The 70265-nt window shown below is 45.7% G+C and overlaps 3 protein-coding genes across 12 annotated transcripts in view; all 3 read left to right on the top strand.

Annotated features, from left to right (window-relative positions):
• GNAO1 (G protein subunit alpha o1) overlaps nt 1-1418 on the top strand; it is a 117991-nt gene extending 116573 nt beyond the window's left edge. For both annotated transcript variants that reach the window (XM_085234792.1, XM_085234793.1), the window contains exon 8: nt 1-1418. This exon is cut by the window's left edge and continues 367 nt beyond it. The gene's annotated coding sequence lies outside the window, so the exon portion shown is untranslated.
• A 20487-nt stretch (nt 1419-21905) lies between these two features.
• CBFB (core-binding factor subunit beta) lies at nt 21906-64557 on the top strand. 8 transcript variants are annotated; one of them, XM_085235292.1, is made up of 7 exons: nt 22128-22306; nt 22419-22505; nt 26327-26443; nt 44245-44361; nt 49023-49118; nt 53147-53207; nt 62354-64557. In XM_085235292.1, the coding sequence occupies exons 1-6, from the start codon at nt 22229-22231 to the stop codon at nt 53177-53179; spliced, it is 528 nt and encodes a 175-aa protein (XP_085091418.1). In that variant the 5' UTR covers nt 22128-22228; the 3' UTR covers nt 53180-53207; nt 62354-64557. The 8 variants fall into 8 exon arrangements, with proteins under 8 accessions (XP_085091423.1, XP_085091419.1, XP_085091421.1 ...); XM_085235291.1 differs by having other exon boundaries at nt 49023-49149; XM_085235297.1 differs by lacking the exons at nt 22128-22306; nt 53147-53207 and adding an exon at nt 21906-21929.
• Nucleotides 64558-69764: 5207 nt separating this feature from the next.
• PHAF1 (phagophore assembly factor 1) overlaps nt 69765-70265 on the top strand; it is a 33135-nt gene continuing 32634 nt past the window's right edge. Inside the window, exons 1-2 of one of the 2 annotated variants that reach the window (XM_085235285.1) lie at nt 69765-69866; nt 70080-70187. In XM_085235285.1, coding sequence (XP_085091411.1) covers nt 70124-70187 — 64 coding nt within the window. In that variant the 5' untranslated portion in view covers nt 69765-69866; nt 70080-70123. Of the gene's footprint in view, nt 69867-69986; nt 70188-70265 lie in introns of those variants that run through there. The other variant, XM_085235287.1, reaches the window with a different exon arrangement.

Here is a 70265-nt window from a genome sequence, read left to right as displayed (position 1 = left end):
ACAACAAATCCACCACCACCTTTCTGTTGGTCTCAGAGCCGCGGGCAGGAGGGGGGACCTTCCCACCTGCTCTGGGGTTTGGGTTTTTTTATTGCTTTTCTCTCTTTTTTTTTTTAATTTAAAATTTCTGTGGGGTGAATGGGTTCATTCCCTACTCAAGGATGGCTATTATTTTTTTATTCTATTCTATTCTATTCTATTCTATTCTATTCTATTCTATTCTATTCTATTCTATTCTATTCTATTCTATTCTACTCTACTCTACTCTACTCTACTCTACTCTATTCTATTTTTAAAGAGTGAAATGATAGAAATGGCAGAGCTCGCTCCTGACCACACGTCCTGGCCAGCAGGGAGCTGAGCTGCAGCCCTTCTCCCATCCCTTCCCCGGCGGTCGGGCAGGACGCACAGCGGCACTCAGTGCGGGCAGAGATGAGCTGCCATCCGCTCTCTTCTTTTTGTTTTGTTTTTTTCCTTTCATTCTTTTTTAATCCTCCCCCCGTCCTCCCCCTACGTAGGTGACCCCCCCCTCCCAGCCGGCAGCCGGGGGTGCGGGCGGTGCCGTTCTCCATTCCGGGGTTTTTTCCCCCATTTTTCCCCATGCAGAAGCACAGCCCTCTGAGCTCCCACCCCACCTCACCACGGCCACCGCCTCTCTTGTCATCCGGGGTTGATCTGGGGGCTCCAGGGAAGGGGTATACATATATACATTTGTTTTTTCTTTCTCTCTCTCCCTCTTTTTTTTTTTTTTTTTGTTTGTTTGTTTGTTTGTTTAGGGTAATTTTGTTTTTTTTCTTTTTTTTTTTCATTTTTAACTCTTTCCAGTGAATGCTTTTCCGTGCTGCTTTTTTCTTCACACCCCCCGCCCCCCACACTCCTCCCTTTTAGTGAATGGTGTTTTTTCTCTCATGTGGGGATGTTTGTGCTGCAAAGAAAAAGAAGAAAAAAGAAAAAAAAGAAAAAAAAGAAAAAAATCTCAAAAAAAAATCTTAAAAAAAAGATGAAAAAAATAAAAAAGGGAGAAGGAAAATAATTTAAAAATTTTAAAAACACACACAAAACCACAAAAGATTTAAAAAAAAGATTAAAAAAATCGAATGTAGTGTTTACATTAAAGCCACAGTTTTCATGACCAATCCTTCGCCATTTCTACTTGATTAGTAATGAGATGTCGTCACAGTTTCACTTTTAAGAGTTACCTTTGCTGAAGAAGAGCAGTCACACCTGTTTAAAAGGAAATGAATAAATAAAGAGGAAACTAAAAATATTATATATATATATATATAAAGCGCCAGGTCTTTCTAAGCCTTTCTATTACCAATCAGTGAGGTTTCTGTGATATATTACACACTGCCAATCTCTTTCTCTGACTAATGGAAAATTCATGTGTAGCTCAATAAAGAGAATGTTTGTCTGTACTCCGGGCTCTCCCCTCCCCGTCTCCGGCTGCTTCTTTCCCCACTCCCTCTTCACTTCTCCTCCCAAGGGAAGGGGAATTATGACAAAAATCACTTTTTTTTTTTTTTTTTTTTTTTTTTTTTTTTTTGAGCACATAAAGTTGCCATCAGTGCAGCCCCAGAGCCCCACACTGGGACCCACGGCTCTGGTGCTGCTCCATCAGGATGCACCCCGCTGAGCGGAGCTGAATCCATGGGAGAAGGGATCGAGTCATACAGTCATAGAATCGCTGAGGTTGGAAAAGATCTCTCTGATCAAGTCCCGAGCCCACCCCACCGTGCCCACTGCCCACGTCCCTCAGTGCCACATCCCCACGGTTCTGGGACGCCTCGAGGGGTGGGAAATCGCCCCTCCTGGGCTGCTGTGCCACTGCATCACCGCTCTTCTGGAGAAGAAATTGTCCTAATTCCCACCCTGAACCTCTCCTGGTGCAACTCGAGGCCTCTCTCTTTTGTCTTCAGTGCTCTAGGAGCAGCCCTGGCACGCCCTCCATTCACAGCCTTGTCCCCAGGTCCCGTTTTTGGGGAGATCCCCCTGTCCATGGCACCGAGCTCCTCCCCAGATCCCTGCCACATCGCTGGGCAAGGGATGGAGCAGCAGGATAAGGGCTGATGCCATGATTCCACGTATGGCTTTTATCAGCCTACCTAAGCTTTTGATTTCTTTCTTTTATACGGAAATACAGCGCTGGAAATAGGTGGAGACGGATGTTTCTGCTGCTCAGAGCCGGTTTGCCAGCACATGCTGCCATCTGCAGCTCCACACGGGAGGAGACATTACTGGGGAACCGTACATCAAGCAGAGCATCCCGCCCACTAACCAAGCACCCGAACAGCTGGGAATGAGCCCTGCTGATGGCCGTACTTTGCGGCAAAGGGCCAATGCATCTCCACTGTTGACCTATGGGGCCCTGCAACTGCTTTTCTTTCTTGGGGGAGAAGTAATGGGATCACCCTGAGCTGTGTGCTTCTCTTCCTCTCTGCACACATTTTGTCACACAGCACCTGGGCCCTTGAACACCTGCTGCTCTGCAAGAAATGGCTCCTAACAGCATTGGGGACATTACTGAAACAGTATTAATTACAACCCAGGCAACACACTTCCCATCTTCATCCCATATCCATCCCCACCTCTGTCCCTCATCCACGTCTATCTCATTCCATCCCCATCCCATCTCACTCCCACCTCTATCCCATGGTGATTGCTACCCCATCCCCACCTCTATTCCCAGACCATCCCCATCCCTATTCCCTTCCTATCCTTATCTTTATTCCACTCAAATGCCATCTATATCTCCATCCAGTTCCTGTCCCATCCTCATTCCCATTCCATTCTACCCCCATCCCCATTCCATCTCATTCTCATCCTCATCCCATCCTCATCCTCATTCCATTCCATCATCCCCTTCCCATTCCCATCCCATTCCATCCTCAGCCCATTCTCACCCTCATTCTACCCTATCCCCACCCCTATTCCTAACTGATCTCATTCTCACCCCAATCTCCATCCTCATTCCCATCCCATTCCATCCCATCCCCATCCCCAGTCGAACGCCATCCCCATCCTCATCCTCATCTCTTCCCCATCCCATCCCCACCCTTTGAGCTACGACCATCTCTGACATGTCCGCTATTCAATAGCTCTGCTATTTTGGGGGGCCATTTCAATTTCCAATGGCATTACGTCACACCACACTGGTGACGTCACACTGCTGCAGCTTCACCTTTCGGCCGCCAGAGGACGCCATAATGTCGGGGAAGGCGCGCCGCGGTCATTCTGGGCTCATTTTTTGTTTTATTGTTTTTAATTTTTACGTTTTTAATATTTCATTCTCAGCCTCTCGGTTTTTACTTTTTTTTTTTCTTTTTACTATTTCATTTTAGTCTCTCCTTTTCAGTATTTCTATTTTCTACTATGTAGTTCTCAGTATTTTATTATTACATTGTCAGCGCCTTCATAATTTTATTTTTTACCGTTCTTATTTTATTATTTTATTTTGCAGCGTTTTTATTTGCTAATTTTGTTGTTCTATAACTTTTTGTATTATGGCCGACTGTGCCATCGCCCAAAATAAAATCCCCCTTAAATTACAATTTTTGTTTGTTTGTTTGTTTGCAAAGGCAGCCCGGCCGAAGGAATAATTCACGTTGGCAGGAGCGCAAAATCCTCAAGAATTCACCTTCCATTCCGTGCTCACAAACCGTGCGGAGCGTAACGAGAACCAGCCCGGCAACGGGGCTCCCCCCGCCCGGGTCGGCCCGGCTCTGCCCGGGGGTGGCCCGGACCACACAAAGCGCCGCCCCCCGCCTCGGGGCGAGAAAAATGCTCGAAATCCTCAAACTCAACCGAGGTCCTGCCCGCCGCAAATTGCAGGGAGAGCTCCAAGAAATCCACTGTCGGGCTGCGGAGGGACAAAACGGGGGGGGTGGAACCTCCGCAGGGCGGCGGGGGGAGTTCTGGTTTTCCCCTAGCGCTGGCCGAGGGGATGCGCTGTGCTGGAGGGGGCAAAGCAGGGCGGGGGGGTCTCCTCATTTAACCTGGGCGGAGGTGGTCACTGAGCTGCATTGAGGAGCCAAACGGACCGACAGGGCTGGGTCTCATGGAATCACAGAATCACTGAGGTTGGAAAAGGACAGAGAGCTGGGTCCAACCCCAGTCCACCCCCACCGTGCCCACTTCCCACATCTCAGTGCCACAACCCCACGGATCTGGGACCCCTCCAGGGACAGAGACTCCTCCCCATCCTTTGGCAGCTGTGCCACTGCATCTCTGCTCTTTGGGAGAAGAAATTGTTCTTAATATCTGACCTGAACGTTCCCTGGTGCAACTGAAAGCTCTCCCAAATGCTTCCCAGCCCCATTATTCTTCAAGAATAAAGAGAAAAGCCCACCCAGCCTCCTACCGACTCATGTCCTGGCAGCTGGGCAGTGCCGCATGGCAGCAGGCAGAGCTGTGCAGCCTCTGCTGCCAGCCCCACTCCCCTGGCCCCTCATTATATTCCATTTCGAGATTATTGTGAGATAATTGCATTACAGAGGACAGCTACAGACGCGCATTAAGGGCCCATCTCTGCCGAGGCAGGAGGTGGAGCTCACTGTAGGCACTGGGGAGGGAGCTCCAGTCCTGCTGATGTCAAGCTCAGGATGGATCCCCCCCTGCTCCTGCCCTGCTCCCCAAGGCTACAGCAAAACAGCTGGCTGGGGCAGGGCAGCTGTGGGATTTGCTCTTTCAGCTTTAAGATGCAGCAGCATGCTGCTGGCTGCACCCCAGGGCAGGTTCCCCATTGCTCCTGCCAGGCTCACTGCGTGCACATTGCAGCCTGCAGACCAAACCAGAACTCTACACGTGGTGCAGCAAGGGGCACAGCTGCAGCAGCATGCGTGCAGACATATCTGAGGATGTGCAGCAATGGCACGAAATGGAGTTGGGAGTGACACTCTGGGAGCTGCAGAAGGGGCCAGGGAGAGCCCAGAGCATGCATGGTCCCACCAACAGTAGCATCTTGCTCATACTTTAGCTAATTTGTGTGCAGCAGCATCTCGAGCTTCCCATAGGAACAATGCATGCACCAGGGATGTGGGGGTCCAGCATCCCCACTTGGAACTGGTCTGCAAGAGATCTGGGCTGGTGCTAGCCTCGGGGATGCAGTAGGTGTGGGAGCCACACAGCACATATCACTGTGAATACCAGTGGAGGAACCTGATGAGGACCCTGGCATCATCGCTGGCTTTGCAGATGAGGGATGGAGGCAGGAACTGAGGCCAGCTCACTGCTCCTGCTACCGCTCACGTCTTCGGCTCCAATGGAGCCACCCTGTACCATCAGGCCCTGCCCCAATCTGCAGTGCCGAGTGATAGTGAACTATCTTTATTGCTATTATCATCACCATCACCATCGTCACCCCACTGTTATTCCCAACGCACAGCCAAGCCCTGCCAGAACATCAGTACCCCACGTAGCACACAGCTTGGTGCTGATGGCGTGGCTCCACTGGTAGGGGATGGCTGTGCTCCCACCCCACGCTCCCCCATCTCTCCCTGCTCTGCTCTGAGGATGAAGGCAGCCCCCCCCACTTTCTCCCTGAGGAGAGGTGGCCATTAGGACTTACTCTTTTTGAGAAGCATGGGGGTGAAAAAACACCACCACAACACGGCCCAGGATAATTGAATGAAAATTTAATGAATGCTTGCTAGAATGTGTTAGGAGAAATGGCAATCGATAGAAAGCTGATTTCCCGTGTTTGGCACAAACTGAACCCAGCATGTGCCGGTCAAAATGGGATGCGAAGGATGTAAAGGAACAGGAGGGACTGGAGGTGGAGTGGGTGGATCTGAGTTGGGACAGGATGGATATGAGGCTGGTTGGGATGGATTTGAGGTGTTCCCCAAAGCGCCCAGCCAGGCGCACTCCTGCCCCACCGTTCCTTCTCCCTTGCATACAAAGAGCCCTTTTGTTACACTTCACATCCTGGAAGCACTTAATGGCATTTTTATTTTTAATCCATCCCATGTGTTGTGTTTGGATGGATCTGGCAGGGCTGCACTCATGGCTTAACCTGCTGACAGCACAGGAGAGATGCACTCAGGATGCATTTGGGATGTGTTTGGAATGTGTCTGGGATGCATTCAGGATGTGTTTGGGATGTGCTCAGGATGTGCTTGGAATATGCATGGAGTTTTTCCCTCATTGATGAGCACTGAGGTGATCCTGCAGCTCCTCATTACCCCCACCCAAGTACCCACGTGTCAGAACCATCAGCCTCGTAGACCCCCGGGGACTTGGGTCGGGACCATCACTGCTGTGCAGAGCAGCAGCATGCTGCCTGCCTGTCCCAGGAGCCCAGGGTGGTGACATTGCAGTGAAGCAGTGTGGAGGAGCCAGTGAGCACATCTGGAGCCTCTGATAACTCAGGCCCCGGGGAACACTTCGCTGACACCCACACGAAGCCTTTGTGCAAGCGCTCAGAAGTGCCTGGTTCCCAGTCTGTGGGTTTCTGCTCTAACAAGCACCAGATTTTGTTTGGAACATCAGACAGGGCTTGTTTTGCTGCTGTGCAAAGCAGGAAGCAGGAGCTGGCGCTGCAGTGTGCGTCCCAAGGAGAGCACAGTCCAGGGTGGGTTCCAATGTGCTTTATAAAATGCACTTCCTTGAGCCTCTCAGTGGCAGAACCCCAACTTTCCTTCCCCTGGGAAATGACCAAACCCCTATTTTGTCAGAGATTTGCCATAAAGCCCCAAAGCAGAGGAAAATTCTGCCCTGGGCAGTTTCCAGTGGTGCGCGGTGTGCAGACGGTGCCTAAGCACTGCATTTGTTTTGTCACCGGGAACAGCATCCCTCAGAGCTGCCTCGGGCAGCGCCAGCCCTGGCCACTCCCTGAGAAAAAACCTCGCTGGATAAACTGTGAAGAGCAGGGAGACAAACATCCCATTCACCCGGCTCCTGGAAAACACTGCGGGATCAAAGCTGTGCCAAACCTGCTGCAGTGCGGCCGTCTCACTCATGTCGTGTCTGGGTGCTAAGGCTGCACCAAGGAGGGCATGGGGATGTGCCACAGGGCCAGGGAAAAATGGACACAGAGCTGGGAGGGTGAGCTGAGCTATGGTGCAAGCTGATGGTGTGAGGAGAAATGGGAATGAAGAAATGCTAGTAGGAAACAGAGGGGGAAATGAGGCTGTTTTGGGTCTGGATGAGTTTCATTGGGGATGTGATGCTGTGCTTTAGAACCAGGGTTTGGGAACACGTGTGATGTGCAGAGATGAACAATGCCGAGGGACTATAGGACTGGGCCTTGCTCAGCCCTGCTCCTGCCTGGCAGGGAGAGCTGCCCATGTGTGAATGCTGCATGCATGGGCACCCCTCTGCTCATGCGGTCTCTTGTACCCATGCATATCCCTTTGCTTGTGCACATCCCTGCACACATACATGTTTCAGCTCCTACATACTCCCCTCCACCCATATGTACCCTGCAGCCATGCACAGAACTACAGCCATGCATTCTCCAGCTCCCACATACACCCCTGCACCCACACAGCCCTGCCCCCATGTGCATCCCTGCACCCTGCAGCCCCAGCACGCCAACACCCTTCCCAACATGACAGCCCCACACCCACCTTTATAGGGCAAGTTTCGGGTCTCTCCAAAGAGCTGCAGAGGGACACGTCTTTCCTTGTGTGCTGACCCTCTGGGGGCAGTGCTACAGCAGTGCAGCCTGGAAGAATGTGAGGGCGCAGGAAGGGTCACGACAATTTTTACAGGGCAGCGTGCTGGCAGGGATGCAGTTGCTTATCATGTGTATAATGCCTATCTTGTACACAATGCCGTAATGCAAATAATGCCTATAATGCAAATAAAAGCCCTCTGCAGAGCACACCCCTTCTTCCCTCTGCTTGTTTTAAAGCTTTGCTATGATGTGTGCAAGCAGAACACTGATGTGCAGGGAATGCTCCGGGGTGGGCTGGTGGTACGGGTGACATATGGGTCCCCACGCACCCACTGATGCCCCAGGGCACTGCTGAGCCCCGGGGTGTGTTTGCTCCTGGGGTCCTTAACAAAGCCCAGAGCCACCTCCCCCAGCCCGGCTGGACACTGGTCTGCCCGTAGGGGCACGTTCCCACGGGTGGGGAGTGGGAGGTATATCAGAGCAGGCCCACATGAGTATCCCGCAGGCACTCAGACAGCAAAAAGGCGAACGCTCGGTTAGAAAAAGGGTTAGGTTGTTTGGTTGCTGGTTCTTTTTGTTGTTGTTGTTGTTTTTCCCTGGGTCTGAAAGACGCGGCTGAGTCATCTCCCACCTTTCCCCAGTGAGACATCTGAAGCGCTTTTAAAAAAAGCCAACGCACGAACAAACACAACGAGCTCCGAACACGCCCGGCAGTGCCGTTTCCCAGCGCAGAGCTGCCCGGGCCGCCCTGCCCCCCCGCCCCCCTCCCGGCTCTGCCCCCGCCGGGGTCCCGCAGCCGCGCTCCGTAGTGAGCCGCACCCGGCGGTGGAGCCGCGGCCCCCGCGCTGACCCCTCGCGGCTGTTTGCAGCACGCAGGGCTGCGGAGGCAATTAGCGGTGTTTAAGCAAAGAAATAAAGCAGCAACGCTGTGTCTAGAGATTCTTTTGAGGGCCGGAGACTCGACAGAAAGATCCATTGCCTCGGCGCTGCTGTCAGAATAAATGACCCTCCCGAGAGAAGTGTTTTGGAGGCTCTTTCTGCCCTGCTGGACATAATTTAAGAAATGCATTATTACCAGAAATCGCTAATTTTAGCCAGCAGATAAGTTGAAAAGGGTCATATTTTTCTTCGTATGCTCCAAGACAGAGGATATGTTATTAGAGAGCCGTAATGCAAACAGTAGTTCTGATGAGAGGAGACCGTCAGCAGCCCCAATTAGGCGCAGGCAGCATGCTCCCCTATGCACAGAGGGGTTGTGAACCTCTGCCGTTGTGCTCGAAGCATCCATTCCCGCTCCCAGCAGCTCAGTCCCCAGGGTAAGGTCCTGCCTAGATCTGGGGTTGGAGGTCGGGGCTGACAGGGACTGTAGGAGGACTCTTAACGCACTTTCAGAACTTGGAATGCCATCCTAGCTTTGCATTCGGATGCCAGCGATGGTTGTTGTGCTCTTGCAAACAGTTCTTTGTAATGCAGTGGCACAGCTGCCCAGGGAGGGAGGGAGTCCCCATCCCTGGAGGTGTTCCAGAACCACAAGGATGTGGCACTGAGGAACGTGGGCAGTGAGCATGGTGGGGGGGCTGGAGTTGGACCTGGGGATCTGAGAGATCTTTTCCAACCTGAATGGTTCTGCGATTCTATTCTATGATTCCATAACCAGTTGGTAGCTGAAATTACGGCTGTATTTATTGAGGGTAGTAAATATGCAATCCTGAGGTTGTATTTATTGGGTTGTGTGTGTTGAAAGGTCATTATTTAGATGAGGTTATTTAACCTGGAAGAAGACAGAACCTTTTTTAATTAATGGAGAGTGAACCTGGCTGAAGCCTTTGCTGCCTGCAGTGCCACCCGTGATTCACATCCTCACTTAAATCCCGAAGATCCACAGCCCTGTTCCCCACGTAAATCTGTGTTCATGTGCATCTGTTATCTGCTCTACCAGTGGGCCTGAGAGCCATCCCAAACTCCAGAGCTCTGCAACATGCAGATGCAGAGGCACGGGTGCTGGGCGCTGGCTGGAGCCTAGCCAGAGGTGGGGGCTGTAGTGCCCAGCTCAGCAGGAAGCCCCCAGCACCCAGCCCCAAAAAGCACTGCCAAACACCCTCCCTTCTGCATGCAGGACCCGTGGGGGTAGGAGCACGCTGTGTTCGTGTTCTTCCAGCATTACACACGTGGCTCTGGTGCACCTTCATGGCAGAGCAGTGCAGGCAGAGAGCTGCATGACCCCCATAGCCATAGCTGCAGAGCACGACTGTCGCACTTGGCCATAAGCCTCTGCTTTTGCTTCTGTTCTGTTTTAGCCTAAATATGGAGCAATTGTCTTTCCCCTCAGTACTGGAGAGTTACATTGTGAGCTGCACTGTGCAAAACCTTCTCAAGAGGGTAACAGTGACCGCGGAAATGTGCTCGTGTTCCAGGGGGCACTCAATTTTTGCACAGGGGGTCTGATGTTGGTTTCCTAAAACTATTTTAATTAGAAATGCCCATGGAACAGACCAGGGCAGAACAATGTAAACTGTGCTGGGACAGAGGGACATTTGGAAATTGCTGCAGCTTGGAGAATAGCTCATCCACTGGGTTGTGGGTTTTTTCTTTGTTTTGTTTTGTTTTTTTTTTAATCCTGAAATTGATCAGAATTATAGTCTTTGATTAAAACTCTTTGAATGCTCTCTTTACTATACTTTTAAATTCCAAATAAATCAATGACTCTATGGAATTATTCAATTGACACAAATTTGTTCCACCTGAAATAAATAGCAAGCCTGAGAACGCAATAGGAAATTGTTAATCCATCACTGCCTGACTTCTACCGGGGTATATTTCTCCTAACTAAAATGCAACCTGATCCTCCATTCAAGGAAAACAACTTAGAGTCCGCCATATGCCACAAGCTTCCAAAGCATTGCTATATCTGAGAGCAAGGAAACATCATCCATCCTAGTCACTAATACGTGCTGCCGGAAGATAAAGGGAGGGCTTGGTGCAAGCACAGGCAATGGCTTTCCCTTGGGGCTCCTGAGCTGGTGGGACAGCAGTGGGAGACAATCCCATGTGCTCTGCTACAGTTGTCATGTTCAGTATTTGAATGAGCAGAAGAAATGCCCAGTTCACAGGCTCAAGTTGTGCCAGGGGAGGTTCAGGTTGGATATCAAGATCAATTCTTCTACGAAGAATTGGCACAGCTGCCCAAGGAGGGAGGGAGAGTCACCGTCTCTCGGGGTGTCCAAAGACTGTGGGGATGTGGCACTGAGGGACGTGGGCAGTGAGCATGGTGGGGTGGGCTGGGGTTGGACTTCGGGATCTGTGAGGTCTTTTCCTACCTTAAAATCTGAGGTTCAGAAAATAACGAGTACTTTGTGGAGGACTAAGTGCTGAATTTCAGCCTCCCTTTAATCTCCCAGAGCAGTCACGTGCTCTCTGGCTGAATGTGTTTTCATACTGAGAAAGGTGTGCTCCACTTTGCATCCTGCATTGCCACAAGCACTTCCTCCTCAGTTCAAAGGCTGCTTGCAGGAACCCAGACCGAGAGACCCGTCCTCATGTCCATATTCATGCACACCTCTGCTCTGCGCTTTGAACGCAGCCTTTTGTGCTTAATGACTCGGGGTGGGAGATCCTGTTTTCTCACTTTTATGAGCGTTGCTTTCCTTAGAGAAGGGCTCTTGTTTGTCATTAAATACTACTGTTTGAACAACAGAGCGGAGGAGGCTGCTGCTTTCACCCCAGGAATGGAGATGCCTACAGCCCGCATCTGCTCTGGATGGCAGCTGCTCACAGTGCTTGATTGTGCCTACATAAGCATAAAAAGGTGGATCACAGGTGGCTTCAGGGAGAGAACAACACAGACCTGCCGTGCAAAGAAAGCACTTTGCATGCTCTTTGCATGAAACGGTGCACAGGCAGGAGAAGTGGCGAGCAAAAGCACCGTGTGCTACTCCTGGGCTGTTTGCTGTTGCTAAATGTACTGTTAGTGACAAACGATGGGAAGCAGCCCCACAGGAGGGCACTGCCAGGACCCTGCGCTGCCCTGTGCCTAGACAGGGATGGCAGAGGCTTTGACACAGAGATCTGTCCACCAAAAGAAAGCTGCCTCTGCCAGCTTTGATTTCATCAGGCTCACAAGTTTCAGGGGCTGGGATTAATTTTAAGCGATGAGGGATTTTTGCAGAGGATGGAAAGTGGAGGCTTTTTCCAGCTTTGTGCTTTGGGGATGGAATTTGCTTCTGGGAGACACTTTCAGATATCTACAGATTCTTCCATGGGGAAAAAGTCTTCCAACCACGCATAGGGGAATAAACCTGATGAAATTCAGCCTTTCATTGAGAAGATGCTCGAGGCAGTGGATAATGGCACACCTTGAAACAGAGAGTTGGGCCACAGAGCTCTGCTCTGAACTGCTCCATTGGCAGCTCTGACAAAAGTCAGAAGTGCCTGACTCGATCTCTGCTAGGAACAAGTTTGCTGGCCATGACCTCCCAATGAGCAGTGCCTAGGTTTTTGGTGCAGTGAAACAAGAGCTGAAAAGTAAGGGGTAGGTAAGCTTCTTTGCCCCCTTACATGGTTCTGCAAACTTTATTTTGGAGATGACAAAGGACTGCACCGCCCAGCTGGCAGGAGGGCAATCCCGGAGCATGGCTGTGCATGGTCCTTCGTACAAGCACATCAAGGCTGGTTATTGTGGAAGCCACACGTGAGAATCCCCTAAATCTCTGCTTGGCTTTTCTCGTAGGCAGAAGGCCAAATCAAGTGGCCAAGTGTAGACTTTTTGGCCCTAAAATCGTAGCACATAAGGCACACCCAGTTTTCATCCTGGGAAATGAGGGTTACTTCAGTTTCTTGCTAGATAAAGACATTAATAAGAGACAAAACTCAGAAATGGCAGCAGAAAAAGGCCATGAAGATGCTGCAGTGGAGAATGAGTGTGCTGCCAAACTGAGTGAGACAAGGAGTGATAGAGGCTGGAACTCAACATGGTGGGAAAGCAGGAAAGTGCAAAAGGAGAAGAGATCCTGGATGAATAGTGGCTGTTTCCCATCTAGAGGCAAACAAAATAAAAGCGTACAAACAATGTGATGCTGCTGAGGAAGTTAACCTAAAAAGCCTAAAAGACAATGAGATGAGAGAAACTTCTGGATCCTGGAAGGTTTATGGAGCTTAGAACTGATGCTCATAGATTTGTTGGTACATGATGTCATAGAGGAAGCTGTTGTTAAAGCAGGTGAGTAGCAAAGCAGTTCCCCAGACCACAAGATGCTCAGTGGGCACCCTTGGCTAGGCAACAGCAGGATGTTCTCTGCTGAACCTTCTGGCAATCTTGGGTGGCTTCTTTTTTTCTTCAATGAATTATTTTTGAATTTCTGCAATTAAAATGTGTCTGAGACAGGAGAATAAAGAGGAATTCCTGTTTTAGAATGTTAGGCATCCAATGAGAACCTGACAGATTGGAAGCAGAGGGAAAGAGCTGAAAGGTAGATGTTGAAAATAGGGAAGAAAACCTCTGATCCAGGATTTCTCCTCCGTAAGACACAGAGCAGAATGTTAGATAAAAGGGATGTCTGCAAACAGAATGGAAATCCCCTGGCCGGAGAAAAGAAGAAAGAGAGGATGAGGTGGCTGCAAGGAAGGGCACTGGGCTCACATACACTTGAAGGCAGAAGCAGCAGCCAAAAAAAAAAAAGGAACTCCATCATCAATCAGTGGCTGCAAAATTATGTGTGAACTTTTCTGAAACTCCCAGAGAGAAGAACGATTTGGGTCGAGAAGTGATGAGTGCAGAGCTCTAGATGCTGGTGCTGTCAGCCTACATGAACTGGCTTGTTGATGAGCATGGACAAGTTGCTCAGGATTCATGTGCCTCCGTTTCATCAAGTCTTTTAGATGGGGTAGGGACATTACCTCAGTTAAAACAGAGGTATGGGCAATAGATCACTTCAGCAGTCATAAAGCCCTTCTGTGAAGGGAAAGGCATTATTGGTCATGGCTAGCATGCACGTAGAGAAGCCACAGAGCATCTGGAGGTGTCACTTGCTCACTTCTCAGCTCTCCTTGCCACAACAGGGATGGTTCTGCTCTATCTTCTCCCAACAACCTCCTGTGTTGGAAGCTGGTGTCTCCCAGGGAATCTCTCCCAGGCCCCAAACATCTCTAGGGTTAGGTGTTCTCTTATCTAATCTTGATCTCATTGCTGTGACGAGTTATGGCTCACCCTTATCTGCTGTGGGTTTCTGCAGGGACAAGTGGTGTCTGCGTTCCTATGAGTGGGGACGCACTGATCAACAGCACTGGGTGGTTTTCACTGTACAAAGTAGTCTGACTGCTTAGGGCCTTGCCGAATCTATTTAGGCTAAAGCTTTTCCATGCCAGGCACTTCCCTCAAGCTGTTTTCCACCTCTTTCTTTCTTTGCCTTTTTGTTTTAAAATGCAGCCAAAAATCTCAGCTGTTTCTGAGCACGAGGTTAGGGAGCACTGCTGCTGTGTTATGGGTGAGCAGGAGAACCTTGGTGCGGGGGATATTTTCAGAAGGCTACAGAGCTGAGGAAGAGGGACGTGAGCTGTGGGAGCAGGCTGTGGCTCAGGCATCAGCCTGCTGGGTGCCAGCTCCATGGTGGCAACTCCCACTGCGGACACGGGTTGGTGACTACCAGTCTGACACAGAGGTGTTTCCCATGGGAGGTTCCAGGAATCGTTCTCTGTGTCCTGAAAGGCCTTTCTGTGCTAAAAGTCTCACCCTGCTGCGGCTCGGTTTGATGCTGGCTTCAGAGCAAAGCAAGGTGTGGGAGATCACTATGTCTGTGTGCTTTTTTTTCCCCCTTTCCATCCACCTACACCACAAATTGCTGAATCTGCAGGTCAAACTCCAGCAGAACTGAGGGTGAGAGGGAAGGAGGGTTTTAGAGAAATTCCTGTGAAAGGTTTAAACTGAGGTGGTGTGCGTGAGAGGGGAAGATGAAGGTGCAAATCCGAAGGAAGCCAGCCCACCTTTGTTTCCATGCTCCCCATAGCAGCTTGTCTTTGTGTAGAATAATACTGTCATTTGTTAATGTTCCTGGCACAGGAGCTGACTCTGTATGTGAGCTGTATTTTTCCTCCTTCTGCTTTCAAGTTTTTTTCTCTTCCACCAGTTAAGATTGCTCCTGACCCAGGATCTTCAACGAAACCAGATCTGCCTTCGATACACATTAATCATGTCTGGATTACAGGGTTTGAGCAGCCACTGGAATTTCTTTCTAGTGAAGCTGTGGAAGTGACCTTTGCTTCTCCCCGTGCTGTGGGTCAGTCTTGAGCTCCCCTGGACATCTACAAACGCTGCAGCTGCTAAAGGAGACCACAGAGGTGATGGAGAGGTGAAGAACAGCCTCTTGCTGCTCTGTACCTGTTTTTTTTTTCTCTTTTCCTGCTGCTGTAGTGTTGGCTTGTAGACATCTTGCTGCTCTCTTTCCTGGGCAGAAGGAGCAGGGCACAAAAACGCAGCAGAGAAATTAGAGTGCTAAAGATTTGGAGGAGAAAATCTACATCTAATAGAAAAATCCCACAGTGGAGCATGCTGAGGAATCTGTCTTGAGCTGTAGAGAAGTCATAGGGGGAGCAGTAAATACACCCTCCACTCTGTAACATGCAATCAAATCTGCATGGTGAAATTCTTGTGCTCACACAGAGCTGAGGGAAGTTCGAGGCTTCATTCTGGCACATTCGGATCAAGCGGGGGGGACTGGGGCCATCCCCATTCCCAGTCAGTAAAAACAAATAGCTGCAGCAAACCAGAGAAGAAGCATGAAAACAAAGTTACTATCAACAGCCTGCCTCTTTGAAATCCCTTCCAAATTCTCAAAGGATAAGATCAATGGGAACAAAAACAGTAGCAGCACTGTACTAAAAGAAGGTGAAAAGGCAGCTCCCTCGGCAGCCCACGCCCCAGGAATGGGCTCTGCTTTGCTTTCCCCGCGCTGGCATGAGGCAAATGGGGTTAGGTAGAGCCCCAGAGCAGAGCCAGGTATTTTATTTTTGTTAGCTTTCTTTGCAGACTCCGTAATGAAAGCAGCGGTCTGCATCCCCCTGCGCCAGCGCGCTCCAAACCTGCCCGCGATGGAATGTGCTGATAAAGAGGAAAATTTCCTTGTGGACTTGGTTGGAGACACAAATTTAAATATTGCTAATTTTCTGTATTAGCCTCAATGAGAGAATCCGTGTCTCTCCAGGATCCATCTGTACATGGCAGCAGCTCACCCTGCTCTGGTTAGACATCATGCTGTGTGCGACTTTGTCTCCCCTCTCTGAGCAGTGCTGATTTCTCCAAAAGCACAAGTTAGATATATGAGAATGCATGTTTTTGTGAAGAGTTCAGTGTGTGACAAGGCAATAGAACTCTGCTCAGTTCTGAAATGAAGCTTTCCCCTTGAAAATGAAATGCATTCTTTAAGAGGAAGATTTTTGTAAGTTCCTGGCAGTTTGGAGGTTGATGTTTTGCTGCCTGTTACGAGGCAAATTTAAAGTTGGGCACATGTCATAAAGGCAGATAAAGTGTGAGTAAGAGGACTGAATGGGGTAGAAAACTTTAACTTCTGCTGCCTTCAGGGTAACTTCCTAAAAAGAGAATAGGGGATTTAAACAGTCTTCTCATTAAGATTAAAGTAAAATGTTCCAATAAGTCCTCTGTAGTGGTGTTTGACTACTCTAAACAAATGTGGAGCTTTGGAAGGGGAGATTTTTTGAGCATAACTTCGTTGTTTCTCACCAACAAAACATTTTCAACTAAGATACATCCATGACAAACCTCCCCTACCATGAAGTTTATCAGTATTCATGTTTCAGTAAGGCAAAGTCTTAAATTCTTGGATACTTCTAGAAGTTCATTTCTGCTTTGACTATAGAGAAGGCAAAAAAGAAAATAAATAGATAAAAAAACGTTTAGTGAATGCAGTGGCTTCCCACCACTGGATCTACAAGAGCAGACAAGGTTAGCTCAAAGCTTACAGGAATACTCTTGTTTCAGTCTAAAGTGTCACTTGGATGTTATCTGTACCAAGCCTGAATCTCCTCCAAGACTTGTATTGAGTATAAATCATACATATTGCAGATTATAATGCTGAGCTCATTCAGTGATAAACACGCACATGTGAAGCAAGAATGAGGTTTGAGTCAGCCCGTTCAGCGTTCTCCCCCATTATTGCCAGTGCAGCCCACAGATAACTATCCCTGAGTGCTTAGTTGCCATGCTTTCAACTAAACGTGTTCCGTGCTGCAGGACCAGGTGTTTCTGCTGTCCTGCACATGAGCTGCTCATGTGGAAGAAAGCCTCTGCTGTCCTGTGTGCAACTTCACATCCCCCCCATGATGCTAAGCTGCTGCAGCTGTGTTGCACCGGGCATTGGAACCAAGACTGTCTGCACTGTCCATCCTCATGCTGCTTTCTGAGACCTAGATATCTGCAGGGACTTCAGGAACAATTACAAGATCACAAAGCTTGTCCAACACTTTTATATCTTGTACTTAGCACTCTCGGAAATGTCTGAAGGGCCCTCTGCTAGAGCATGGCACTCCCAAAGCCAGGCGTATGCTTCAGATAGAGTTTCGACTGGATTAAGAAATCCAGTGTAATGAGACACTACTGCTGCTAGCAGCTCAGTAGATAATACACAGGAAAAACTCTGCCTGAACGGCATACGATCAAGTGCTGTAATTATGGCTTGTATAGCCTTAGCAGCATCCTTGGAACTAAATTCACAAAGACAGTTTTTAAACACATCCTTTTATGTACGTGGGTTTGAGTGAGTCACATCTTGTGCTCGGTTAAACTTTCTCCTCATTGCTCAACATCACAGATAATGACAGAGCCTGGCTATTTAAATAGAGATTTTGAGATCTTCATCTGAGGATGACAAATCGTTTGATAGGTGGTGGAACTGTGAAACAAGAGGCAAAGAGAGATGCCCAATGTCCCTTAACAGACTAGGCTAAGCAGGAGAAGGCTCCTGGCTTTGCTCCCTGTTTCACCAGGCCACAGAAACTCTGACTTCACACAATACTTCTTTTAACTTTGTGCTACATCTGTTAAAGAGGAAAATGGTTTCTAATATGAAAGCTGCATAGTTCCACTGTCAAAACATACACAGATTGCAACAGAATTCTAGAGAAGTACACCTCCTTCACTCATCACTGCTGTTCCCACCAACAAGTACAAAAGTCAAGCAGCCTTCTGGGATAATCTGTTTTAGTTCTCCAACTAATTGTGCAGTTCAGACCTCATTGCTTCATCAGAGGATTAATTGGTTCTGATGTTCTCAAGTTTCATTTCATGTTGGTTTCTAGAAAAATGTCTGCATTTCCCTGGTTAATTGAAAGAATTTAAAAAGACTTCCAGTTCATTCTGGCATCATGTTTTTCTAGGACAGTGCCAAGCTCAATAATCTGAGCCTGCTTTTGCTACATCATACTTGTGTACCTAGTGTTACGCTTTACTTCTTCAGTTGCAAATGTCCCCAGTCTTTTTGTGACTTTTTGTATACCAATATTAGAAGAGTGTATTTGAGTGAATAGCGCAGGCCCTTGAAAGTGTCCAGATCGCCAGGGTGGAAAGGATGCTTGCTTTTCTGGCTTCCTGTGTAGGCTTGCCTGTGAAGATTTGGGGCTCTTTCTGCATGGTGACACTGATCCAGGTTGAAGCAGAAGTATGAACACAGCTACTGCTGCACTGGGGTCATGGTTATGAAGGCACTTCAGTGTGGGAAGGTCTCCCACATACTGAGTACTCCAAATGCCTGTGAACAGCAAGGGCAAGCAGGAGTTGTGTTCCCACAAGGGAGAGTCCATTCATATGGTTCAAGTAGCATCAGTTGGCAGTTTCCTTTAGGAAAAGGTCTACAGGTTTGGTTTCTGGAGTGAACAGATACATCTGCCTTGTAGACTGGTTTAGAGAAAAGAGGTGCTGCTTCCTTGCTCATACCTGCCATGCTTAGCATTTTTTAACTGGTAGGCAGCTTCCCACTCAGTATGCAAAATTTTGTTTAGCTGTTGCGGTACGGCTCTTATCTCCGTGTGCTATGTAAGATCTTTAGGTATTAACTTTGGGCTTAGCCAAGTCCTGAAAAGCTGTGTATTGTTGCATTTAGGGTACATATATGCATCTCTGTCTAATGTGCATCCACAGATATGAACTGATTTCAATGGCTTGTGGCCCTCTGTGCTGCCCATATGGCTCATTAGGGTTAGTTTGGGAGTCAGGAGATAAGATAGACCCATGTCCTGATTTATGCAGGCTAGGCATGAAAGGCTGCTCCGTGGGTGAACTGTAACGTTTTGGGATGGATTCTACTTGTGACTGTGTGCCCATGAACTGATCAGGTCACTGGTGAGAAGACTTCAGTAAAAATATTCCAGTTGAAAGCATCAGTTGTATCTGTAAGGAAATAAAAATCAGTCTGGGACCAATATCAGTTCGTCAGCTCTTTTTCTCCCTCTATCTATGAATTTTGTATAACTCATTAGCATAGACCTTGCGTAAGGAGATTGCATTTCACACTTAATGTGCATAATTATATCTTGCAAACAGTTTATTAATGGATATATAATCATAGAGTAGCTTGTATATACATAACAGTGGTGTTTGATTATGCTGCAGCTGCCATAGATCAGTGGATACATAGGAGTCTCACTTATTAGTGTTTCACATGCATGAAGTCTAGAAAATGATATAACATCTGTACTGCAAATCAGAAATTTCAAAGACGTGGTACAGAAGGTAAGAACAGTGTACACAAGACTTGTCACTGGAAGAAAATTCCCCTTCTCAAAAACATCCACTCTGAAAATCTTCAGTAGCATTCTTCCTCAGTTCTCTATGCACTGTAAACACAGTAGATCTTATTTTGAAAAGAAATGGCTCTGAAGGCAGCGTGTCTCCAAGTTTGACCATTTCTGTTTTCCGAAGGTGACTCACCCAGAGACATGATGAACAGATGAAGGTCTCATCTCGTGAATCAACAGCACAAGGATTTGCAGACCAAGCTAATTCTGCTAACATTGGAGCAGCCTGAGCTGCACTGAAAGGGCTTGCAGAAACATCACTGAGGTTCCTTCAGGAAGAGCTTTTGCTTGGTACAGCACAAGCAAGAAGATTCTAGCTTGTTTTCATGCGTTATTGATATGGTACTAAAAGAAGCAAAAAGCAGTGTGGTAAGCTGCAGAATACCCACAAGTTTGTATCCCATCTCCAACATGATAACCTCAGCTTTCCCTCCCATGTTGCCCAGCTACCACCTGCAAAACTGCTTTTGCCTGCCTGGTCAGGAGCCAGTCACTGTGGCCAAACAGGGTAAATACCTCCTGGAATTATGTGCAGCCTTTCATGCAGCAAAGGTGTTAATTCATGTGCCTCTCCTCTGTCAGGCTAGGAATAAAAAAGTAGGAACTTCTCTATCTTCGAGACCTACATTGCCTTGTTAAGGCACTGGGGCTGCACAGGGGTAGTGAGGAGAACAGCTGGTCCAATGTTATATGCTTCCTATGATGAGAAATCCAGTCAATATTACTTTTCTTCCCCAGTTGTATCTGTTAGCATTAACAGGAATCAGATCCCTTCACCAAGGAGATATTCCTCAGAGCAGTTCATTTTTTCAAAGTCAGCTCAGCCTAGAGAAACTGGATAAACCCAGATGAATAACATGGTACCGTCAGGCCATTTTCCATCTCATCACTGCCTCCTGTTCTGTTTTTGCATCAGACCCAGGGAGGCAACAGGCAGAGGCAGGGACCGATCTGTTGCAGACTTCCCAATAATGTTGACTCACTTTATTTAAAATGAAAACTTTGCAGTGAAGAGAGCCCCAGGATGGCAAACACTAAACAAAGGGTTGTGGGGAGGAAAGCAGTCAGAGTCGCTGTTGTTTCCAAGCAAAGTTTTAAAAAATATGGGATAAGGACAAAAAACATGCAAACAACGACAAAAAAGAAAACAAATAAAAACACCCCACAACTCACTAGGTGATTACTGCTCCTGGTTCTTATTTCAGGGCTGCACAACCACTCACTTTTGAGCTCATTACTTTTTTCTCTTTTTTGCAAATGTTGTTTGGAAAAAGGCCTGTTCTGTTGGTGCTGGGGGAGGCAGGAGCTGGGTGATGTGCTCCAAGTGGTGACAGATTACTGGAGGTTAAGAAGGTGGATTTCTACCCGATGGACTTGGCAGCTCTCCCGCAGGTCTGTGCACTCGGTATTGATCTTGCTGCAAGATGAATAGAAGATGAATAGTGATATGGATTTTTTATTTTAATTCTTTTTTTGGGCACCTCTAAATATGGCTGGCATTCACAAGAGGCTTGCCTAAGGGCTGGTATTAATCTAAACAAATCAAGATAATATATAACATTTCTACGTTTTTGATCTCCATGCAGCTTTGTTTCAGATTTAGTTATTACTAAAAAAATGTTTTTAAACTTCTTTCAACTTCTGACCGTATCTGTGTATCTGCAGCACAGTAACACACTGACAGTGCGAAGGCACAGCTTTAATGCACCTGGAGTTATTGCCTAAATGTACTAAACTCCCCACATAATTTTTTTCTACACGAGAACACAACATCAGCAGTTTCTTGATGAAGTCTATACACTATTAAAGAATACAGACGCTTCCCTCGTTTTTATTAATTTGCTCGCACTTGATTCAGATCGCGCCTCCTGGCTAACCTTAGCATCGCCCTCTTCCAATTTGCATGAGTACGTGTAAAGTTAAGATTGTAACGCTGAGAGATTAGAAAACCTCATTTCTTTATCAAAAGATCTAATGCCCTCTAATATTTTTATGCTGGCAATAGGTACCAAGCTACCCGAGCGCTTTTGGCGAGGGCACCTATAGTCTCGTGGCACTGCTGGGCTGCTGAGGAGCAGCGGAGGGCTGCAGAAAAAGTTAATAATCGAGGTGAGGATGGAATAAAAGGGTTTGGGACAGGCAGTGTGTGTCCTGCAGGGGCGAGGCCCTGGTGAAGGGCTGAAGCGAGCAGCACTCGGTGCTGTGCTTTGGGCCTGGAAGCGAGCTGAACGTTGCTGAGAGAACTGAGAGGGCTGAAGAGACTGAGGGAGGCTGAGGAGAGTGTGCCGTATGGCTGAGGGGGCTGAAGAGACCGACGAGAATCGAAAGGAGTGCGCCCGTCTCTAGGGCTGAGGGCGCCGCTCCCCCCGCAATAGGAAGCCGGAAAGCACCGCGGGAGCCGCCCCGGCGGAGGGCAGCGAGGGGCTCCCGCCTGCCCCAGCCCCGAGGGGCTGCTAGCCGCGGGCGGAGGACGTCGCCCGCTTCCCGCCTGCCCCCCTTCCCGCCTTCGAGGGAGGTGCGTGAGCCCCCGGGGCGCGGCGCGGCGCATGCGCGGCGGCGGCGCGGAGTTGTGAATGGCGCGGCTGTTCGGCGGAGTTCGCGAGGCGGGGAGGAAGTCGGAGGGGAGGGAGGGAAAGCGGAGGGGGCGGCGGCAGCAGCGGCTGTGCGCGCGCGGCGGGAGGAGCGGAGAAGAGGGGAGAAGGGAGGGAGGAGGGAGCGGGAGGGGGGGGCTCCGGCGGGGGCTAACAAAGGGCGAGGCGAGTGGCGGGGCCGGGACAGCGCGGGGCGGGCGGAGGGCAGCGGCGGCCCGGCACCATGCCGCGGGTCGTCCCCGACCAGCGCAGCAAGTTCGAGAACGAGGAGTTCTTCAGGAAGCTGAGCAGAGAGTGCGAGGTGCGGCGGCGGGCGGAAAGTTTGCGCGGAGGGCCCGGGGAGGGCGGGGAGCGCGGTCCGTGCGCTGCGCCGCGCTTATCGGCGCGGTTCTGATTGCGCCCTGTTCCCGCAGATCAAGTACACCGGCTTCAGGGACCGGCCCCACGAGGAGAGGCAGGCCCGCTTCCAGAACGCCTGCCGCGACGGCCGCTCCGAGATCGTAAGTGCCGGCCGTGCCGCCCCGGGCCGCGTCGTGCTGTCCGCGGGGCGCTTTGCCGGCTCCCGTCGCGCCTCGGGCCGCGCTGCCCGTAGCTCCCGGGGGCACGGCGCCTTTCCGGAGCGAGTAACGCCGTCCAGAAGGCGCCGGAGAAAAGTCCCGCCCAAGCCGGGTGATGCTCGCCCGAGCTCGATCGGGCGCTTTTCAAACTCGGCGTTGGCAGCTCCCCTCGCTCGCTCGCCGGACGGCGGCTTTGCGCTCCTCGGAGCTGCGGCCGGGCGCGGCGTGGCTGTGAGCGCGGAGAGGTGGCGGCTGTTTCCTGCTCGATCGCCGCCGTGCCGCTCGGAGCTGGGCGCACGCACGGGTCAGCCCTTCTCCATTTATGACGGGGCGAGGTAGGAGTTCCCTTCCCGCAGGCAGACCCCGCGCTCGGTCTGGGACGGCTCTTTGGCTCAGCTCGCGATGACACCCTGCCTGCACAGCCACGCTGCGGTGTAGCTGAGCGCTAATCGCCGCGACAGATCGCGCTCGCTGCTGGCTGTGAGCAGGATACCCTTTGACTGAGGAACTTCATTTTAACTAGACTAAACTATGCTCGTGCCCTGTGGTCTGGGATCCTGTGCTGCTGTGTTTTTACACTCAATTTTCATTGTGTGTTTGCTGGCGTTAAAAAGTCGCCAGGGAGACAATGGGGAGGTGAGGGAAGTGGGCTGCCGGCCTGTGGGGCTCCTGAGCAGGTGAAAGTGTGAAGTGCCTTAGTCCATCCCTTCAGAAGGGAAAATGAAAGGGGACAAAAGGCGTTCGGCTGCTAACTGGCTTTCTAATACAATGTATGCCGTTATTTCTGTAAATGAGAAATCACTGTAGTTTCACCTCTGCACTTCTAAGCGTGCTGTCTGTCTTTGCCAGAGCCCCATCCCTTGGAAGGGAAGCCATCAGCGATGTCTGTTCTACATATTTTTTCATCGACTTAATTATAAAACAGCCTCTACATTTCTTGATCTGAAACATCTGGTTTTGTTCTGTGAACAAGGCACAAGTAGTCGGGTTTATTTGGAGACGCAGTGTGTGTAATGACTGATGTTAAGAAGAGCTGGCCGTCTCTTATTTTTTTCATCTTGAATGTTTTTCCAGACATCAAGGATTTAGTCTTTTATCTCCAAAGGGAGCCTCAGCAAATGACCTTACATATTTTTCAGCAGACAAAAAATGAAAACAGAGAGCAGCTGAAGGCTCTAACATAGAACTGGCAGTAGGTTGTTGCTTCTTTTTATCAAATAACTCTTGTTTGAGTAAGGAAAATAATTACCAATACTAATAGGAAAAGAACACATGGAATACCAAATCAGATTACTGCTTCACTGGTATTAAACTGGTTTTGTAACTTTAGAATAACATTACACGGATATTTTGTTTTTAGAGGCTTCTGATCTGTGCTTGATTGGAAGGTGTTTGCGTGTGTTTACACTGCCTGGATGTAGGTTGTGCCACCCTCGTGCTACCTGCTGGTTCCTTGCACTGAGCTTTAAAAGGCTCTGCGTAGCAAATAACAATGTACTCAATTTCAGTTTTATTACCAAAGTGGTGGTCTGATTATTGTTTTTCTCATGTATTTATTTGTTTAGTAACAACAACAACAAAAATGATGGGTCCAGAGTAGTTCTGTGTGGTTACTAGTGAGGCTATTCTTGCATTTTTCAGTACCGACCAATGATTTTGAGGCAGGGTGTTTTAATTGGTTGGTTTCATCTGCACAAAGAGAGGAAACGGGCTTCAAAAATTGAGAGAGTAAGTTTGCCACACAGCTTCTGAGGCGCTTATGGTCTACGTTGCCTGCACGGCTCCGTGAGGATGTGAAAATTTGCGTACTTTCATTTTCTTTTTTTCTCTAATATTTTCCCATGCTTTTTCACGGTCCTCCAGCACAAGTTTAGGCATGGGGTGCTTCTGCATCTCGCTCAGTTTCCCAGGGAGCAAGTGCAGCTCTCCTGCCCAGTGCCCTTAGGGCCTGTGGGATCTGGAGTGGTCTGGAGCGCTGCAGACGTCTGCTCTGCACTCCAGGATCTCACTCCTTGACACTTGGTTTTAAGTGCCTAAATTCAGGAGCAGGAAAGATGTATTTGCTAAAGATGCTCGGAGGTGGGGAAAGTAGTTCTTGAGCAGGCGAAGTGGTGAGGGTGAGTCAAAAGTGTTCGGTATTTTTGTTTGGTTGTGTGTAAGCAGAATTACTTGGAAAGGTGAAGGGGATAATCAAATGTTGATGGTCTGCAGCTGTCACAGCTTTGATTCTTCATATCTGTGCAAGTGCAGACTCCGTGAAGGTTCTGTTCTATGGGTTGAAATGTGCCTTTGGGTATCGTACAGCAAACAAATACTAATGTGCAGTGCAACATCCCTTCAGTGCCAGCTGAACTGATTCTTCAGTTTTAACGGCACTGAGAATGGGCTTAACAGGAGGTAAAAGAAATAAAAAATTAATTAAAAAAAATCTTTTAAAAGTAATTTGGAATGGGATGTGATTGCAGAGTGTTAGTCTTCCTTGTTGAGAGGGATAAGTCGAGACAACGCACTTCTACTTTCAAAATGGGAGGTATTAATCCTGTGACAGTGTTACAGCACACGACCGGAACTGTCTTAAATAACATGTAGAGCTATTGTGTCATAGATAGCAGTGCAGTCGTAGTTATGCCACCAAGTTGCTGAATTCTGGGCTGCTTGAAAGGAATCTGCTTGTCTGGAAAAGGCAGCTATTAGAGCGGTGTTCTTATGGCTTTCTAGAAAAATTGTATTCCGAGATAATGACTGTTTAAATCTAAGTGATCCTGGTGATCAATACAGTATTGTTTGACTACAACAAAATATATTTGACCCTGAGATTTTGAGCAGAGTTGTGTTCTGGCAGTACCCTGCAGGATTTGCATGCTTACAGGACACATTCAGCATACTGCAGAAGGGAAATACCCTGAATCAGGTTTCCATTGGCGGGAAGAAAAAAAAATGCCACCCCATCTAGAAGTTGGCATGCTGTGCACTACATGGAGCTGATAAGATGTGCAAATAAATACAGAGAGTTTATAAAGAAAACAGAATCTTATTTTCATTTGAAGCTGTAGGAAACATTCACTTGGTAGCAGTGTATGCTTTTCCCAGTAATTCAGTCCCTTTAATGATTTTACAAAAGGCTGCTGCTGAGAATTCCTGCTCCAATGTATTCTGACACAGCATCTTGGATTTCACTGGTGTCTTAATGTGACAGCATGACTTAGTCCTGCAATGCTTAATAGAGCTGTGTTGACTCTTACTTGTCTGCGGACAGTACACGAGAAATATCTCTGTTTCAGTTCAGAGAACTGTACATCCAGGTGCACGTATATATTCTGAGAAGCGTATTCTGTTCTTTCAGCAAAGCTGTTCCTAGTAACAGGTCTCTGCAGTTCATTTTCCTTCAGAAGTACTTCTTTTTAGAGATATGCAAGCTCTTTAAAAAGCATGGGCAATTTTTAATGTTTCAGATCCTAAGTTGGTGTAGGGTATCTGTACAGAACCAAAATGACAGATTCTAATGTCAGCAAAACTGATTTGAAGGGAGTATTGATTCCATGTTGTATTTTATATCCAAAGCAGCCAATGGCAAATATTGTCAAAATGGAATCAGATGTTTGTAACTTAATACTTAAGAAAAATGATGAGTGCATGTTTTTGACTTTAAGTATTCTCTGTGCTGCCTAGCTTAAGACATAAACTGATGTAAAAATAAATGACTGCCTGCATAATTTATGTAATGTCTTGCTCCCTGATCCTGTTTGTATTGATTTTTCTAAAAGGCTTTTGTGGCCACGGGAACCAATCTGTCTCTCCAGTTTTTTCCGGCCAGCTGGCAGGGGGAGCAGCGGCAGACACCGACCCGGGAGTATGTCGACTTTGAGAGAGAAGGAGGCAAGGTAAGAAGGAAATTGCTGCCACTGAAAGACATTTTTATACTGTGCTGATGGTCTCGTTGGTATGGATTGCAGGTATGATGCAGAATTGCCGATATCTCACTTCTGCTTGCATGTAGTCATATGAGTACAAGTGTGAGCCGACAGGATAAACTCTGATATCATTTTGTTTTAAAGTATGCAAATATTTTAAAGTATTTTTGGAGGGAAACACGTGGCTTTTTATTATTTTGAGAGCAGAGCTTTATTTCTGTGGTTATGATATGATAAAATTTTGGGGATCAGTTTAACTTGCTAATATGGAGTAGGTGCTTCTAGAATGGTACAGGAATTAGACCTCAGCGGGCAAGTTGGCATCAACAAATGTGAATTTGCATTCTGAGCAGGTTACTTCATTGGATCTCAGGCTGCTAGTTGATACAGCAAGAATTCAGTGTGCTGTTCAATGGAATCTTTTTTTTTTTTTTCCTCAGTTTCACCATGAGTGATAATACAGAATAAGAATTACTTTCAAAGTTCATTTATGATTTTATTTTTCTTCTCTATGGTGGTTGTCTGATTAACTGATATTGAAAGCGCGAATTCCTTAATGACAGCGATGTTACTGTGAAACAGTGTTAGTTTTAAAGTCTGGTTAGAGTAAAGTTACTGAAATCACTTATAACTGGTTCTGTTTCTACGGGAGAACATACCTTTAAAAATGTAGGTGCTCTCTTACCTCTGTTACTGTAAATCCAAAGGTGGCTGAAGTCCGTGGGAGACTTTCTGCTGACCTGATTGGGTTTGGACCAGCACTTGAGACTCCAACCTTTATTCTGTATAGTTCTTTGACTTAAAAGATTTCAAGAGACGTAAAGTTCTTCCTTTTGTCTAAAAATTTCTGCCCCATCTTATAACAAATAGCAGCAAATGCAACCAAATCTAACAGGCTGCAGGAAATATCCAAAGCATTATTCAGGTTTAGCAGCATATTGTGGCATACTTTTTAAATGCTGCTAGGTGGAAGATAAACATTTCCTATACTAGGAAAACCTGATTGGAAGAAAAAAAAATTCCTGAGGGCAGATACGGTATTTGGAATTCAAGTTAATGAGGATTTTTGGAAAAAAAAATTGTTTTCCCTTTAGTCCTGTGAGGCTTCCAGAAGCTTGACAAACTGGGGGAGAAGGAGTGAAGTTGGCTATGCTGGGTACCGACTGCTTTGCTAAGGAAGCTGAATTGAATCTGGCTCTTATTGAAAAATATTGATTCTGGCTCACAATTGAATGAGGAATTTTTCTTGTGATGTGTAAGAAGACTGAAGTCTCTCTTCTTGCCAGTTGAAAAATAATTTTATTTACTTCTGTGATGCTTATAACTTTTTGTTTTCTCTGAATGATTTCTTCAAGTACTGAGAAGTATTTTGTCCGTTTTCTTGTGTTGTCATAATTGGTGTAAGAGCTGGGCAGACATGCTGCATATTAAAATAGAACATGAGCCTCATTAATGTGTGCCGCTCCCTGTTTTATGTCTGTTTACAGTAAATTCTAGAGTGCTTCACTAAATTGCTTAGAATATTTCATCTGCATCAGGCTGGAGGTAGACGAGCTATTAAATGGGACTGGAGCTGTGCTTCAATCTGAACAAAGCACAGATTCGCCATTGTAATCAGACTTTCTGTTGTAAATCACACGTGAATGCAGGCTTGCTCTGCACAGAATTAAACTTGTCTGAAAGCCACTCCCATAACTTCAGAGAGAAGTAAGCAGAATGGCAGAGAGCTGCTTACGCTATCAGCAAAACAGTTAAGTGCTTTATCATTTGAAGTGTCTGAGATTTTTCTTTTCCATAGATTCCTGTAGCCTAGTTTTATTAAGAATTTCTTTCACAGGCTTCAGGAGTCTCTTAAAACCATGTGATTTTTTTGTAGCTCTGTGCAACATTGTTTTATGAGCTTTGATTCTTGAGGCAGTGCATAATGTGTGTTTGTTCATCGCTGGACTTCAGCCAGTAGGGCATGTTTTTAATTATGTGAATAAAAAGGGCTATGGGGGGAGCTGTCAGTTAATTATTATTTTAGGCATTAGTTTGAGATCTAGCATGTAGATAAACTTACTGTGCTAGAATATTTCTATTCTGGAATCCTGGTTCAGCGTTTGGCCAAGCAAGTCGTGGCCCAAAATAGTTTGTGCGTCGCTGTTGTGCCCGGGCAGCTTTGTACACAAATTGACCGAGTCAGCAGCGCGGCCTCTGCTAGAATTACCTCCTAAATGGCTGAGCTTCCGAAAGAGAGAGACCCTTGTGAGTCCACCTGGAACTCAGGACTCTGAACGTTCATTTCATCAGCCTGAGGTTTTCAGTCTGGTATTTCCTCACTTGGGGGTTTTTCCTATGCTTAATTTGACTTCCAGCGTGACGTTTCTGATGTTTGCGATGGGTGGGAAGGCCTCTAGTGAGTACCTGATCTGCTCAAAAATAGAATAGCTAAGAGTTCTCATCGTATTTCTGCTCATTTTAAACTCATATGTCTTCCTTTTATTTGAAGTGGCTTTCACGTCTTATGCTCTCTTTGTCCCGTAGCAAAAGTAATTGTATTCCTTTGCTACGAGCAAAAACGCACATAGCAGTAAAAATTGCTCCCTGGACTCCTTGACTGTAAAAACCATAGAATGCTGTTTTGTTACTGTCTTGTATGGGGTGGGGAGGGTGTCAGGTTGAATGCATGTCCTCTTTCTGAATACCTTAATCAGCAGAGGCTTCCTGGTCCTGTCTGTGGTCAACTAATGCCAATTTCTTCTTTCCTTCACGAATGCATGAATAGATGTTTTTAAAAAATTCAGAGTCTAACCAGTGTAGTAGAGTCATCTGTTGCCTGAAATCTCCTGTAATTGAATCCTGGAGTGAAACAGCTGCACTTTCTCCTTGGTTCTCCAGTATTGTTAATTACTTAAAGTAGTTCTCTTGTACTTTGGGGAATTTTGTTAATTTTTACTGCAGTCCTATATTGATCCCATATGAACCCCTGGCTCACTGTGCATGTGAGGGTGTCAGTGCTTCTTAACATTTTATTTAAAGTCCCCTTGTTTTGTTATGAACTATGAGGTGAGATCAGCTTTTTTTTTTCCCCCCCCCCCCGTAGTTTATTTTGTGTACATTCTATGATAAGATAAAGCATTTGTATTTTTTATTTCTTGAACTTGAAGCCATGTATATAGCCTGGTGTTTCTAGCCTCCTCAGTGCATGTTAGCTCTCAGTGTTCCTTTTTGTTGCCTAAATATCAGTTACCACACTGCAGAAGTGTGTGAAGTTGTCTTACTTCCCCTCCCCTGTCTAATACTATTCTCCATCTCGTTTCTAATGCAGCTTAACTTCCTGTCTGCTGTTCAGCAGCAGCTGCTCATAAACCAGAATCTTATTTTAGTGCAGTATGCTATAAACCCCACGGTTCTGGAGGAAAGCACGTCAGACAGGATTAGAATTGATCTGGGGTACCTGGCATGCCACATGTGCAGTGCAGGTAGGAGTTCTGCTCATCGACCATCAACTCTGTTCTAGCCTAAGTAAAGAACACTGGGCTGAAGGTGCTGAGTTTCTCTTCACGTGATATCTTTGTCATAACTAGGAAACTCATTTAGCTTTAAGTTGTTTTGAAGTGCTTGGATGAATCAGTGATTGCACAGTGGTCGCTACAGAAGCACAGTGAGGAAGAAAAGAGGTGTGTTTGAGTGAAAACTGAACTTAAATGGCAGCCAACAGTGCCAGTTTTCCTCTTGACCTCTATTTTCAGTGGAACTTGTGGCTCGATAAATAGGAATTGTCCCCAGATCAACTTTTTCTGACGTCAGCAATAAACTTTCGCAGGCTATTGGAATGATGTACTGACTACTCTGTTTTTTGAGCAAATACAGTTTACAGTCAAACATAAGATTGTAGTGTAACTATCAGAATTTGCTTGGAAAGCGAAGGCTTAATTTGGTCCACACCTCTTTTTGAAGAACTTAGATGAAATATTAATTTATTCAAATTAAATTGGAGTAGCAGCTTTTTATTCCTTGTTTGGGGTTGTTTTGGGTGTTGTTTTGGTATACTTTTGAACAAATTGGAGAAACTGATTTATAGTTTCAGCTTTCATTTTTTAGTGTCACTGAGTTGCCAAGTGGCTGTATCCCTTAAGCTCCTGTATCTTCAGTCCACCAGCAGGTGAGACTTGTGCATTGTCCCCATCTAAAATGTCACCACTAGCAGGGCTATGGAGCAGTTATGTGTACTCTTTACAGCCCCTAGTCCCTGGACAAAAGTGATTTTGCTTTAACTTTTTCTGAGAGCCCTTGCACTGAATGCTGGGATTTAGGGGAGGAAGAATGTGTTTTAGGGCCGTATTAACCAGCGTTCGTATTGTAGTGTGCCACCGTGCATGGGGAACCATCTTCACCATGAGATGCATGTGGCTATAACAGTCATCAAGACTTAGTCATTGCTTGTCTGTAGTAATTTAATGCTCCTTCAGATGGCTGGGAAGGTCTCTGTTTAAGGCACCGAAGACAGTGCTACAGTCCTGAAGAGCTGGATGACACCTAACAGAAGTTCTGGAGCCAATTCTAGTAGGGGTAGGTGTACTGTGAGCATGTGAGATGTAACTTAAGTAAAAACATAGCAAATGTTGGCATTGAAGCAGTACTGTGCACATTGTAATGGACTGTCATATTAATATGTGAGGATTTCTTGTTTCCCAGGAGCCGTCCTGCTTCTAAGCAGTTTCTCTACAGAGTGGTCTGTGTTGCGCTACAGATGAAAACTCAGGGGCTGAGATTTCTTGCATAGATTTGTACAGTCCTTGGCTGACTTTTAGGCCAGTCACTAACACAGTGGTGGATGAGGGTAGCGATATTTTAGGGTCAAGTGTTTAGCAGTGTTCAGCAGCTGTTCTCTCCCTTTATGCTAGCAAGATGATGGAGAATTCCTCTCCTGCCTTATTTTTAGTTTGGCTTGGGGTCTTGGAGATGTGACTGGAGCCTGTCCTTGGTGCTGGTGCTTTCCCCAGCAGCCTTTCCAAGTCATCGTACTGTTACCTCTGTTCCCGTATTGCTACATCACTTTCATTTCACTGTTCCTTTTCCTTCTCAGCTCTCTCAGATGACCCCACAACCCCAAAACATTGTGGAGCTGGGACAGCCAAAGGGATTTTCTGTGAAATGAAGTGCGGTGGGTGCTGAAGGCATGTCAGCTGCTCAGCCTCTTTCAGGGTCTTGGGCCTGCCTCGGCTTGGAGAAGTTGTTGCCCTCATGAAGCTCATTTTACTGACATTCCTTTATGGCTTTTTAAAGCTTGTTCTGTAAGCGCTATCCAGAGTCAGCATGTATTTGTTCTGACAGCAGGTAGGATAGGTTTGGTTTTGTAACCAGTTCATACTCAGCCTGGCAAAACAGTTTATTTCCTTACTTACTGGAGTTGTGTGTCAAAAGTCCTAGCAAGGCTTAGCGTATAAGAAGAATCTTTCCTAGATGGTTCCCTTCACCAGTTTTCATTCATGATCATCTGTATGGTCTGAGTAAAGTGTTAGTTATGTATAGGTGTTTGTGATTCTATACTTTACTGTTTGAGATGTTCTTTTTAGCAGAGACTGCTCAAGTTCTTTTCTTTTTTTCCTCAGAGATATCATTTTCTTTGTTTATGCTCATTTAGCCTTTTTCTTTAATGGAGAAAACCTTTTTCTTCTTTTTTGTAGCTGCTTTGAGGTGGTATTTATAACGACCTGCTGTTGCATAGAGAACTACTTAATCAAAGCTCCTTTTTAAGCTGGGTAGTCATAGCACATATCTTACTACTTTTCCTTCAGAGCTGGGAGATGTCTGTGTCTGCCTCCAGTTTGCTCACTGTTCAAGGTTAGGAGCTTGTTTTTGGGGAAGGGAAATTTTTAGAGCTTGTTAGGTACATATTGTCCTGTGCACACAAGCAGTCATAGGCTGAGGTTTGGACAGTTGTTCCTGAAGACTGATTTATTGTGGGGTGCTCTCCGTTAGAGCATGAGTCACAGCAGATGTCTTTCATGTGACAAGTGTCTTCTGTCTTTTCCCCCTAATCCTTTCTCTCTCCCCCTGCCCTCCAAATACTTCTCTTGCTGCATGCAGCCTTGTTCAAGTGTTATGATGCATACAGTGATTATGCCACTTTGAAACAATGCTTACGAACAACTCCTAAAACATGTTTGTGCTGTTTGGGAGCCTGCTTATCAACCATTTTCTGTAGGTCCTAAGTGCTTTCTGATCTGCCTCAGTCATATTTTCGATATTATCTCAAGCTAAATGTAGTGATCTAAATGCATCCATTAGAGTTCTGTAGACAAGGCCTCAAAATTAGTCATAGTGTCCTCTTAGAGTCTCCCAGAAGAGAAACAAAACCAGTGTAAATTGATGAGCTAAATGTTGCATTTGGGAACCAGTGATACAGGGGACACGTGAGCTGTGGATGAAAGCAGTACTTAAGATCTCCACAGCTCTCCACTGGATATTGGAACAAATCCAGACATTCGGATTATTGAATCCTCTTGTTTGCATATCAGTCTCCACTTACTAAACAAAGCTGTTAATGTTATGCTTCTCTACTCTTCTTATAAATGAATGAGAAAAGCACAAGCACTGCCATTGAAGAGGTCTGTTCTTTGTGAAAAACCACTTCATGCTTCATATTCTAAAAAATACTCAGCGAGATGATTAAAGGTTTGCTACAAGAAACTCATTTTTCTGAAAGTTACTGAAGTGTTTCTTCAAGCTTTGTTGTCCAAAGCACAAGTAACAAAATGAGCTAATTAGCTTGCATAATTGCATATTTGATGTTTAGCATGTTGGGCTGATGAAATATGCACTGTGACAATAATAGGGGAGAAAAACAGGGCTTTTTTTCTCATGTAAGATTGCTGCTCTAAGCACATGTGACTGCTAATGAAAGGATCATCTTCTGGGGAATAGCTGATGCTGCAGATGTTTTGTCTGAGCAGACCGTCCATGTATTTTGTGCCACATTAATATCTGGACTTGTACTAGGATCCAAATTGTAGCTATTTGAGAAGTCTATGCAGAGATTCTGCGTTCTTGTTGTGTTTAAGGCACTACACTTAAGCAGTTGTAGGCCACAGCTCTGGATCTTGGGACTTTGCAACTTATTTTGTCTGTTCATCTGAGTGTAAATGCAGAAGACAACTCATATGGAAGGAGTCAGAAAAAGTTCTTAAACCTGGCATAATTTTTGCACTTGAATTTTCTACTGAAACAGAGTGATTGCTGTCAAAGTGTTGTTTGTCACAGATTTCAAGTATCTAGAAATCTGAAATCTAGGGAAGGAAGCAGCTACATAATGGTTAATGGGAGCCTTTATGTCCTGGTGACATCTCTTGTTGGTTACTGAGGAGGAGTAAACGCTGACGAAGGAGATTGGAGGTAGTGAGAAGAAGCTGTAACTTTTTTTCAGCCAATGTATTCCTTTAAAAAAGAAAAGGAAGAAATGAGAGGAAGAAAAGAAAAAAAAAAAGCCCACATTCTTTGGTAGAGACAATCTTGGGCTTTTTTTTTGTTTTCTTTTTGGAAAACAAATACAAGCCTGAAGAATGCTTAAGAATAGGAAAGCTAAGGCAGGAAAGTGTCTAGACAAAATAAAACAACTGTAGTAGAGTATTTTTCTCATGCTGCTAAAGAGCATTTGGGGATTTCTTCATAAAGCCTGCTTGCTTCCCAGTTTTGTTTTGGGTTAGTTTGTCTTTTTGGTTTTTGGATGCTGAGGACAAGCGTTTTCACTTGGCCATGGGCAGTGGGCAGGCGTTGTACGTCCTGCTGCTTCCAGCGAGGGGAACTGCAGCACTCCGTGCTGAGGCTATAAAACCTGCTAGCCTGGTGGGTTTCCTACAAGGAAAACTCAGGACTTCAGTGGTAGCAGGCCAGGAAGATGGTATTCCTAACCACTTCAGAAGGTCTTGCAACAAACTGTTCATGAAATACGCAGGATGGTACTTTCTTGACAAAGCATTTAGAGAAGCACTGTTAGTTTTTTTTAGCTCTGTACTGATATCTAGAACTTGAAGCTCGGGCTTTTGAGGAAGTACAGCTTATGTCTGCTATGATTTTTTTTTTTTTTTTTTTTCCCCAGCTTACAAATAATTAGTAGCTGGTCTACAGGGGATAAAAAAAAGTAGTGCAGAAGAGATTGAATCCATTCTCCAGTCTTGCAGTGTTGGTTCTGTTCTGTCCCTTCCTGGTCTTGTGCTGGGCACATTTTAGCTGCCTTTTGGCTACCCAAAGCTAAATTTATGTTATTTGCTATTTTCTACAGAAACATAGTTTTGATGCAAAATTTTTGGGCTGAGGAGAGCTAAGAGGTTGTTATAGTATGCAAAACAAAAACGACTGCCTTTGTTATTTTAAGGCTTGATACCATACTACTTGTGGAGTGAATGTTCATGTGCTAGTTGTTGACTGCACCTCTTACTGTATGTGCTTCATTTCTGCGAAGGAACCTGATTCAGCTACGTTTGTGCTTAGGGAGTTACTGCAAAACTAGTAACTTGAAGATTTTCTAACTTTTTTTTTTTTTGTAGTATCATATTAGTGTGCCTTGATGCTTGAACTAGTTTCAGCAAAAAAAGCCATGGGTTTCAAGTGCTGTGGATGCTGCAGCTTCTTCAGAACAACTTGAAGGATAGTGACCATAATGACAACAAATTCACTCAACGCATGAGATCTTGTCTGTCAAATAGCCTGGCTCTTCTCAGTTTGAGCGGTACCTTTAGCTGAGAAGAATCAGAAGGCATACTTCTTGTGTTCTTATTTGTGGATGTGCCCATTCTTCTATTGTTTAATTACTTTAATCAAGGGATGTTGGTCTGGTTTCGTGCTGCTTTTTTTTTTTCCCCTCCTTCTTTCTTTGTAAGTTGTGATTTAGTGCAGTTTATTTGTGTAGCTTGTGGGGTTTCTTCGCTTAAATCCTGCTTAGGGCAGAGAGGGAAGCTGTCAAAGTGCTGAACGCTTAAGCTCAGCCTGAGCCCGTAGTGTGCAGCTTCAGCTCTGAAGACCAACTATGGCTGGGGTGCATGAGCAGAGCAGTGGCAGCAGGCAGGGAAGGGCTGCCCCACTTGCAGCACTGCATCCAGGCCTGGGGCCACAGCACAAGAAGGATGCAGAGCTGTTGGCATGGGTCCAGAGGCCATGAAGATGCTCAGGGGGCTGGAGCACCTCTCATATGGAGACCAATTGCAGGAGACAGCTGGGAGTATTTGTCATGGAGAAGGGAAAGCTCTGGGCATGGGGGTGGAACTGGGTGGGCTTAGGTCCCTTTCAACCCAAACCGTTCTGTGATTCTGTAAAGTGCTCAAGAACAGGATTAAGGTATGAGGGCGGAGGAGGCAAGTTTTCCTGCCTCTCTTGCTCAGGTCAGAGAAGATTTATGTTTGCTGCTTGCTCATATTGCCAAAGTCGGGTATTTTCTGGCTGAGTACGCTCACATTAGGCATTTCAAAAATACAGGTTTAAGAGATTGTTTGTTTGTATACAAGTGACATGGTATATATGATGTTAGATAAACCTCTCTTTCTAAACCCTCTCTGGGATTCCTAGTAATAACTGTTTTTTGTCATGCTATTTTCTAAGAGCTTCTTAAGAATGAATTTCCCAACCAATTTTGAAATTTGTGTCTGGAAAATGAATTTTGTCAACGTGGCAGAAAACTGTATATGTCCCCGTGAGTTAACAGGCTTTATGAGCAGAAGCATTTCTCAATTACATGCATACATACTTGTAGCAGCTCTTAGCAATATTTTGCTGTAGCAATATTATTTTCAAATACTGCAAGAAAAATTGGGTCTTTTTTAATGCATGGCATTTCAGAAGGGGAGATGTAAAATCCAGTTGTCTTTCTCATGTAGAATCAACGGTAAATATGGGTTGAACATTTTCACAGGGGAAAACCCCAGCAAGTATTTGCCTCTCAGATGATCCCTATATCCTGCTCCTTGTGTTTTGCTAATTCTGAGTTCCAGCTGTGTGGTTGGCTTCCTCCGTGTGAAGGTGTATGGAGTGAGGAGTATGAGCATGAGGTATCTCATGTTGGGAAACAGTAGACTTCTTTTGTAGAAACACTGCAAAAAGCAGCAAGCCACCTGCATTTTCCTTTGTACTGGGGTGACGCTTTTGGATGTTCGTGGTCAAGTGTTGTGTATGGTGCCTGCTTAGTGACACAATTACAATATTTAGGAAATATGAAGTGTATTTGTAGACGTATTTGTCACTAAACAAGCATCATTTCTTTGCAACAGCATTTTAGATTTTTCTGCGTTGACTTTTGATCGTAAATACTGACCAATGATCTTAATCCAGGAATAAAATGCTGCTTTCTCCACAGATTTTAATCACATTTGTTCCGACGTCTTTAATGATTCATACCTGTTTTAGGTTATAACTTGTTTTTAGTAAGCTGAAATAGTAAGCTGCATAATTTAATGAGATGTTGATCTGCTTTGGATAAGGAGTCATGGTTCCATAATTCAGCTAACTGTGCAAAACAGACAAAAAATTATATATGTCTGAAATGGCCTTGTGAAATAAGGCTGTCCAGTAAAGTGCAAAACAGTGCTTTTCTGCTTGGAGAAAGCAACAGTTATCACTGCAGTATTTCAGTAAATGGAAGGCATGTTGAGAGGGGCTTTGTCACTGCTCTGATGCTGCTTAACAAGATGCTTTCAGTGGGGGTCTGCAGCTGAGTTTGTTTGCTGCGCAGGCTTGTAAGAACGGACGGCGCTGCCAAGCGTACCATAGAGCTGGCAGCATGCAGTACTGGACAGTCAGGTTCTGCCGAGGAGCTGGCACTGCTGGCAGCTACTTCCTGGGCTGCTTTTGTTGTTTGAATCGAGTATGTTCTTTCCTGAAGAGTTGCACTGCTGGAGTGCTACTGCTTGTTGTGCAAACCCTTCCTACTTCTGTTCCTGAATACAACTTGGAGTGAAGGTTTCTCACATACTTTTTTTTTTTTTTTTTTAGGCTGCATCTGGAATGGTCTTTGATAAGGCAGTGTATGGGTAGACGTGTAAATTCATAAGTTTCAGTCTGAAACATGAGGTCCTATGTTGTTTTCAATAAACAAAATCACCACAGCTGCCACCAACATAACCTTGTGTTCCTCTTCCTGCATTTAGCAGGTACAGTATTTCAGTAGTGTTCAGACAGCATTGGAGATCTTCTTGATCAATTACTTCATAGTTCAGTTACTTCTGCTACTCTTTAATCATGAAATGTATTTGAGTTCCAATATGCAGAGTCAGAAGGAACAAGAGCTGCAGTGCTCTGACAGGGAAAAGCAGGGATGTGTGTGTGGTGTGAATGGCAGATTTAAATGCTTTACCCAGCGCAGCCCTGCAAATAGTAGCTATTAGTTAGCTCTGTGTGCAGCTATTTTTACTGTTCCTCTTCTATTACTGTTCTGTTTGCAATCCGTGGGACAGTTTGTATTTCAGCTAATTCTTTTCTTTGGGATCATTTGTTTCTGACAGTCAGTGTATTTGTATTTCCACTGCTTTTGTGATCCTAAAGTGTTGTGGCTGCATTAGAAATGTATTTTCTTCTTTTTTTGAAGTGTAACAGTCAAGATCTCTTAGCAAGCAGAGTGCTTTGTCCATATTATTTTGCTTGAGGAATTGACCTTTGTCATAGCTGATGAAATAGAGTAGCCCTATTTCATTTTTTGGGGTAAACTTTCCATAAGTTGTTCTTGTGGCCTGTAAAAACTGATGCCTAGCAACTTGCATTGTTTGCCTGCTGGAGGTAACTCAGAGGAAAACGAAGAAGTCAGGAAGGGCGTTTTCCAAATATCACATGCTTTACCATAGGCCTCAACGTTCTCAGTCTTAAAGACCTCTTAACAAACTGCTTGTGAAGATATTCCACTTGAAGCTCTGTGTGTGCCAAGTTTAGACTTCAATAAAACCTTGTGTTTGTGGGGTGGAAGCTGTTTCATGATGCAGCTTTCAAAATAGCCTGAACATTTTGTGTTTAAAGGCATGAGGATCAGATGCTTTGAGGCATGAGAGGTGAAGGGATTGGTCTAAGCTTACTGACTTCTCTGAGCTCTTCCAGTTTGTGATGAGGTTGGGCACAAAAGGAAGTTGCCAGGAGTGTGACAGACTAAGTGGGATTTTTCCCCTCTGCTTATTTTTACTCTTCCAGCCTCAGTTACAGCTGTGCTACAAGGCTTTTGTTTCAGAACTGAATAGAGAATTGTTCCGTATTAATATTTATTCACTGAAATGACAGAACCTGCTAACTCTGTTCTTGGTTTGGTTATTTTCCATCAGTTTCTTTTTGATGCTGTAAGTTGTGTTTTAAGTGTTGTCTGAAGCCCTGTGTGGATTTTTCAGCTTTCTCTGTAACTTCAGTAGTTCTTAACTAATCTAGTTATTATTATAGTCATTAGAACTATTTTTCCCTAAATAACTTGGGATTTTAGTGTATGTATTCTGTTGCTAGATTTTAGAGATTTTCTTTCTTTCCTTATAATTTCCTAGCTTGCTTCTTCCCGTGCTCTGCCCCTTGGTTGGGACCAGCCTGTGGAAGCCTCCAGGGAGTGGTGACCACAGCGTTGTATTAATGGCACTCCTTTGAGACTTCTGTTCAAGGCAGCTAACGAATGCAGAATAATCTCGTACTTATCAGCGTGCAGAGATGGTGCAGTGAGAAGCTGAGATGGTGAGGTTAGCCTTGACTGGTTCGGGGTCTTTGTCACTTAGAGTTTATGGCAGTTTCTTTCTTAGTGGTCAGTGTTCCCTGTATGAGGTCGCTGCTGTTTAAATATTTAGAAGTGGGGTATGATTCAGGGTAAGGTGGGATCAAAACCACAGCATCTGTACTTGGCTGGCCTGGGAGGAAGGCGGTGTGATGGGGCTGGGGTGACTCAGAGCCCGGCATCTTCTGAAGCAGTGCTGCTGGGGCATCAGAGCAGGGGGTGGGCAGCACTGCGTTGCTGGGGGTGCTGGTGATTTCTGGGGGTGAACTTTGTCCCCTCGCGGCTGCGGCTGCTGGGATTGCATGTCAGCAGGCAGCGAGAGCTGCATGCATCTCTGGGGGAGGAAATGGCTCAGTTGCTGTAGGGAGAAGGAGCGCTTCTGCAACTGCAGGATGTGTGGATGGGGCGATCAGATAGCGTATCTGCATCGCATCTCTTCAGCACCCTGCTGTTGTGAGATAAGGATTTACTAGAGGACAAAAATAGGATGTGAAACTGAGGTCGACTAAAACAGCATTTTTCTTTCTTTCTTTTTTTTTTTTTTTGCCTGCTTCACTATATTCAAATCAAGTCTGGCTTTTAAAATACAAATAGTGTGACATAAGCCAAGCCACTGCTTTTTTTTTGTTTTTTTTTTTCAAACAGCAAAGCTAACTCAGTCAGAATTGGAGAAGAGGGCATCTTATTTAAATGCAGATAAAGAGGAATAATGATGAATGGTTCAAAGAGTATGGAAAGTGAGATATTATGCATGAAGGTGTGGCACAGAGGGCTGCTGGTGGGTCAGGAAAGCTCAAGCACAGCTCAGCTGCTTTGAGCCCCGCAGAGTAGTGTGGCATCTTCTCGAGGTGTGTGTGTGGTGTCATTCATCCTCAGACCAGATAATGTGCCAGGAGATAAGTGTGTTTACTCTTGCTGGTTGCACGGTCAGCAAGCAGTGTATTTGTTCTAACACTGAGAACCTGTTCTTGACATGAAAGTAGCATGCCTGCTTTTCTTGTTAGAATATATATTTTTTGTAACGTTACAGTGATTTATAGTGGGAGTTGGAAGTTGAAAATCTGGTTTGAAGTGAAATGAAGACTTGCATAGCAGCCACCTGAATAAAAAATTCAGCTGGCATAAACTAGTCAAAAGTACAAATTTCAATATGTGGCAGTTTACCTATGGCTCAAAATCTGGTAGGCAGCTTCTTACAAGTCTGGCTTCTGAATGATGCTAGGGAAAGCACCAGATGGGTTGAGAACGGTTTATAAGATTATATAAACGCAGTTAATCTGGGGTTAGCAACAAAACCTTTAAAGAGTTATTCTAACAAAGTCATCCTTTTATCTGGTTTTAATCTAAGTTTTATAGCTCAGTAATATTAAGGGAAAAATCAAGATCTTTATGGAAATCAGGTGGCTTTTTCCTTTGCTGTCTTACTGTGGTTGTCTTAAGGCAATTTTCAAAACAGAGAATTCTGGAAGTTCTTAAAAGATAACTTAGTGCTGGCTTTGGGGTGTGCTAGCATCGTGTGATTGTAGACAAGGGCGGCAATATATTAATATTCTGTTAAGTTCGGAAATTGAAAGGGAACCAGCATGGCTTTATCTGAAAAGAAGGAAATATGTGGTTAAACGGTTTTGGCTCCAGTCTTAGGTGGTTTCCATTCCCCAGAAAGAGGAGAGGGGAAAAGGAGTCTAAATTCCTTTCTCTACAATAAAGGAAAAAGCGCCAGTTTGCTTTATTGTGTGTTTTAATGAGAGAAAAGTTCCTGCATAAGCACATGTGGCTTTCAATGTGAATTATACTAAATTTCAATGATTATATGGTAACTTCAAAACTCAAATGGCTTGTTAAGAAATTCACCCTTTCAGAGTGAAAAATGTTTGTTATCTGGGTTTTGGTGCTGGTAGGAATAGAGCCTACTGAAAGCAGTGGTTGAAGGGCTCTGATTGAGGAGCAGAGTACCTTACACCATATCATGAAGGGTCAGGCTGCGTTCTGGTGCTTCTTGAACTGCTTTATCAGCTCAGCTGCTGGTCCGTGTGTCTGGAGCTGATAGTAGGCATCAGCAATCACATCACTTCTAACTTGTTTCCCTTTCTTTCTCTTTGACTTCTGATGACTCTCACAGCATTTCCAGCACCGCTTAGCCTTCCAGGTGTTGCTTAACTTGAGGCAGGTTTTGAAGTACTGAGTCCTCAGCAGCTGCATCTGACCTTCCTGCTGTGTGCACTGAGCTACCTACAGCCGGCACATCGTGCACTGGCAGCTGCAGGGACCAAGGCACTGAACGACTGCTGAAATATGACTGGACTAGATGACCTCGGAGGTCTTTTCCAACCTTGCTAATTCTAGGATTCTGTGGCAGTCAGTGTCATCATAAGGTTCCTAGACAGATAAACAAGCAAACATTTTTTTGTTTGTTTGTTTTTTTAAAAAAAGAGGGGCAGGAAAAGAACCATGCATTCTGGAAATCTTGAAAAGCTAACTTCTTCAGTCTATGGAAAGTTCTAGGTAACTCTTGATTTCCTAGGTATTTGTTGGGCCAGAGGATTGGAGGAGTTCAGTGGAGGGTAAACCTTAAGTGAAGATCAGCAAATGCTTGTGAAAGGTAACTGGTACTGCAGTACCGAGGGACTGGTCTGTGTCATAGGATGGTTTGAGTGGGAAGGGACCTGAAGGCCATCTGCTCACGCTGAGCAGGGACACCTACAGCTCCAGCAGTGCTCACAGCCCCGTTCCCCGACCTTGGCTGTCTGCAGGGATGGGGCAGCACCAGCTCTGTGTGCAGCCTGTGCCACCGCCTCACCGCCCTGAGTGCGAAGAACTTCTTCCTCAGCTCTGATCTGCATCTCCCCTTTTTTAGCTTGAGGCCATTTTCCCCAAGTATATAAGCTTTTTTCTTACAGCCCCTTTAGATACTGACAAGCCTCTCTCAGCTCTCCCTGCAGCCTTTCCCTTCTCCATGCTGCACAGCCCCAGCTCTCAGCTTGTCCCCGTAGGGAGGTGTTCCATCCCTTGTGTCATTTTTGTGGCCCTCCTCTGGATGCACTCCAACAGGTCCGTGTCTTTCTGTACTGAGCACTCCCATCTGGACGCAGTGCTCCAGGTGAGGTCTCACAGCACGGAGCAGAGGGGCACATCCCCTCCCTGCCCCGCTGGCTGCACTGCTTGGGTGCAGCCCAGGATATGGTTGGCTGTGTGGGTGTGAGGGCACACTGCTGCCTCATGTCCAGCTGCCACCCACCAGTACCCCCAGGTCCTTTTCAGCAGGGCTGTGCTCCATCATTCTGTCCCTTGACTTGTACTGATAGTGGGGGTTGCCGTGACAATTTTTTACCTGAACTTTAAGATCCCTTGTTAGGTTTAGGGTGCTTTTTTCTCTTTGAATGATTCTGCCTTTTTGGAAGGGAATAACACTTGATTCTAATGGCCTCTTTAACTGTCTGTTTTCCACTTCTGAACCAATTAAATGTATCACTTAAATTTATGGTATGCACATCATTTATTTCCTGTGGGATGAATGAGTGAAGACTGGTGGAAGGGAGTAATGTTGCATTTGGTATGACTGAAGGGATTAATCATTATTGAGCTACTGTACGTTGTATTCATTGAAACTTCTATGTTGGTTTATACTGAGATGACAAGTTGTGAAAGCTAAGCTCAGTGAGCAAACTTCGATTCATTTTTCCAGTTCACATTACTTGTTTGTCAGTTGGAGTTGTGTTGTTTTTCTGCTGCCTTTCTTTCCCTCGTCTTCATGTTGTTGGCTGCTTAGTTCTGTTAGCGCAGCTAGCGCAAGGAAGACACACCTTCCCTCTGCACAACCTGTAACTCTTGGCCCTCCCTCTTTCAGTGCAGTGACCTGAGCTGCCCGGCACGGAGCCGAGCAGACGGGCGCAGTCAGCGTGCTTTGAAGCGCCCTGTCGCCCTAAACATCAGTTACAGCTTGCTGCTGAGGGCTTGCCAGAGGATGAATGTGGAGCGATTAGAGGAGACGCTGTGTGAAACTTCCCCTGGCTAGCTGGGCCCTTTCTGAAGACTGCTATTTTAAATGTCTAGGCAGCCCTTACGTCTGGAACGGGTGCCGGCCTGTGTGCGTGGTTTGCCTCTCTGGCAATTCAGCATGGACAAACTTCTGTTTTGTGAGTGGTATGACTTGCCAAGTAGGCTGAAATAACTACTAGAGGCTGATTTATTGTTATTATTTTTTCCCCCATGATTTGGATAATTTAACTATGTGAGTTGCTTTTGTTTTTTTTTTTTTATTCTTTCTCCTTTTAAATGGAGGGTGTTAAACTTGTTTACTGTTGTCTTCTGCTTCTTTTTAAATTTCCTGTGTGGAGATAATCTCAGGTCTTTAGAAGGGGAAATGCTTCTATTTTAAATCACTGTTATCTAGTAGGGCATTTTGCTCGTGCACTGTTCTTGCTGCTGTTCAGGGCACTGTGCGAATTGAAGCCAGAGGTAGGTTTTGATCATCTGGTGTTGCTGCATTTGAAAAGCCTTTCACAAATGCTGGCATACAGAAGGGAAGACTATTATTTTCAGCGTGGTGTGCACATATAGTGGATTTCACTGAATTTTGGCTTACAAAGTTGAGGGCTGAAACTGGTACTTGGTCCTGATTGAAAAAACTCACATGTGGAATGAAATGCAGTGGTTTTTGGGAGGAGAGCATGCTCATCTAACCATTTGAACATGCTGTGAAGGATCTTCCCTGTCTGGCAGCATGCCAGTCTCCTTGTGGCATGAACGTAAGCTGACAAGAGAAGTAGTTACTTCAGTTTGAAAGCAGTAATGGGATTCTGACCAAATCCTGGTGCAGACCAGCTTATAGAATGAGAACACAGCTCAAATTCATTCCATCCAGTATTGCAGGCAGGAGTTACAGTGTATATTTGATTAAAATGAGTTCTTGGAAAGGAGGCAGGAGAAGCTGTTAAGTGGAGTTTCATGTTACCAGTTGGCTTGGATGTTCTAAGAATATAGGCAGAAGCTTCCCGCGTGGCTATTTTCACTGCACGGGCATGTGTGTAATGCTTTTGAATTTATAGTAAATGTTTTGCTTTTATTTTAGGTGTACTTGAAGGCACCTATGATTCTCAATGGTGTCTGTGTAATCTGGAAAGGCTGGATAGATCTACAGAGACTGGATGGTATGGGCTGCCTGGAATTTGATGAAGAGAGAGCACAGGTAAGACAGCCTGCCTAAGCTACTGTCTCTTAGATGTTCTTCCTCCTGGGGGAATACATGCAGTCAGGTAACAATTGCATGTCCTAATTTGTGTGCTTTCAGCTTTCACTTAGTGTACAGATTGCAAAGAAAACTAGAAGTTGAGAAATAGCTGGTTATAGCTGAACCAGTGTTGTAATTAGAGCAAAGTGTTAGGAGCAGGCATGATCTGTAGCTTGCAACTTTGTGATGCTTCTTAGGACTGTTACTATGCTACAGAGTAATAAATCTGAAAGTGTTTGAGAAGCTATTAGTGTAGTATGAAACAACTTAACTGGCAAGTCTTTTCTTACTGATTACCTTTTTTGTTTCTTTTTTGTCAAAGTAGCCTTTTTGTTTTGTTACATGATGGAGAGGGGAAAAAACAAGAGGCACAGGGTGGGAGAAGAGTATGATGAATGTTTTTTTTTTTTTTCTTCTTGGTAACAGTGGTAGGCAGCTTTGTTAAGGTATGGCAGCTTTTGAGAAACTTACTTCCTATCTACTGGTTTCCTACTTCTGAAGTAGCTTTTTCTAGCAGCTGAATCTTTGGATGTGCACAAGAACAAAAGTAGACTCAGAAGAATTCAATTTTTAAGTGCTTGTTACTTATATAAGCTTCCTTATGCATCTGTAGAGTTCCCTAATTTACTCAGAGTTAAGACAGACCTTGTCTGTTCCACTCTGTGCATCTCTTTTTCAGCCACCCTCGGGGTTTCCCTTTCAGTCATAGCCACAATCGGTCACTCTTTTACAAGTGTGAACCTTTAAATTCTACTTAAATGCAAAGAGCACTTCTCTGTTGCACATATGCAGAACTGGAGGGCATACTGATTAATTTTTCTCCATTCAAGAGCTGCAAGTATTCAAATCAGACTTTGTGTGGAGATGTGTAATTGCAAGCTTTGTGGAGCCTGGCCTCCCTCAGACTTAAGAAACCAATTTGTACATTAGATCATATTCTTTTGACTGTGTTCTGTCTTAAATACAAGTATTTAAATGTCTTTGAAATAGTCACAGTTCTGTGTGCTTCCTTCAAGATGCCCAGAATCAGTGGCAATCTAATCTTAGAAGAGTCCTTCCATCTTTTGTTTATCTGAGAAAAAAAAAAAAAAAAAGAAAAAAAAAAGCCACAGAGCTGAAGTTTTCCTTGAATGGTGCTGTTAGCTGCACACTCATTTCTTCCAGGGCTGAGAGTGAGCATTTGGGACAGCTAGGCTCCTGTTACAGCAGTGTTTTCTTTTAAAAAAAAAAAAAAAAAGCCAGTAACTTCTGTAACACCATGGATTAGAACTCCTCTGACTTGCACATTACGGTCAGATATAGTCCCCTGAGGATTGTGCAAGAAAAAATGCCTTGGCCCATGCCTGTTATGTTTGGTACGTGATGCTAAGTTGTGTGACTGGGCTGAGAGGAGACTGACTGGGATGTGTGGTCAGGAGCTGACAGTGTCACTCATCTCCAAAACTGGGTAGCTCCTGAAAGAAGAGGGAGAGTGAAGTGAGCTTTGGGTTCCATTCTTCTCTTCTAATTTCATGACACGTTTTTACATGCTTTAGGATTATTTCAGTTTTCTGATACGTATGCTGTCTTAAATACGTGGAAGAATTCTTTACAGATGTCTTCAGGGAATATCTGTGCACTGAGCATGTGATTTGTTGTTTATTGTTAATTTTTTGAGAGGGAATTTATGTATCCTCTCAGGTGTCAGTGCTTTCTTATGTTTCAAGTTCAGGATTGCTGAACTGGAAGTACTGCACACTATCTACAAAGGTAGATTTGCACTTGATTACAAGCGTGTAATCTATTTTCAATTTGTGCTTCTGAGCATCAGCAGTTAAGTTTATGTTAAGTGCAAGTTAGAGGAAAAAAAATTAATGAGAATTTAAAAGGTGATATGTCAATTATATTGGTCTGTGTTAGTATTGTAAATCTTTTGCATTGTTTAGTTTCCCTTTATCTGTCATTTGCTTCCTTTCTTAAATGTGTTTTAATATTGCTGGTGGCAATGGAGCTGACTGCTGACGTTGATCCCCACGTTATGCTGGTGTCAGTGGGTTCAGGTGCTTCCAGCTGTGCAGTACAGTGCCTGCAGTGCTCCTGCTTTTGTCATGTGAGTCTTAGCAGCATTCATTGTCCCCCTGCCCACCACCCCTGCTGTTTTTGGGAAAGCTTGCTTTATGTCAATCTAGTGCTCTTGAATTTTCCTGTCTCCTACCACTTCTTACTAGTACTGGGATCAGATACGTTTTCTCCTTGTTGCCACAGTTCTTGAAATTCTATCCTTCAGCAGGTCAAAAATTGCCTCAGGAAGGAAAGCCACATGCACAATAAAATACTTCCATTGTAACTTTTAAGCTACCATTCTTTCTATTTAATTCACAGCAAATTAATGTCTCCCTCCTAAGCAGCCTCGTCTTCTGTTACTGGGGGCCTTAGTTCAGCTGCTTGTTCAGCCTTCTGTTGGACTAACATAGTGCTTGGGTACCTTCTCCATCCAGCACTGCAGTATCCCTGAGTTTGCTGTTTGCCTGGAGTCTCATTAAAAGACTGTTTTTGTCTCCAGTACTTTTGTGTGTCTTCTGTAATGCAACGTTCTCGCTATGGAGCTTCTGTAGTTGAAGGTGTTCTTATAAAGGCTTGTCCTGCTGGGCTGTGGTGGTGGGTACCTGTGGGTGTGAGTAAGCCTCTCCTTTGTGGGTTTTGTTTCCCTGGCTGAGGAGCTGTTTGGCCCCGTTCTTGTATTGATATGGTTCATGTTTTGCAAACTCTTCATCAGTGGGCTCCTGTCACAAGTATTGCTCCTGAATAAAACTAGGGCGAATGGATGATTGGGTTTCCTACCTCCAAATTTGCTGGGCTGTAATTGCCAGATTTGGCTGACATTTGAAAAAGGACACTTAAATCCCTGTTGTTTGAGCTTCAGAGAAGTTCAGTTTCTCTCGTAGTGCATCTCTGAGGCCAATGCAGGATCCTGTAGTATGTATATTTTTTTACTTAAAGTTGCATTCTGATGCTTTTTTTCCCTTTCATTTGACCTTAATAAACCAGCGTTTCAGCTGTCAGCATGTGTTCATTCTGGACGTCAACAAACTGATTCTTCTCTGAAATTCTAACTTAGCTTTTTTTGGTTTACAACCATGTTTAAAAAAATCTCCTGGCTGAGGCTGTGCTAGCTTTTTATTACATGACCACTTCAAGTGGTGGTAAAATGCAAAAATCTTGTACAGAAAAATCTACTTTCATTTAAGTCTGTCCCCCCAAAAATGAGAGGGTAACGATGATGTATGTAGCTGCTGTACACCAGAAATAAGGCAGCTTCTCTGCCATCATCAGAGAGACAAGCCTATCTCGTATTTCATCTCTTCTGCATTATTAAGAACAAAATCACCTTTTCTGTGAGACCTCAGTTGGTACGTGCTGCATGAACGTTAAGGTAACTGTAAGGGGCCGAATTCTACTCTTAGAAATAAATCAGATTTCTCTTAAGGGCAGCTTTAAAGATTGCCTTTGAGTGCAGCTTTCCAGGGACCTGGGTGCAGTTATTGACTGACAGCTGTTTGTCTCTAACTCTGCTGGGCCACGAGGGGCACTCACTGACATCAGTTCACAGAGTGCCTTCCAGGCAGCGTGATTGTGCCGGGGGCGAAAAAGGCAATTTAATGTTCTCTCAGCCTAAAGATGTTTGAACTGAAATTAAAAAATTTATGCGCTTAGTCCCTTGGTGTATTAACATTTAGTTGGTTTCTCACAATGTTTTTGTCCTCCAACAGTCAAGGTTAGGATTTTTACTTTTAGGAGAACTGCGGGCTTGAAAATAATGTGTGTACATGGGAATAAGGAGCAGAGTTAGCAGTAGTTACAGCTGAAAGTTCTGAGGAGAGAGAAGTAATGCTGTTTGTCCCTTATTGTCTTCATGATATTTTGAGCATTAGTTTATTAAAGGTATTTTCATGCATAATCTACCTCATGCGTAATTCTCTTAAAAAGAAGCAACGGAGTTGTTGAAAAACTGTAGGCTTCCCCTCCATCATATGTGCATATACATGTATCAGTGGTGGAATAGTTTCTGCCCCATGTTTTTCAGCTAAACTTAGATTATTTAAATACATAAGGCTTATAAATTTTCATATTAGTGCACCTTCAACAGTTTTTGATGAAATTGACAGTTTAATTACTCTGTAACTTGGATGTAAATTTTTAAATGGGAAGTAATTAAATTACCATTGTATGTGTCGTGATGCTAATGAACTCTCAGTATGCCTGTGGATATTGTTTTCACAATGACTTTTGTAAGGAAATAAAGTGCATTGCCTCTTTCATCTAACTTCTGAGAATTCCTAGCTTTCAGAAAATTTTGCAGCATTTAAAATGACTTCTGACAAGCCATTCTCCTTCGAAAATGTATTTGAGTAATAGCTGTAGCTGCATTGTAGCTTTGGCTACTTCTGCTGTAGTGATGAAGGTAGGTAGTAATTCCTTACCTTACAGTTTGCAGCTGCTAGAACCGATCCGTGATCTAGCTGGTTCTGTAAGACATGCTTGTGTTTACTGTCAGGCAATCCCTAATATTCAAAAGAAAGGTTTGTCTGATGGAAATGAGGGTAACCTTCTGTGTCGCTTGTTGTCATGTGGTTTGGTAGCAGGAGGATGCATTGGCACAACAAGCATTTGAAGAAGCTCGAAGAAGAACCCGTGAATTCGAAGACAGAGACAGGTCTCATCGGGAGGAAATGGAGGTGAGGGTTTCACAGCTGCTGTCAGTAACTGGTTAGTACTTTCCCAAAACTTAAGATTGTTTTAATTTGTGTGTATGATGTTGTGGATTTTGTTTGTTGTCCAGTTTTGTCGTGTACAAATTACAAAATGTGTTGCTTCCAACTCTTCTAAAAAAAAAAAAAAAAAAAAAGACCAGTTCCAAATGTTTGAAGTCTTGTCAAGAATTCTGATTTCTAGCCTTTTATTTTTCTCTGTAGATGATCAAGTGGGTACTTGAGCTGTAAGGCTATTCTTGTTCACTGCCACATCTCTGGCAGATATGGGGGCATCTTTTGCATGAACGTAGAAGAAGCATGAGGAAATGCTGGCAGATTATTTTGTAGCTGGCTATTGTACACTATGGAAAACATTACCACTGACCTTAATCACATGCTACAATCTGCTTTCTTTTACAGGTTGTGCTTTCTTTTCCTCTTGCTGGTTCTTACTGATGGGGAGTCTTATTCCCCTCCTCCATTTCACTGATATGGCTCTCACTACCCTGTGCTTTGCTTCTTTAGGGCCCCACAGTCTTAAATCTTTTTTTATTAGAGCAGAAATTACTGGGATTAAGAAAAGAGGAGCCAGAAAAGGGAATGGAAACCAGCTGCTCTAAGATGTTAGGAAGACAGGAGCTGTGAGAGGATGAGTGATGCGTAAGGAGAGTTGGCAAGTTAAGACAGACTGTAAGTCAACCAGAGAGGGATGAAACTGAAGGAGTTTGAATTTGTCTTCATTACTACTTTTCTTTCTTACTCCCTGTTTAATCAGCATGGTCTGACCTGAATTGTAAGATGGCCTGGGTTGGAAGGCACATTGGAGATCTGTAGTTATCACCCCCCTGTTGTAGGCTAGTTGCCATCCATCAGACCAGGCTGCCCGGGTCCCCATCCGACCTGGCTTCGGGCACCTCCAAGGATGGATCATCCTCAGCTTTGCTGAACACCCTGGGCCAGGCCTTCACCATCCCTTGCCTGAAGCATTTCCTCATAACATCTAATCTAAATCTCTCCTCTTTTAAATTAAATCTGTTTCACTTATCCTATCGCTATAAGACAGTGTAAGAAGTTGGTCTCCCTCCTACTTCTAAGTTCCCTTCAAGTACTGGAAGGTCACAGTGATGTGTCCCAGATGCTAAATAAGCCCAGCTGCTTCAACCTTCATAGGAAAGGTTCTCCAGCCCTTTGGTCATCTTTACGTCCTCCTCTGACCCACTCTAACAACTCCATGCCTTCCTGTGCTGAGGGCTGCAGGCTTTGGTGCAGTACTGCAGGAGGGGCTGCACAAAGGCAGAGCAGAGGGGGACAGCTGCTTCCCTGCCTGTTGCCACCCATCTTTTGGTGTGAGCAAACATGACTCCTCATGTTTTTAGAAAACTTTATTACTGCTAAGCTGCTTTTCTTCTGGCTTCACTGATAGTTGAGATAGTTAAACAGACTTTGTTCTTCCAAGTGACAGTGGAAGACACTGAGCATGAAAGTGAGAAGGGGAAAGAGATTCAGAGAATAATGCCCGTCACCTTGAAGAGATTGGCAAAGTTGTTCTTGCTGACACTGACATGGCCAGGTCAGATTGTCAGCTGTGCAAAGATAAAATCCTTGCCTTTGTACCACTGAATCCTTGGAATATCTGGACAACCTGGATGATTTTTGTTTCTGTTGCATCATAGCTGGAAACTGTGACTTCAAAAGGAAGGTAGAATCTTAAAACTGTTCATAGCTATCTGAGACAGCTTGCCTTAATTCTAATTATGTTGTAGGAACTTGAAGGCCAGCCTTACATCTTTTACTGTAATTGACATCAAGCTTTATTTACTTTCCTTTGCTATCCCCTTCTTATCTATTCCTGCTAACTAAATGCTTAAAGTTTGGGGTTGTTTTTTTTTTTTTTTTTTTTTTTTAAAGAAAAAAGAAGACTGTTGAACTTCTGCAGTTCTGTGTGGTTTGATCCTTCAAGTGTAGAAACCCCTTATTTGCAGCTAAGATGCACAGAAACTTTCAACTAAGAGTGAGATTGAGGTAATATCAAGCATCTGGTTCTTCATAAGGGACATCAAAGCTTGTGGCAGTAAGATGCAAACAACGTCCCTAGCCAGCTGCAGGAGCTGGATACAGTAACTTCTGAAAATTGTCTCTCCTTAATGGGACAGCAAGCATCTGTTATTAAATGATGTCGTTATTAGCTGCCAGTACCCGTTTTTCTCTTAAAATAAGAATAGTCATTTTCTCATCTCTGAAGCACTAGCATAGATCACCTACAGAAAGGAAGAAAAGGACAAATGAATATCTGGAAGCATGTTTAAGCAGAATGAAGAAGTTGCCAGATTCAAAATTAATTTGTGATTCAAATACCCATGTTTTTTCAATAATTGCAACACATTTTGTTATGTGTGCTTCATTTTTTTGTGTATTACTGTATATGTTTTAATGCGTATAACCATTCTGGGTCTCAGGACTGCACGAAAATCACAATCTGGGGGGTAGGGTATAGATTTACAATGCATTCCTCAGGAGGAATCAGGTTTCCAAGTCGGGCATTGTTTGCCTGACTTTCAGGGCTGTTGTATTCTAATGCAACATTCAGGCAGGATCAAATTAACCTTAATTAGAAAGCACTTTATGATGATCACAAGCTCCTCATTTAAATTCTGAATAGAAAGGAAGGCATAACTGCGTTCAGGGTTGTTGTATTTTCCTGAATTTTCCTATGCTCACAATGTTGATTAGCTTGGAAACACGGCTTGACAGTTACAAAATACTGCAGACTGTTTCAATAGGTCCAGTTGTGTCTTTGGCTGCAGCACAGAGATGGCACTTGAAGGTTTTTATAGGGCAGTCAGAAGTGGTGGATTCTAAGCATGCTGAGTGACTTTTGGTTTGTTATGCTCCATACAGAGCTCCCTACAGCATAGACTTTGTAATGTTACGTGTTTCGATGTTAGTAAAACTTCAGGTTTTTCTTTCCTGCTAAGCATGGCATGGACAGTGCAATTTGAAATTGCCAGACTTGGAACAGGATCTCATCAGCATTAAGGATTACTTTAGGAATTGCAACAGTGTCTGTAAAAAGCAGATTTCCTACTGTAGAATTAAAGGCATTTCAGCTTAATAGAGACCAGATTCTGCTTCAGTGGGGGAGGGAAGGAGAATCCTGCAGTATTCCACCCACTGCTATCCTAAACAGACATGCCAACTCTTTGGAAACATTCATCCGTCCAAAGCCTGGCAGCATCTGAAAGTGATCAAATTCAATTCCTTATTTATAAAGCTTATTGTAGGAAAAAAAAATTCCTACTCTTAAGTCTCACTGTGGACTTTTAAAACAAAGTTGTATATTCTTGCCTAGGAGTGATCCCAGCAAAGCTTGTTGAATCGTTCAAGTGGGGGTGGTAAATTGTTCCAAGCTGGGTTGGTAAGACTTTAAAAAGGGGAAAAATAGCAAGTAAGTAACAACTTAGAAATAATTACTTTTCTAATTTTAATTAAGTTTCCTCTCTCATTCATAAGAACAGAAAAACCCAAAACAAACTCACCCCTCAGCTTGCTGTGAAGTTTGTTTGCCCTCCTTTTGTCCTGTAGCATGCTTCCTACTGATGACTTCAGTAGCACAACCGATCCCTATTTTAGTGAGGAGAGGGTTGGTAGTGCCTGGTAGGTCATGCCCGATTTCCCAGAAGTTACTGTTTTGGTCCAGCTACAGCATTCGTCCCAACATGAGGAAGGTGTTACACTGTTGAGTGAGAATCTATTTAAGCAATTTGCTTCAAGTTTTTAGGTTTTTCCCAGTTGAAACGTGTCCTGTTATACTTCTGGTGTGTTTCAGTTTTGAATGTAAGATGGATTTGCTTTCTGTCAGTGTATGTAGATTGGTCACATCAGATACCATAAATCCTACCTCGCTGCACTCAGAGCTCCTCTGTTTCAGAGATGCTTTTGAAGTCAATGAGTGTTTTTAATTAATGCCTTCAAAATTAATAATGTATTCTAATGGCTTTCACTTTCCACAAAAGCACTGGAATGCTGAGACAGTAAATATTTCATGATGCACACGAAGAAGGACTTTATCCCCAGGTAAAGCATATTTACAGTGTATTATTTACAAATAGATAATTGTATGAAGTTCCATGGAGCTATGTAGCAAACTTGCCCTCTCTAGTGAATTCCTGCCAGGTGAAGGCTGGCTTTGCTTTCCTGAAGCAAGCACCACGTCAGACAGATAAATGAATTGGAAATATCTGTGCTTTGTTTCCCTCAGCCAAACTAATAAGAGAAGGAAGGGAGGAGGAATGGCAGTGAGGCAGACACATCTCTTTATCCCTTTTTCTTGGCTGAGCGAGCTGATGTGAGTGTGCTCTGCTGTCCGCGTGGTTTCAGCATGAATAACCAGAGTGGGGTCACAATAAGAGGTGTCCTGTGGAACTTACTGTGAGGTTACAGCCTAGAAATACCTGAACCTTCTAGTAAAAACTAGGTTTTTATTCCACATTCTGACACAAACTTTGCTACGCTGTCCAGAATGGCTTGGGGAGGTTTCAGCAGCCCCCAGTTGGCGAGGCTAGAAGCAGCAGCAGCTTAGAGCCATGCTCAGCCCAGGAGGGCAGCGGGTGGGGGCTGCACACCAGAGCAGAAAGTAGGAAGCAGCAGATTCTCAGCAAGGTAACCAGAGGAGGATATTTGTTACGTTTGCAGATACTTTTTGTGAAGGTTTGCTTTGCATGGGCAAACCATGGCTTTAAAATGGAAGCAAAGTTGTTTGAGCACAGTGTGCTCTATTCTTACTCTTATGCCTGGCTGATTCTGCTCTGTGGATTGCTTTATTTGGGGCTGGGTTGGATCTGTTCTCATTTTTCCAACACAATTTGCTCAACAGGCATTTTGGAAATGTACTGTTTTTCTATTTTGTGTTTTTCACATTACTGCTGTGCTTTTTATTTTAGCGACGCTGCAAGGAGAGAGGCAGAGTGCTCTGCTCTTCCTGCACAGAGCAGCCCGGCACTGTGTCTGTTTGTGGTCTTGTGCTAAATATAAATTACACTAATGGCAAAGCAGAACCATTTTAGGAAACTGCACAAATTTCTCATTTTTAAAAACCTTCACGTTTTGCTGAGGAATGAAATGTTTTGAAGCTTTTTGTTGTTTCTTTCAATAGAAATCCCCCTTGATAGAAATCACCAAAAATGAAAAATAATAAAGATTGTCGCAAACTTTAAATATTCAGCCCTGTGATGGATTTCTGCACACTGACCAGTGTGTGATGGGAATTAAGAGTTAGAATGAGAGATATTCATTGAATTGTGCTCAAGTTGTGAGCTCTTTAAATAAAACAAGATTTTATTAAAGAAATGCATACAGTTCACAACTGAAACAGAGTGAAGTAGGAGGACTGATTTTCTTCCAAGGTTCTAAATGATGGAGTTATTTTCCCTTCTTAAAGCAAAGGAAATTTAATATGAAACTATCAGTGCAAACAAATGCCTTAGCAGTAGGTATTTTGGTTAAGTGGGATTTGCTTCAGTAAAAATATAACATGCTTATCGGTTTCTTTTTCTATTTGTTTCATGGCAAATTCTGACTTGAGGTTTTTTTTCCCCCTGAAAAAATTAATCTGGAATGAACTTAATTACTGCCTATTGTGTGTACTGTCCAAAATGACAGAAAATGAGATGAAAATACTCTAAACACTAATAAAGCTTTTCAGGCATGAAAGAAATCCAAACTTACTTCTCTGTATGCAGTCGGTAGCACAGTCTTGGGGTGTGTGGATATATATGATATATTATATGATATACATTATATTCCAGATGCACACTGCATAATTGAGTGGAAAATATGAAGGCTGGTGTGTGGACGTGTGCTGCCCAGCAGGACTGTGTGCTGTGAGCCCTGTACCCGTGGGTTGTGGTATGGCCATGCTGTGTCACAACTTCTGACCAGCAGATTGCTTTTTCTGACATACGCATTCCAAAGCACTTCTTACAAAACTATTTGAGCTGTACGGAATCAATGCTGGATATAGTACAGAGGAGATCGATCTTGCAAATCAGGGAATACTGTAATATAAGTGTCTTATTTCAATCAATGAAGGTTAGAAAGGGGCTGAGCAACAGAGCGATACGGTCGAGAGGCAATCAATATTAATTATAAATTTATAACGTCTGTACCAGCCTTCAAACAATGCTGCCTAAAAGGAAGCATTCCAAGCCTTTTTCAAATTTTCCTATGAAAGTTAAAATTTAACTGGTCTCTACTTGAAGCTTGTAAGAGCTTCATCTGTTCACCTGCTTTTTCCTTTATCAGCCTGTAATTTTAGTCCGGTTACCGTTTTGGTGGACTGAAATCTCCAGTTCGTGGTGACTTTTAAACAAAGATAAGAACGGTTGCAGTGACCTCAGGCAAGAGGGTGCATTGGGAATTGGTAACCAAATTGTGCACACTTGGTGTGGTTGTGCATGCTGCCTAAAGCAGCCATGTGCACTCTTAGGGAGCAGTGCCTGCTTTTGGAAGCAGCTGTCTGGCAGCTTGGAATCAAGTCCTGCCTGAGGTGGGTGCTAAACAGTTCTAATCTGCAGGCTTTGTCAAGAAAACTGTGTTCTGACTCAGAAAAAGCAGTGAAAATGGATACATAAATTAAAAACAATAAAAATGAGTGTAGAGTCTGAAAACTCTTCTCTAAGGACTTCAGCCAAACATCCAGATCTCCTACCAAATTTGGAAGTGCTTTCTTTTGTTTGAGTAATACAAGTGGTGCTTGATGTAGTTAAGAAAGGTCTTTCTCGTCCCAGGTTGAAGTAAAAAGGAGAGGTGTCAGCACAGTGGGCATTACAGCCAGCAAACCAAGCTGCCCTGAGGCTGGAGGTAGGCCACCACGTCCCACGCTGACACCTACGCCTGCTAGGAGTGCAGGGAAAGTCATGTACCTTCCTGACCTCCAGCAGCTTACAGACGTGGTGTGTAGTGATGAGGGGATCCTCCTGCTGCTGTGGCTGAAGTGAAGCCCCTCAGACCTGAATCGTACAGGGTGCTCCTTCAGCTCTGTGACTGAAGAAGGTCTATTATATATCAGTCGTAGCTCTTAGTGGGTTGTATTGGCCTGGGTTTGCTTGAATTCTGAGAGTGCTGAGCTTTCCCTCCCCCACTCTTCTTTTCAGTACTGTACAGTACAGCTAAGGGTACTGGGAGTGGAGGCACAGCCAGCAGTGCAACCTTGTGCGCATTGGTAGGGGAGGAGCAGTCATTAAGCAGCAGCTCAGAGGAGACCCTTCTGTGTGTTGCGTGATTGTAAGCGGTCATTTTTCTAAGTATTGCTCTCTTTGCTTCCACTTGGTTGTTTGGGTGTTGGGGTGTTGTTTTTTTTCTCTTTCTTTTTTTTTTTTTTTTTTGCTCTGTGGTTGTATGCTTTTTAGAAAAGTATCTATGATGTATTCTCAGATTTTTTTTAATCCTTTTCAGAAGGTTGACAGTCCTTCTAAGAGAATCCAAATGTTCACTGTTTAGTTTTTCATAACATAGCTTGATCTTTCACTTATTTAGTAAATTATAGATGATACATGCCAAGGCACATAATGCATCTGCTGTGTCTGCTTCAGCAGCATGGATCTGCCAGAAGGCAATTAAGGAATTGCAGTGGAGTTGTCTGTGGAAAGAGTTTATTTTGGCTACTCTTTGTGGCAGCCCTTCTTCAAACTATCTTCCTTTCCCTCCCTACCCTCCACCACTGTCCCAAGTCTGCATGCCATGCATGTAGTTCTGCTGGTGATTTCACTGCCTAGCATGCTGAGGTCCTTGATTTTTGACTGCTTATTTTAAGATATTTAATTTAAGATATTCATAGAAAGTGAGGCCCTTTCTCCTGACAGCCCTGTCCATCCTTTCTAGATTTATCTGCAACTTTCCCATTTCTGCTTTCTCAGAGCTGTTGTCACATAATGGGACTGCATTATCTTTTCTCGCTGAACTTGTGGTAAAGGTGGGTGGTGGTCTCGAGTATGTCCTAGAGCTCTGTCTGAGAAGCTTCAGAGTCAGGATGCCCAATGGAGAGAGGAATCTCAGTGTACAGATTGCTCTTGAAAGTGACCCCCACCCAACACACACGCTTTTGACAAGTCATGTCTGAAGAACTGCACAGGGTTTGCTCTGTGGTTTCAGGCCAACAGAATGGTAAAGGGTGTTACATCTGGAAACTAATGAGAGTTGGTGCAAATAGGAGTGGCAGGAGTATTTAGTTGCATTTTTCCATTGTTTTCATGAATAGAGTGTGGTTACAGACACTCAAAGACAGCTTGAAGAGTTTTATGGACAGTGTTGAAAATGTGACCAACATAGCATGGGGCAGGGTCGGCTGCTTGGAGGGGAATGCTGGTGTCTTAAGTGTGCTGGCATCTGGAGGAGCTGCTTGTCTTCCTCCTGAACTGCCACAATGCCTACATCTGTTTTACCCAAGTGCCGCAGTGAAGCAGTGAATGCTCTAGCACAATTGCTGTCCAAAAGAGTCACCATTCTAAGATGTTGATAGCTTGAAGTCATCTCATTCACTGAGGAGAAAAATAATACTACTGCATTGCATTCTCAGAATGACTTTCAGCCCATACTGATGACCTTATACTTGGGCTTGGGAAGATTTTGGGCATGCACAGTTGAAGAGAGCATTGCTGTTGGAGCATTGCTGTGGATATTCCTTGCCATGGATACTTACCTTTGTTTATCATCAAATCGAAATGATTGTCAGTAGCTTTTACCTTGTGTGTTATATTCCTCTGTTTCATCAGCCCATGAATTCAGTGTAAATAGATCTAGACTAGAAAGGTAAAACTAGGAGGTTTTGCAATATGTTTGTTTGTTTGTTATTTGGTCGGTGTTTTTTGCAAATGCATTCCTGCGATTCTTTTGGTTGGTCATCATGCTGTCTCCTGCATTTGAAATGGCTTGTGGCCAGTTGTAATTCCTTCCGAATTGCAGAAGCGTTACAGAAGATTTGCATGGTTTCATGTGCTGAAAGCGGAATATTTTTGGATATTGAAACTCCCTGTGTGTCCATCGCATTAACTATTCAGTTTTGTGATATTTGGAAGGAAGCTGCCATTCAGTCTCAGGAGAGTCACAACTGTAATGGGATCCATGTACTGTTTACAACTGACTATTTCACAAAGCAACAGCTGAGTAATGTTCAAGGTAGTCCTCCTTCCAACTTAAAATCAGCGTTTGACTGAAAAATGAAATATACTGAGATAAGATGGATCACTCCTGTTTTCTCATGACTCACTGTGCATGACTCATGGCAGGGTACTCCGCTTCCCAACGGCAAAGACAGATGCATCCCTTTTAATTGAAGCAGGTCTCCTTAATCTTTGGGAACCTGAGCTCATTCTTCATAGAGATGCTTCTGCATGGCTTCATGAGGTATGCGTTTCAGAAATTACAGCAAAAACTGCAATTCAGTGGATGGATTAGCTGTGCTGAGAGTTCTGGAAATGCTCATTTTTACATCTCTAGAAGGAACCTCCGTCTTCCTGTGACAAACTGAGCAGAACCACCAGATGACTACCACACTGGTGGTCATGTTCCTGCCACAAACGAGCGTTAAGAACACTTGTGGCATTCTTGTGAAAGCTGTTTTTTACCCTTTGTCAGTGGCCAGAAATATCACCCAGTTCCTGATGCTCTGCTGTGTCCTCACTGTGTCTGCACGCAGTGCAGGGGGATTTCTCCTGTTCTTCACCAGTGGTTTTAATTTTCAGCTGCAATGTGTGTGGTGCTCTTAGCACATGGAGTGCTGCTGTGGTGGCTGCAAACTGTGCCTGTGCACCTTGGTGGAACAGTGAAGGGCATGTTCCATGTTTGTGCTCCTGCACTGTAGTACCACACAAATAAACAAGGGCTCATGAGTGAGAAGCAGCTGTCATTCCAGCACAGAGCAGTAAACCCCTGTTACTATCAGAACTATGCCTTTATCCACATATGCTTCCTATGAAATACTGCAGTGAGTGCTCTCGGTACATTTGGGGTGATTTGTCATGCCTCCTGAGTATCACTAACAGGGCAGATCTGGCAGCCATTCAGTAGTGGCTTCTGCAAACCCTACAAGCAGCAGTGATCTCATGAATCACATGAATTCTTTCATACGTCCTGAAAGAAAAGGCTGCTTTAGGCAGAGTGTAAATGCAACCATATGCCCTTACCTTGGAGTCTTTGCTGAAATTTGATAATAAAATTACTGGGCATATGGTTTCTTTTCTGAAAAAGCAGTTCTGTTGCTTTTAAAGCAGGAGGATAGCAGGAATGAACGTGCTGGCTGCTTCTCCAGTAAGTGTGAGAAGTGTGTGAGTACAAAACCAGTAACTAGATGGGCACTGCTGGGATTTGGCAGCTCTTCATTAAAGAGCATGTGCCTTTGTTTCTTCTTACAGGACGTGGGGAGCAGTCAGGACCAGAAGAAATCTTGGTACAGTCTGGTCAATGGGAGAAGGATGTGCAAAATGGAACTGTTGCTCCTTTGTTAATTTTAGTACAGCTCTCAGTGCAGAAGTGTCTGTTCAGACACACAGAACAGCTATGCTGTGTTCAGGAAAGTCTGTACATTGCAGTTGAGTTTTCTCTTGAAGAAAAAGAAATGAAGTGTGGGGTTCTTCGTCATTAACTTTTCCTTTTTTATGCTGAATGCAAAACTGAATGATTCGGGTTTACAAATGTGAAAATCTCAATTAAATACAGTTTCCCATATTCTGCATCTCTACAAAGAAAGCAATTTGCAGATGTCCGTCAGGGGCTGGAAGGAATATGCCATCAGGATTTAGAATCTCCTGCACTGTACGTGATGGCACCCGCTCGTTTTAATGTGATCACTCACATTACGGAGAGGTCTGTGGGTTTGTGCAGTGATACTGGCTGCTGCTTTTGGGCTGGTCTGCATGTATGAGCACCACACTACTGGTCATACCGGCTGAGAGAAGCATCAGTAGAACAGAGTGAAAGGATGATCTGACCCCGGAATAACTAAAATCCTGCATCAGTCCGATTTCTGTACTGGATATGTAAGTGCAATAGGTACCATCTGTGCTATTCAAATAGCGACCGTGCTTCCAAAGCAGTAATGGCAGTGTGACCACCAATAAGGTCAGGAGAGAATCTCTCTTCTGGAAACATGCTGATGAATACGGGGATTTATTCAATAAACTTTGTGTGCGTCAGAATGGGTTTATTGCACAGAAAAGGAAAACGTAGCTCCAGTGTTTCAATGGGGGAAGGAAGCTGGGCTTCTCCTCCTTATGGCTGAAGCTGGCCAGTTGTGCTGGCAGCACGAAGTCAGCCAGATGAGAGAGGGAGGGAGGGAAGGAGAGAGGGAGGAAGGGGGAGAGAAGCGAGCAGGGAAAGAGCCGCCCGCATTAGAGAGCGTGGTGTTGGCAGTGGCTGAAAGGCTTGGGGCTGGCAGCCGAGCATGGGAGGAACAAGCAGCGTGCTGTGAGCTGGGGTAACCGCTGCTGGCGGGAAGGCTTCCTCTGTGTCAGTAAGTGTGACTCAGAAGGGTCGGGAGCAGCGCAGAGCAGCGCCGTGTCACCGTTAGTCACAGGCTGGCTGAAGTGCTCGCATTGTTCTGTGGCACCGTGGGAACTCGGGGACCGCGCAGACTGCGAGCGGCCGCGGTGGTGCTGCCCGTGTTTGGGCCGTGCCTGCCTTTCACCAACACACAGAAGGCTTTCTGAAGGAGAGAGGCGTCGCTCCTTTGTCATAGTACTGTTTGTCTGGGGCTTTGTTTTTTATTGTTTTTCATTAGAGAATACAGTTCTGAAAGCCTGCGTGTGGCAGCTCGCTGCGGCCAGTGCAGCTCATGGGGCTCCTGCAGCAATGAGTGCCAGCAACTGAGAGCACAGCCCTGCTACTGCTCGGGTTCTGCTGATAGCTGCAGGCCAGCGTGCCAGCTGTGCACCCCGGGAGCTTGACACCCAGGTGTTGGTACTAAAGCATTGTAAAGTATGGCTAGGATAAAGAGAGTGTTCCTAGAACAGACGCACCACCTTAGAATTGAAGTATATGAATGGCTTTGTGAGTATTTACTTGCATTTCTGTTTGCTGCTTGAAAGCAGCCTGCTTGTGCACAGAGGAGAAAACTCGAAATCCTGGGGTGACGCCTCTGAAACAGGAGGAGCATAATTTAGTTGCAGAACTGCCCGAGAAAGGTCTCACCCACAGTAGGGCAGCTGGGGCTCCTCTGCTGTGCCCTGCCACAAACCTTCCTGGTCAGGTCCTCCTTGCCTTAGAGGAAACACAGCACACTTGTGATCCGCAGCACGTGTCTGTGGGGATTGTTGTGCTGGGAGAAGTGGGGATGCTAGCTGTGTGAATATTTGATTGCCAGGTAGAGAAAGCAGGTAAGTGTTTCTTACAAGCACTAATCAATACTGACCATCCTTAATTTCCTCTTTAAATTACGCTCCATTCAAATTGAGTCAAAAGCTCTCCTTATTTAAAGGAAAGCTGGTGTTATTTTTTTTAATACAGGGATTCAATCATCAGTACTAAAGTTTTCTTAAGTTTTGTATTGCTGCTAACTTTACCGGTGCACCAAATAGTATTACTCCAGTAAGTATGTTCTGACAAAAAGTGTGAGAATGTTTGTCAAATCTGTCGGTTCAGCTGTACTGTTTCGTTGGTGTATGTCTCTTGTTCCATAAAAAGCTAAACAAAATGTTTGCCACACGCACGTACTGGGGGGAGATCTCTTGGGGGATGCTGTAACATACTTTGCCACATTGGTATTGTAGCCTTTCCTCCCCATAATCTTGATCCTGGATCCTGAGACCGTTTGCAAGAGAGGTTAACAGAAGAAGGGAATCTCACAGTGAAGAACACGTGTTTTAGATGGAGGGGCAGAAGCCCTGCCCTGCTGCTCTGAAGGGCTGCTGCCGACTGGCAGGGCCATGCTGGCAACATGTCAGCCTGGCTGCAGGAGGCCTGCAAGGCTGTGTGCCCATGCGTGGGGCTGCAGCCCTGCCCTGTGCTGGCAGAGGCTCAGCACAGCAGGAGCAATGTTGTTCTGCTCCCCAGAGGCCGGTGTTCCTCAGGTGGGATAAGTCAAACCCATGGGGAAAGGGTGGTTCTGTGAGAAATTAATGTGTTTCTGACTTAAAACTGTTTGGTTTTTTGACGTGTGCTTAATATGTTTATGAAATGATCTGATGATTGGAGTCATTTTGTTGATCCTAAACACGTGTTTATTAATGCAGGCAAGAAGACAACAAGACCCTAGTCCTGGATCCAACCTAGGAAGTGGCGACGATCTCAAACTACGTTAATCAGCATCAGCAGTGCCATGGGTCTGCAACATACATTGCTTCTACTTGGCAAAGGATTGAATAAAGACCAGAAACTGTGATAACTGGGTATATTATGGTCTGTTTCCTGACCTGCGGCAGTCAGAACCACCGTGAACTGCCATGGTTTGCACTATGTTTATGTTATGATACCTGCATTTCCCATGTTAAGCATGTAGCCAGTGGCAATTTGAAATTTTGTTTTTCTATGCAAACTTATTTTTGTTGGCACTATTTTAGTGAAATGGAAACTTATGCAGCTATAAAAACATTTTTTTTCTCAACTGTAATAAAAATTGTCACTTAAAAATAGGTCAAGATATTACAGATTAAAAACTTTTTTTTTTGTTTCTGTTATTTTTTTGGGTTGTGTTTTTTGTTTGTTTGTTTGTTTTTGTTTTTGTTTTTTTTTTGTAAACTGCTGGAAGCCAACGCATTCCAAGCTTAATTGTTTTAATATGGGCTTTTGGAGTTTTGATTGTCTTTCTTGTGCTCCTGCTTTATTTTAGATACGCATTCTTATCTTTCTTTACGATTTCTTTTTTTCTACATTTGCAAGACCTAAAAACTGCTGACATTATTTGGTGTTACTTCCAGGCTGAACCCAGTGAATCAGTGCTGTTGGGATCAGGTTTCAGACTGCTGGCTCGTCAGCCTTACAGTTGCAGTATTCTTCTGACCGCTAAACGTTCATCGGTTCCATTTTTTAAACGATCAAATCTTAAAATCTGTATTTTCATGCATGTGTGCATTCTGCCCCAAAATCTGTCTTGCATTTTATTCAGTGTTCAGTGAGTTTGGGTGGTTCTAGTACCGCTGTATATAGTACCTTACTGAAACTCATGGGAAGTCGCAGGCTGGCTTCTGGTTTATTCAGGGATTTTTTTAAACAGTGCTTACGAAGGGATACTGCAACTCTATGGTTTGACCCAGCAGCACACGGACTGGGAATGGAGGCGATGGGTTGCCGAGGTGATGTATGGAATGATGTTAAGATGGCTGCTTCGAGTTATTTTGTATCTTATGCTTTTTGTAAAGCTGTGCTGAATGGTGAGGAGCTGAGATGAGGCTGTGTGCAGAAAAACCTCAGACCGTGCATAGGACGCTTCCATTAAATTGTATGCAAACAGAGGCCACGCCGCAGTGAGCGCTGTGTTTGCTGGCAGGGTATGGCTGGAGGAGAGTTAATTTGGGTGGATTTCCTTCCTTTCTTCAGGTGGTGGTGGTGGGGAAGGGGTTCTGTGCCACGTTTTCCTTTGTGTTCATCTAATATGTGAAGAAAATCAATTGGAAATGCGGTGTCATTTGGCAGCGTTAAGATACGTGATCTAATCTCACTGCGTTGTTAATGATTTTGAGGACAGAAGCGTTGTACAATAAGAGCAGTTAAATCTTTATTAAATTCTATAGCTAAGATAATGACGTTCCTTGTTAACAGTGATACAGTGGATGTACAGGGGGTCTCGCAGAAATGTACGCGGATGTCAACGTGAAGGAGAACCTTTGTATGTTAACCAGGCGAATATTTAACATTCACTTCATGTCAATAACTGCACACTGAGAATGCCATCCAGCAGAAATATTCTGATATTCCAACTGAAATGTGCTGTGCCCACCTGTCCCTTTTGCTCTTCCTCCCCCAAAGAGACATTTCCGAGGTGTTTCTGCACCGTGTGCCCCAGCCCTGGGCCTCCTCTGCCATCGGTGCGTTTTTGATGGAAGAGCCTGAAGGTCTATTTTAAAAGGTTTTCCCAACGTTTCAGATGGTGGTTTTAAGCCACGAGTACACAGGAAATGATGCTATCAGCTATTAACGTTGCCATCTCGGTGTAAATACCCAACCTTCCCTGTCGTCATTTAGCATTCTGCTGCTTCCGATATCTTAATGCTGGCATTAAGATCACAGCCCTTCCTTCTGCTGGTTAGCGAAGACTTTTTAAAGTGCATTTTAAGTTATTGATGCAATTTGATATTTTTTCATAATTTCTATTTAAACTGAAGTTGCATCATCTTTCTTGGATTCATCTCCTGCAAGAGTTGCCTTAAGCTACAGGATCGCTTTTGCTACCTTTTGTGTTGTACGTTTAACTTTCATAATAAACTTCTGTGTAGTGAAACGAGTTGTTGTGAGGTCCTTTCTGACACCGGGGGGCTCTGGTGGGGGCAGTGGGCTCTTCAATGGGGTCTGCCGGGATAGAGTGTGGGGAAGGGGGCTCCCACTGAAGAGGGGAGCTGAGGAAGAAGTTCTTCGCACTCAGGGCGGTGAGGCGGTGGCACAGGCTGCACACAGAGCTGGTGCTGCCCCATCCCTGCAGACAGCCAAGGTCAGGGAACGTGTCCCTGCTCAGTGTGAGCAGATGGCCTTTAGGGTCCCTTTCCACTCAAACTGCTCTGTGATTAAAGGTCATGCTGCTGTGGATGAGGAGACCAAAATAAAGGTGGTTTACATGTTGGAGGTGAGGAAGTGAGGAACCACAGTTAAAGCACAGCAGGGCAGATATGAGTGTTAACTGCTACACCTGAAACCCTCCTATAAGGCTGCGGGATTTTAAGAGGTAAACCTTAAAGCAGCCAACGGGATTGTGCTGCTCATGTCCCAGAATCATGCGGAGAGTTGTTCTAGTAACTTCAGGCCCTGAAAGTGTTTTGGTGCAAAAGAACGAGGTGTAACCTTATTTCATGCTTTTAAAAACCTGCCTGCAAATGGAGCAGGCAGTGCCTGCTGTCTGTGGGCCCTCCAGAACGCTTCTGCAGCTGAGAAGGAGTGAGCTCTGAAAACAAAACCAGGCGCCAAGCAATGTCACTCCGTATTCCTGAAGCTCCCAATGAGCTCCTGCCTGTTGTACGGTAACTCCTGGCTTTCTTTCCAACCTCTTGCAGTTATGCAGCCCCTTACCCTGAGAGAAGCTGGATGTGGTCCACTCTCCCATGTTAGTTAGGTTTTCAAAGCCTGCATGAGTTTCCTGGGCTCCCTTTGATGGCAGCTGTCCTGCTCTGGGCTCTCAGTCCCACTTCTGTAGGAGGCAGTGATGGAAACGGGAATGCTTTTTTGTTCCTTTGTACTCTGGTGTCTTACAAGAGCCATATCTACATAGTGGGGAGGAGGTTACAAGAAGGAAGGTTGGTTCTGGAAATGTCCAAAATGCCACGGCCTGCTGCGATCTTGACAGGACTGCCATGTTCAGTCTGCCTTTAATTCAGGACACCACTTTATCGCAGGGGTATTGCAGGAATCCATCCTGTCTGCACTGAAGCAGGGCTGATTTATTTAAAGTACGCTATTTTGTTAGGACATTTCCAATGCAAATAAGAGAGTTGTGAAAGTGGCTTCGAGGATGAGAATTACAGTGAGAAGTTACAGCGGAGAGGTGCATTTGCATGGGTGATGCTTCTTGTAACTCATTTGCCTCCTGTGCTGTCCAGGCTGCAACAAAATGCAAATCCCAGAGCATGCATATTCATTGGCTGCTGTACAGCTCGCAGCTGCTCAGGCTCGTGGCTTAGGAACTTTATTAAACATCATTCTTTACTGCAGATTGAGATAAACGAAATGTCAAAATTGCCTCGGGCTCATTTCTTCAAGCTGAGGAGTGGGGGAAAAAACACAGGACAGCCGAGCACAAACCCAGCCATTGCTGTGACCTGCAGCGGGCAGCTGTACAAGACCCAAATGTCACCTCAGGGAGCAGGGGTGCTGAGAACAGGAACGGCTGTGCTTCCGTTGGCCGAAGCTGGTTGGATTCTGCTGGCTCCTCAGTGGTGCCCACAGGGCTCCTGATAGCAACCCTGTGTGTCCCAGGCTGCTGTTCTCTACAGGAAGGAGGTTTGCCATAAGTTTGCAGGCACCAATCTGCTTTTCACCAAAACTGACTCTACAGCATACGTACATTGAGGTCTTGCTTGTAGCTGTGGATAAATGCTTGCAGGATCTTTCCACACAAACATCTCCTCCTCGTGGAGGTGTGCGGAGTTGACAGCGAGGGTTGGCAGTGGAGAATTCAGTGTTTGGTGGAGGGAGAAGAGGCTGGGCAGTGGGCAGCAAAGCCTCCCCGGCCCTTGTGGTGAATCTTTGCTTACAGTCATGGTTCTGGGCTGTGTCCTACTATGGAGAGCTATCTCCTGCTGTCAGCCTACACCTGGGAGCACAGTCTGCATCCCGCAGCTCTGCCATTGAGCTCCTCCTGCTTGCTGCACAATGTGCTCAAAGTTTGCCTAGTTCAGCCTTGCTCATTGCCAAGACTTCTTGCTGGGTTTCCTCACTGGATATCTTTCTCGCTCAGATGTGCAAAACCTGGCTAATATTTGGCACAGTTTTAGCACCATGGCTGCTATTTCATGGCAGTTGGGCAGGAATGGTCATCCTTGGTGGATTACAGAATTACAGAATTGTAGGGGTTGGAAGGGACCTCCAGAGATCATCGAGTCCAACCCCCTGCCAAAGCAGGTTTCCTACACCAGGTCTCACAAGTAGGTGCCCAGGCGGGTCTTGAACATCTCCAGAGAAGGAGACTCCACCACCTTCCTGGGCAGCCTGTTCCAGTGCTCCGTTACCTTACCGTAACGAAGTTCTTGCACACATTTGTGCGGAACTTCCTATGCTGCAGAATGGATGTCTGCAGGTTTCTTTCCTGAGGATTTGCACTTGGCTCTCCGACTTGGTGACCTTCGTAGGTCCCTTCCATCTCAACCCTTCTATTTATTCATTGTGCTTTCTTCCACAGTGTTTGCAGTGCCTCTCCTAGCTCCCACCCATGCTGATATGGAAGCTGTTCCCCCAAATAGGGGTCTTGGTCTGTCTTAACTGTGGGGCTGATGGATTCAGAAGGATGAACCACGGTGGCAGGGAGGTGCTGCTGTTCCTCCTGCTCTGGCTTGGGCAGGTTTGTGTGTTTAGGGTTAGAGTGTGCTTACATGAGATAGGACTGACCGGGGGAAGCTCTGGTGGCTGCAAGCTTGGAGAGAGCTCAGTCTTGTATGGGGCCAGCTGGGAGCTGCAGCTCTGGGCCACTTGCTCCTCATCAGGTCACTGAGCAGCTGCTACTCCCCACCTGGTGCTGCCGAGCCCCCTTGTTCCCTCCTTGCTGGGGCAGGTGCTCCCATACCAAGGACGGATCCTCTTTTTGGTTCTGCTTTCGGTTCTGCTCTGCAGAGCAAGGGGCTGTCAGGACGTGGTCTCAGTGGGCTCATGGAATGCGTGACTCCTTTCACTACCCTGCAGCAGCACATCTTTCACTGCTGCTTTGAACCCCGCAGCATTCTGCTGCCTGAGTCCATCCACCTGCCCAGGCTGCACACTGCCGCTGCCTCCTATTGCCCAAGGTTTGGCTTCCAGTGCTGAAGATACGCCCGTTTCAGGAAGAGCTTGGCAAAGATATCAGCCTGGCAGTTGGTCTGTGGTTCTGCAGAGCCTTGCTCCATCCTGGGCTGGAAGGAGCACATTGCTCCTCTGGGGTGGGCATGGACCCCCATTTAAAGCTATTGATAAAAGGAAGAACTGAGCATCATTTTGCTTGCGCTGTCCTACTTGAGCGTGCTGAATAACTTGGGAAGAACCAAACCATCACCCCAGAATGTGGGAGCCCAGGGCAGCATCATGCTGCATCACAGAGTGCGCTGCTCCCAGACTGAGCAGCCTCTAGAATAAAAGAGCAAAGGGTGCATCTGTTCCTAATGAAGCCTAGTTAGATTTTGTCCTGCATGCATCATGGCTTTAAGAGAAACCGGATGGGCTGAGGTCTGCGAATGGCACAGAAGGGTGAGGAGGGAAAAGCCCAACTCTCGCGGTTGGGAAGTGATGCCGGTGCCACTGAAATCCTGTGCACTTGGGTGAGGGAAGACCTCCTGGCCCCCTTCCCAGCACAGAGAAGCCAGGCACGCAGGCAGGGTTAGCAGATGCCACTTTGAAATGTTTCTAGCTGTGAAAGCAAAGTGCATTGTTAAATCTCATCGGGAGAGGGCAGCCCGCATTCACCATCAGTGCTGCTCATCCTGCTGTGCTTCTGGTCGCTCCTGGCGTATTTTGCATTACTTTTTTCCCCTTCCCTGGGGTTGGGTTGTGACTTCGGCCCAGCAGCAAGGAAGCCAGGGATTGGGAATGGCAGCAACGAGGGCACAGCAGAGGGTTCCTGCTCTGGCTGTGGGTTCCTGTCACTGCTGCCAGGTTTTTTTAATTCTCCCTCCCTTTATCCCAGGATCAGCGGTGATGGCATCACCTTGCACCAAGGGAGGTTCAGGTGGGATATTAAGAACAATTTATTGTCCCCAAGAGCAGTGATGCAGCGGCACAGCTGCCCAGGGACGGGGGGAGTCCCCCCGTGGGGATGTGGCACTGAGGGACGTGGGCAGTGGGCATGGTGGGGTTGGACTTGGGGATGTGAGAGGTCTTTTCTAACCTTAATGATTCCGTGATTCTATGATACGGACGCAACGAGGGGATTAAACCATGACGGCTTCTCGAGGAGATGCCCCTATGTGTGTCTGTGGCGGGACCTGGGGGCAAAGCAGCCCCTGGGAGAGCCCCGTTATTTCCACTTGTGGTGACGCCAGCCCCGTGCGCCCCTAGGGCTGAGTACAGCGGGTTGGGGAGTGCTGAGCAGGGACGTCGGTCCCTCCCTGCTGCCTGCAGCCTCCAGAGCATCCCCTCTCTCCTGAACGCCCTCGCTCGGCACGGCGGGCAGCTTTGTGGGCTCGGACCGCGGACAACAAAGCCCTGGCGCTCGGATCTGATGCGCGGCAGCCCAGCCCGCAGCAGGGCGTTGCAACTGGGTGAGCTTCGAGGTCCCTTCGACGCAGCCATCCCGCGGCGCTGCGCCGGGGGCTGCGGGACCCTGCAGCTGTTCGCTCCGCAGCGCCGACCTCGTTTGCTGCCCTCTTCCCGGATGACTCACTCAGCTCGCCCGGCTGAGCTGCCTGGTGCCACTTACTAATTTCCACTCGAGCCTTTGTTCCACACCCCGTGCTTCAACCAGAAAAACGAGATCGGGGTTCGGTGGTTTTTCCTCGTTGTTGTGCCCTGGCTTTCCCAGCACGGCCCTAGAGAACGGCGCGGAGCGGCGTCAGGGGACGGTCGGGGGTGCGAGGGGACGGCTCCGCCCCGGAGGGCTGCGGGCACGGCATTGGGACACGGCTCTCAGACGTAGGGTCCGCGTTGTGCTGTGAGGAGGCGGGGGCTGGACTCGGCGATCCGCGCGGGCCGCCTCCAGCTCGAGATGCTTCGCGATCCCATGCCTCCCACCCACCGCAAGCCCGTCCCGTCCCGCGGCGGGCCTCGAACCCGCGGCCTCCCGCACGACGGCCGCTCCCCGCCCCGGCCCGAGAGGCGGAGGGGCGCGGCCACGTTCTGGCCCCGCCCCTTCTCCCGCCCCGCCCCCGGCGCGGCCTCGCCTGACGACGGCCGCGAAGCGCTTTTTCAGCAGCCGCAAGTGAGGTGAGTGGCGGCCCCGCGGCGCGGGGGGGGAGGGGGCCGCGTCCCCCCCTTACACCCGGGGCTCCGCCGGTGCGGCGGGACTGCGGCGGCTCCCGCCCGCGCGGAGGGGGGCGGCGGACCGGTCGGCTGGTCGCTATGGCGACGGCGCGAGGCGGGGTACGGGGGCCCTCAGCCCTCGGCCGGCTCCCCCCGCTCCTCATCGCTTCCCCGCAGGGGTCCGGCGCTGCCGCTGCCCGTCCGCCGGGGCCACCGCGCCAATGCTGGACCTGGAGGTGGTTCCCGAGCGCTCCCTGGGGAACGAGCAATGGGAGTTCACCTTGGGTAAGTCCGCGCCCGCGGGGCCCCGCGCCGCTCTCCGTCCCCCGCCGTGTTGCGTGGCCCCGCGCCGCTTTGTTTGTT

The sequence above is a fragment of the Meleagris gallopavo genome, chromosome 13 (genome assembly GCF_905368555.1).
Source record: "Meleagris gallopavo chromosome 13, MGAL_WU_HG_1.1, whole genome shotgun sequence".
Taxonomy (NCBI): domain Eukaryota; kingdom Metazoa; phylum Chordata; class Aves; order Galliformes; family Phasianidae; genus Meleagris; species Meleagris gallopavo.
This window is presented reverse-complemented; position numbering and strand designations above follow the sequence as displayed.

What these genes read in the sequence shown, in the direction of transcription:
- CBFB (XM_085235289.1), top strand. Translation starts at nt 22,229, where the DNA reads ATGCCGCGGGTCGTCCCCGACCAGCGCAGCAAGTTCGAGAACGAGGAG. An exon ending in TTGATGAAGAGAGAGCACAG is followed by an intron (nt 44,362 to 49,022) that starts GTAAGACAGCCT and finishes GTGGTTTGGTAG; the next exon opens with CAGGAGGATGCATTGGCACA. An exon ending in CTCATCGGGAGGAAATGGAG is followed by an intron (nt 49,119 to 62,353) that starts GTGAGGGTTTCA and finishes TTATTAATGCAG; the next exon opens with GCAAGAAGACAACAAGACCC.